Genomic DNA, 72089 nt, shown 5'->3' on the forward strand with positions numbered 1-72089 from the left:
TAACCATTGGTTGATTGGTAGAGTACACACAGCATTTTATTTCAGTCTCATTTTAAATAAATCTGCAACTTCAAACCAGTTGGTTTTTTGTTTATTGTGCTTTGACAAGGTTTGTAATTCGGATTGTTGAATCGGCTTTGCTACTAATCCTAGTCTCTTTTTTTTTTTTTATAAGTTTTTTTTTTTTTTTGGCCTTTTATTGCCTTTATTGAAAGTGACAGCCAAAGATAGACAGAAAAGGGGAGCAGAGAGAGAAGGGGAAAAAAAGGGACTAGAAATAGTTTATTACTATTAGTATGTTCTTTGTATGGACTATGTTTGCATGTGTGAGATAATTTAGATTTTTAGCAACCTGGAGTTTACATTCTACAGTTAAAAACCTTCTCATTGTAAGATTCAGTTTAAACGGATTAAACCACTATTTGTGGACTGAATATGTTTGAACTTGAATACTTGAAGGCCAAGAAAATAAACAAATAAAAGCTTCCCCACATAGGAACCTTTTCAGGAACTCAGGAGCCTTACCTGCGTTTCATCAGAGGAAGAATGATCTAAATTGAGTTACTCTTCCATAGTTCCTGTTGCAAAAAAAGTAATCTCAGTGCCAGTGCAGGAAGCAGTTTGGCCTTTACGTAGCGATGTTAGTGGGGATGCAATTACCTTGCCTTTTTATTCTGTCTCTAACCTTAACCAAGTGTTTTAGTGTCCCAACCCTAACCATAGCCATAGTCTTTTCCTAACCTTCAACGTACCAAAGTTCCCATGTGCAGATATTGTAGAAATTAAGAATTATAAAACGTTGGCATTGGACGTAAAAAGGAAAAACAAAACGGAAGTGACATAACTCTGAGTTTGGCAGAATATTTATTTTCTTGTAAATATAAACGTCCACATCGACAGTATTTTATTGCGACATCCAGACTGGATATGTTTAAATTAGTCTACTTTTAGGCCAACAGAATGCTAACACAATAAGGGCTTCAGCATTTCTACGCCAGAATTGTATTCCTCACTGTACAGAAAATGATATGGAATAAATTAAATACAAAAAAACATCAGAACTTCAGGCTCATGACCGCAATATTGGTAAACTCCTAGCTGAGGCTAAGTATTAATTACTTATTTACTCGTAGTTACTTGCAGCTGTACATGTCTTACTTATGGATTACTACATTAGAAACAACATAAATATTCACTAAGGTCACGATGAATTATAAGTACTATATCAAGGCTGTATTCTATGAAGGCTGTAGGCTGGCTCGCTAATTTAAACTACATAGAAACAACACGTGCAACCTTCATAAGGATTTACAAATGAAAAGTTTAGGTTCTTGGAGTTTCTAAAAAAACACAGTAGAGCAGGCAGAATATCAAACATTAAAAGTGACAAGCTTCTTTGAAGAGGCTTGCATTTTGTCGATTTGATCCACAGTTATTATTCAGAAACATGGAAAATAAAGATAATATCTATCTATCTATATTATCTTTAATCAGCAATGATTGAATTAAAACTCATGGTGATTGTTACTTGTGAAGAAATAGGATATAAACATGATAAACGTATGATAACAAACATGATAAAAGTATGAATTTGTGTATATAAAGGACTGTCTCTGTAAATTGTATTGTTGAAAATATCACCTCCATCACACACACACACACACACACACACACACACACACACACGCACACACACACGCACACACACACACACACACACACACACACACACACACACACACACACACACACACACACACACACACACTCCTCCTCCTCTGGAAACCTGTTCTGGAGGGAGTGACTTGATCCAGGCGGCGTCCAATTATATGGAAGCAGCACTTATTCCACTTTATTCCAGGCTACAGTTAAGTGGCTTGAAGCCTTCAGAGACACACGGGCTTGTAGTATAAAGGCAGAGCAATAGGCAGAGAGACGGTACCCATGTGACATGTGAACGGAAAGCTAAAGACAAAGGTAGAAATATCTACTACACGGCGCGCGGAGGAGACACAGAGGATGCTCCAAATCAAATCCATGAGGGCTTTTTTTCCTCGTCTGGAAATTCACGGCTTCATATAAATGATTCATGAGAGCCTGTTTCTATTTCTAAGGGAGTAATTGCGCTCGCAGTGAGTTTCAGCTGGAGCCGGTCACCAACACAATCTGCAGAGAGACGGTAGTAAAACTGGGATCAGAGCCTGGAGAAAATTATAAAGTCAATCAATGTGTGGAGTTTGATAAGCGCTGCTTTTAACCTGCACTGGACCTCATCTGTCAAAAGGATCAACTGTTGCTGCAGCCGGAGTGAGCACAGAGACATTCTCCAAGTGTGTCTGGCTTTCATAATGGATGTTTGACCGTCACTTGGTCCTGCATGCAGCCACACAGCCGGTGTTGTGCAATTAACATGGAAGAGAGACTGATACTGTTGTTGATGCCTCGGATACACCTTCATCTGTCCTGATGTGATGCCACATTGTTGCACTGAGGAGAATGATAATATCCCACACCGCTGCCGGCTCCTTCATACTGGTTGATCATCTCTGTGTGTGAAACAATACACATTTGTTCCTTTTTCTTTGTACAAGGGACCAGTTTTGGGCATTTGAACTCACTGGCAGACGTCAACATTGACAGGCTTTTTGTTATAGTGACCTTGCCCGGTTTTGACATCTATTCAGCGGGAGATCATCATGTTGATGATGATGAAGAACAGCGGCATGGATGCGCATCAGGTTGATATCGATTCGGAATTTGAGCCTCACAGTCGGTCGCGGTCGTGCACCTGGCCGCTGCCGTGTCCGGAGGATTTCCCCGGGGGAGAAGAGGCGAGCCGAGGTCTGGCCCTGGCATCGGTCAAAGTGGAGCAGTACAACGTGCCCGCATGCCGGGCCGAGAGAAAAGGCGGCGCACCGGCGGAGATCAAACATCCAGCCGGCGCCCCGGCCCCGGTCGTGGCCGCTCCTGCCTGCATGTCCGGGGCTGCGCTCGACGTGGCCGGCCAGCTGCGCAAAGCCAAGTCTTCCCGTCGGAACGCGTGGGGAAACCTGTCTTATGCAGACCTCATTACCCGTGCCATCGAGAGCGCCCCGGAGAAGAGACTCACCCTGTCCCAAATATATGACTGGATGGTTCGCTTTGTTCCTTATTTCAAGGATAAAGGCGACAGCAACAGTTCAGCCGGATGGAAGGTAGGCCACATGAAAGAATTTTCTGACACCACATGGTGTAGGTTTTAGTGGAGAAGCTGCACTATATTTAGTCTCAGTCTGTGTCTGCAGCATAACTCCTTTTCTGCATATTTGAAAGCCACATAATTGACCCCTGGTCCCAGCAATTTATGTCAGTGGCGTGTCCCCGTGTCACTCCACACTACAGTGTGTGGAAAGGGGCGGTGAGCATGGTTGGATAAGGGTTCACTGGGTTCATCGTATTTAGAGATTGCAGTCTGTGCATATAGGAGTAGCCACACGGAGCCAAACTCCCCCTCTTCACGGTTCCCTTTTGGAAGGGCAACTAATACGCGCTGTGACGCACCGGTGAAGTGTCTGGTTTTAAGCCCATATTTCTCTGCGTTATCGGGTCACACGGGGGACAGAGTTTGCCTCCGGTCCGATTTGGAGCGTCACCCCTGCCGCCGGTTGGGTGCTCGGGGATAAACCGTTTGGGGCCACCCCGCCCCCTGCTATCCAGTGCGCGCACGTTAAATTACGCACAAGCTGTGCGAACGCATGGCACAAAGCGAAGGGTTTAAAAGGACAATAACAAGAGATGATGACATGGGGTGTCACAGCAAACAGATGTAACTACAGATTATCCCCTAAATTCAAATTAATATGAGGTTAATCTAATAGATTGGTTGCTGTAATCTACTTAAATTGACCACCCATTCTGTGTGAGGATTAATGGTCTTTTGTTTCCAAGCCCTATGCCGTAGCTTCTCCTCATACCATCCTTTCTGTTTGACAAAGTTTTGCTTCTGTATCACTTGTTAAACGATTTAAATAAATGCACACTGCCTTCCTATAGCTGGTGAACATGGACTCTTGGTATTAAATGTTACATGAAATACATCAGTCAACACTCTCTAAACTGAGTGTAAGTCATATGAAAACAGTATATAACACTTGAATCAGATGTTTTTTAAGGAAAGAAGAAGAAAAATAAAAAACCCATATAGCTGAAAATCTGATTTGCTGTATCCGCTTGTGTTTTATGGTCTTTTGTCTGTAGTGGGAGTTTCATCAAAGGGCTACAAGGGTCAACACTGCAGTTAATGGGAATTTTCTAAAAAGCTGGATGCACACTGTTAACTCTAACAGAAGAGGGGGAGTACTCTCAATAACTCCCTTCTTGTTAAATTTGACAGCAGGCTTAAACATTTACTGGCATTGTTCTATTCAGGAGCTTGGAAAAAGGGACACACCATTCAACATAATGATAATCTTAAAGATGGCTGGGAAACATGTTTAAAGGGTTGCCCCGGTGAGTTTGTTTTTTACATCCATAAAATAGAAAGATTATTGAAAGAAAATTGAAGCAGCAGAGTTCTCATTTTTAGTACTTCGTATGGGTCGAGCTCCAATAACAAACAATTCCTATAATGCAACTCAACAAGGTCTTTTATTAGACCTTCACGGCCCACTTCAATCAAACCACACGACTCCTTTTTTTAACGCAGGTTTTCTGGGTTGTTTTTTTCAAACTTAAAAGCTCCAGTGTGGGACATTAGGAGGATCTATTGGCAGAAATGGAATATAATATTCATAGGTATGTTTTCATTACTGTATAATAACCCGAATATAGGAATCTTGTTTTTGTTACCCTGAAATGAGCTGTGTTTATCTACAGAGGATAGTGGGTCCTCTTCTATGGAGTCCGCCATATTGAACCACCATGTTTCTACAGTAGCCCAGAATGGACAAACCAAAAACTTTTTTCTCAAGTTTCTCATCAACTGTAGTTTATCCTACACACTTCGAGGGCTGAGCTGTATTCAGCTGGTTGCAATCTGCAATTCCACCGCTAGATGGTGCTAAATCCTACACACTGGTCCTTTAAAGCTCCCCCAGAGCTATAGTAGACATTATCCAATTGTTTTCCCGGGCTGAGTAGCATCCCTTGTGACAAGTAAAATGAGCATCGAGTGTAAAATCGGTGGAGTGCCCTTTGATTCTTTTAATGCTTTTAAAGTTGCAGCTTGCTCTCTTTCCAGTGTGTTTTACTTTCCATACACAGCCTGGCGATAGAAGGAATATAGAGGAAGGGGAAACACAAGTTGCAGTGGGATTAACAGGCATTTCACACCATCAGTGTGTCTAACATTCAGTTAAACCAAAATCCTCTGTCTGCTTCTTCTGTCATGTTACCATATCCTTACAGCGTTTTTTGATAAGTGCCATTGTCTGTCTTCTTTTTGTCCCCTGCTTTACTCTGCTTCGACATCTCATTTGGCTCCATACCAGCCTCCAATTGAGCAGTATTAAGACGCAGATTAATCTCAATAAAATCACCATTTGATTTAGCGGCAACAACCGCTGTCCAATCTTTATGGTATGGGGGTTTTAAAATTGGATTTAAAGCGGGGCTTAATTCCCGGGGCCTTGTTTGTGCTGCCCAGGGAATGCCCAGCTTGATACCTACTCCCATTCCAGCTTTGCTTGGAGGCTCTGATTGGCTGTTCTGGCAAGGGAGCTGATTGGTGGAGAGAGGCTCCAAGTTGGGGCGAAAAACAACTTGATTCAATCATAATAACACTCCTCAACAACACAAAAGAGAGAGAGAGAGAGAGAGAGAGAGAGAGAGAGAGAGAGAGAGACACACATGCACGCACATGTTGGACTGTAACAGTTGGCAGCGATTTTAATGAGATTTGAAACACGGAGGTAAAGAATCACTCGCAAGCACACACACAAACACACTCTTGCGTACAATATGTATGCACTCTCACAAATTCCTGTATGTTTCTGCTTAGATTCAACATTACTTGGGGAGGGGGTGGTTGGCTGGGGCATGTATATGGATGGATGGTTGGATGGGATGAGTGGGAGGGAAATAAGATCCAGTCTTGCTATTAAAAGCAGTCTTTAAGAGCTGTTGTGTAATCCTGTCTGAGAGCTGCTGCTCGATTCAGCCGCTGGGCTCTTTGTCTTCATCTGGGCCGGCAGCTTCTCCTGCCTCTTAATACTACATACACACACACACACACACACACACGTACGGTACTCACACACTGTTGAGGTGTCACTCACTTTTGTAAGTGTCAAGAGGCAAGGCTACAGTGGTGTATTGGATTTCTTTCACACGTTCACACACTTCTTCTCGTGTCCAGTGGTAGTGTATGGATTTCTTTGATTGTGGTCGCACACACAAACACTCACACACACACACACACACACACACACACACACACACACACACACACACACACACACACAGTTGCTTAAGCATCTGACAGCGGGGTTACCATGATGACTATGTATGGATTTCTCTGACTGTGGTTCAGTAATTGTGGTCAAGTGTTTGGGCCATGTTTGTTATTGCATCTGAGGTGGGAGGCTGTGTTTGGTCATACGGAGTGAGTTCAGTTCTGTAGGTGGTCATGGTGGTGATGCGGGGGTCTGCGCTCACACACACACACACACAGACTCATACACACACTGTTATGTTCATTTCACAAGTGGCTCTGCGTGGGAATGGATGTGCTGAGCTGTGGCCTGTCTGCAGGCTGTACTGTACACAGATTCAGCAGCATGCAGGCAGGTACTGTAGGAGCTTGCTGCCTGATTGTACTGGAAGGCTTCACAAAGCAGTACGTTAAAGATGCTTCGTGGGTGTATGACTGTTTGTAATCAGACTGTGATATAATGAGCACACAGCAAACAAACAGCAAATACACATGAGGATCAATTATAACTTCAGTTTGGTTTTTTTTGTATTTAAAGAGTAACTTAACACCCTGCTTTAGCTTAAACGCGCCCCCTTCACAAATTCAATGTGTAATAAAGTGACTGTACATGTAATTTACTAACTCTAAAAAGTGGATTTAGTTACTCTTTAACTTTTAATTTGGTCCATTTTATATCCAATCCCCGAGAGATGGCTGCAAACATTTATGAGCATTAATTTCAATATCTAGATTTGCATAAGGGGAGTGATTTTTAGAAGCTCATGTAGTTGCTCATGAATGCACCATTCTGGGAAGTGTTTGGATCCGTTTGAAGCTCCATATGCACACAGACTTCTGTCAAAATGACACATAATCGCTACACATCTGTATATAGCAGTGTTCTGCGACCTGACCCAAACCCTGACAAAGTATGAGGGGTTGTTTTGTGGGATTAGGTTTAATTCAAATATAATTTATCAAGAAAATGATTTCTTTTTCTCTCTGACTCTGCGTCCATGCATCTGTGTGATGCATGTAGATTCAAAAACTCCATTTAGGAAGACGGAAACAGACAGAAAACATGTCTATAGAGAGCAGTAAATTTAGACTTTTGACTTCACTTCAGAGTCATCAGCACGTGGCACGACTGTCATTTTTGAATCTATGAAATGCCACTCATTGTATTGTGGTATTGTAAGGAGGAGGTATCATACATACTATGGATACTTGGAAAGAGTTTCAGGTTTTTTGAGGAAGCAATTTAAAATGGTGGAGAGTAAATGTAGTGCACTATTTAGTAAATAATGGAAGATAACGGTCTGTAATGGATGAAATGCAGAAGAAATATAGCTTTGGGTATGGGTCAGGTAAGGATCTGTATATTAGATCTGTGCAGAACTCTAGTACATGGACAGGCACCAATGAGAATAAATAACAAGTAAATATATGAGCTCACATACACTGTCAACACAACACATGACAAATGTATTCAATAGCTGTGTTTTGGTACAAGAACCTTCGTCTGGTATTTTATTTAGCAAGTGAAAATGAAGACACAACCACATAGACATATATATGTACTGTATGTATGTATGTAAGAGAAAGAATGATGTTAGAGGCCCTGAAAATGTATCTAAAATCAGCTTTTTTTTCTCGATATACTGTAGGGTCCTACACGAACACAAAATAATCTGCCAAAGTTAGAATAGTTTCGGTTCTTTCACACAAGAGATTTCTGTATTTGTGCTTTTGTCAGTGCTCTTCTTGCTGATTTGAAGTGGGCGGGGCTTGGTTGGAAAAAGATTAAGTCAAATTATAGTTTAAGATTTAGTGTTTTCCAAACTTTAACTTTGATTGAAGCCTATTTAGTGGTGATCTAGAAAAAACTTCTTGGGGCCTTGAAAGAGACGCTGAATAAATGTTTTAAGATGATCTACAGGCAATGTACTGCAGCTTAACTGGTGTTCTCTAGTTGCAGAGTTTAGATAGATAGATAGATAGATAGATAGATAGATAGATAGATAGATAGATAGATAGATAGATAGATAGATAGATACTTTATTCATCCCCCAGGGGAAATTCACGGAATGTTTTTATTACAATGTAAAAATATATATGTCAGCCCTAAAAATATTCCAACTGACAAGTTGGTTTACTTATTCTATATCCCTGATTAGTAAGAGCAAAAGTGGATATTTACCTCTAATATGCTTCTAATCTGCTTGTAATGCATCACAATGCACTTCACGTAAAGTATTACCGCCCACGCTGATGGCCATCACCTTGTTCTGCTGAGATTCCACTTGCAGGAGATAGAGACGGAGAATAAGGCGCACAGCACACAGAGAGAGACAGAGAGAAAAAAAAGAGGAGGCAAGGAGACATTTTGGAGAACAAGGTATTATTTGTCCTGCCAATAAAACCTTTTTTGAATTGGATTCAGAATTGAGTGGGAGAGGGAGAGAGGCGGAAAAGAGAAAAGATAGAGCGAGCGCGAGAGTGGTGGCGGTGGCCCCTGCTGCTGAGCACATTGATAGCAGCCTTAATGCCTGTGATGCTCCAGCGCCAGCCGAGACAGAGGGGAATTGGTTGGAGATGGTAGAACAGGCTTAGAGGGTTCCCTGTGCCAGCCGGCCTGGCGCTGGCTCAACAGAAAGCCCTCTGCACTGCTACACAGTTATTGTTATTATCACAAAGGCCCAGCAGAAGGAGAGGCAGCTCTCGAGTTGGCGGGCTTGGCGCTGGGTTAACCGGGGGCGGGGAATGGGAAGAGGAATTTGGAAGGCGAAGGGGGTTGGTTGTTGAATCTGAGACTATGGTAAAATTCATCTGATCAGACCTGTGAATGGAGAGAAAACAGTTGGGGAGAGTCGTTGAGGGCTTGAATGGAAAGGAGGCCATGCGGAGATGGACAGATTTTGATCTGATATGATCAGTTGCCTTGTCGGTTGATGCCAAGCTACAAAAGGCATTAGAATAGAACGCGGGCAGATATCACTTCAATCTGGAGAAGGGCTGAGATGTAAACAAGGGATGCACCGGCAGTGGAGGCGGGGTGTTCACTGCTTAAATGAGTCATAGTGGTTGGAATAGAACATAATATTCTCGCCCTCAGCCCTCACACTTCAATCAGTTGGAATAAATCAGCTGGAATAAAATGTTGAGAAACACTCTACAGACGGAAATTCCAGAGAGAAAACCGAGTCCAGACACACAACAGTCAGTCAGGCAGGCGGATCTTGGGAATCGTGCCTGGTGGTGTGTCGTAAAATGTCGGCCCAGCACACATTCTCTCCGTGTTGTCTACCAGACCTCAGGGCTTCAAAATGTTCTGGTGTCTGGCTCGGACGATGAGCAGAGCGCTACTCAAAAAACATTCAGTCCTCTGCCCTCGCTGTCAGACTGTGACTCAGGAACAGGTCAGCACGTAATGTTGTTACACTGGTAATGAGGCCTTAAATGACCGTATCAGGGGCTTTCTATCATCTTTGCTCATTTTCTACAATTCACACACACTTTACATCACAAATAACCATTCTGAAAAACACAATGTTGTATTTGGTCTACTGCTCCAGGCAGACATTGCTTTGCCTCCATTTCTATGATATAAACCCTATTAGCAGAAACTGGCATGAGTTATATAATCCAAGGAGTAAACCAAGGAGTAATAATATTATCCATTATTACTCCTTGAGTGATATTTAACTTTAAAGATTATTTACTGTGAAACTGTGAGATCAGATTGTTTTTAATGTGTTATGCATTGTTGCTCTCAGTTTGTGAAGCAAGAATATAAATAATTTAGAAAAAAATCTCACAGCATTAATTGTATCCCTCACATTACCAGCATGTTTTTTGCATTTTTTAGCTCCCTAACAACAAATAATCGTGTATAATTAACATTTGTACTGACCATTTTTAAATTCATGCCATACAATTTTTATTGTTTTGATGTATTTTACCTACCTGTCAGGCAGCCATTCATTTTCATACATTCAGAAAAAATCAGTCACATTTACTTTACATCACATACATCACCATTTTCTAACTTTCTAACTCTAAATCTGATTTTGTTTCTAATTAGATATGAATGGAAAACAATGGCTTGCAGTAGACAACATTTATCTACATGTGTAAAACACAACTGCACAGTTTGCAACATCACTATTTGTGATGTAAAGTACATGTGATTGATTGTCATACCATATGGACATGAATAGAAGTCAATGGCTCTCTTAAACAAAGACAGACTGACAGACTGCATCTAGACTTTCTAAAACACAACAGCGTACTTTTGGTCATTTTCATACAGCAAGAAAATCAATCAGTCACATTTACTTTACATCACAAGTAGCCATTTTCTAGATTAGGCTGTTGTTTTGGGGGAATTTGGTTGTATTTGGTTATTGCTCCAGGCAGCTCCATTAACTTTCATATGATCATATGATATGTAAATCTATTTTAGGCTTAGACTCGCTTAGTTATGCAATCTATCACAATAATCCAGTCTGCGTTATTTTTTCAAGTTACAAAGTTATATTGGGTAATGCAGTACAGAGGATTCAAAACAATCTAGGCTTAAATTGCATGACCGCTCAATAATGTAACATTGACAAAAATTATACTTTTTCTAAAGTTTAAGTTTGAGTGAATGATAATTAATACATCAATTGTTATGTGTATGAGTTAATTCAAACACAACCACAGCTTAATCCTAAATGTTAAATAAATAATTGGACTGTCACTCTAATGCAGACTTGAAGGTGATTAATTATGCAAAATAAGACAGACATAAGTCTGCTGAGTGATTTTGTTTCAGATTGGATTTGAATGGAAAATAATGGTTGCTTGGAGCAGTAGACAACATTCATCCAAATGGGAAAAACAAAACAGCATGGTTTGTACATGTGACTGATTGTCATACCATATGGAAATGAATAGAAATCAATGGATGCCTTGAGCAAAGACAACATGCAAACAGACTTTCTAAAACACAACAGCGTGGTTTGCAAAATGGTTATTTGTAAAGTATTTTTTGTAAAGTTACATTTTGAGAGTTGAAAGTTATTCATCACACTAGGAGTTACTCTTGAAATACATTCATTTTAACAATCCCAATCCATCAATTCACAACAGCACCAAACTGATTATAATCCCACAGGAATCAGAGAAAAATGTTATAATGTAATCATGCATCAGAAATAGCACTAAATTTTAATGTGATTAATGACACAGTTGCTTCATAAAGTATTCAACCCCCTAACTTTCTGCATATTGTACTCATTATACTATGCACCAATTTTAATAAATCATCATGCACTCACAGTGTGTTTATTTATAATGGGCTTTTGATGCCTTATAATGCCTTATGAGCACCACTTCAAGTAATGTGTTGCCCTGATTTTTACTGCAAATGGGATTAGTTTTTGAGTTCCTGCACACGCTAAAATGGGTTTGATAGAGGTCTGTATGGATCTGAAGATTCTGTGTGTGTGTATATTGTGTGTGTGCATCTGCTCTTGTTGTTGTATAGCTAGGCCTGATGGGAGTCCAGGTCCGGGGGGTACAGCTCTAGTTAATAATTCAGATGAGGCTCATTATCAAGGCAGCGCAGATCTCTCTCTGATTCCACCTTAATTGCAGGCAGGATGTGCCTCTCAGACACTCTCAAAGTCACTCCCCCTTCTGTCTGCAGCTGCAAATGACTACCACACACACACACACACACACACACACACACACACACACACAGTTATCCACTTGTTCTCTTCCAGACCTCACCTCTTTGCAGCAGGTCCCCTCACTGAGATCAGATCTTTGCGTGAGCAGGTGAATGGACATTTGGAGATGAGCAGATAAATCCCACTCACAGCTTATGACTGTAACAGAGTATCGACTCTAAAGCCAGGCATGTGCTCCTATTATGAGTCACTTACATTTTTAATCAGATCTTCATGAGGGCTTTCTCCTGTTGGAGGCCCAGCAAACTAAGACGGATGGGAGGTAATCAGTCGGAGGACAGCGGCTCTGTGATTAATGCTGCTGGAGAGTGAACCTCTCACCGCTGCTCTGGATGACCCGGATCGTGGCTTCTCAACCCCAGGTTTTCTGTAGCGTTGAAGTGTGCAGGGCGTGTAGAAACAAGAGTGCTGCTTCTGCTTGACAAGTAGTATCAAGCTTATGTTTCATTTAAATAACGGCCTATTCAGAGATTTCCCACAGGTGATTTTACCAGACAATCAAGAATAAATTCAGTCACACAGAACAAATTTACAGTGTCAGTGGGAATGGGACAATATTCTCTGCAGATGGAGTATGAAGTATGAACTAAGCTGCCACAACTTACAAACATCTCAAGATCATTCTTAAAGATTTAAAGTTGTTCATGCTGAAATGTGATGTAAATGAAAAGTGTATCCATCCTGCTGCTGAACATAGCTTTTTTACTGCTTGTATTTTTAGAGGCATTAGCAACAATTAGCTGTAGCCGGCATTGTTCAATGGTGTTCTTGCTCTCCAAATCGATCTGGTCATGATGGGTGGACATCTCTTTTTCACTGGGGAGCTTCAAAGTAGGACTGACTTAGTTTGGATGAAGTGAAGAAAGTCAATGGCCCTTCAACCCAGTTGAGGAAGGCACCAACACTACCAGAGCTTTCATAGTGAAAAATGTACAGTATGAGCTCCATATCTGAGAGCCATTCGTACTAAGGGATTCCTTTTTAAGTGGTACGTAGGAGTGATTTAAAAGACCAAGAATTTTCTAAATATAAACTGGACCAAGAATGAAATTCAAGTGGTCCGGGCCTGTTGTACAAATCATGCACAAACAGCCTGACTTTCTGTTTGATGATATTATCTGAATGAATTTGGACTTGCTAGCCATGCTAACAGCTCTGTAAGGCTGTTTTTTTAACATCTAACAGCTAGCAATAAAAATGCTATAATACTGTTGGTGTTCATCATATTCATACTTCAGCATGTTAGCATGCTAACATTTGCTAATTATCGTTAAACACAGAGTTCAGCTGAGCAGTGCCACTTTACAAGGTATTTGATCATAAACTAGTAGTGCCAAATTCATCTGGATCCAATAGTTTTCGAGACAACTTGACTTAAAGCTCAAATAACCTACATCAGTGGGCTTATCCTATGTGAACCACAAATGTCTGTACAATATTTCATGGCAATCCGTCCAATAACTGTTATTGATACTGATATTTTAGACAAAGTGGCGACCCTACAGTCATTGCCAACCATAGAGCCATTCTGAATGGCTAAAAATAAAAACAAAATGTATTCAACATAAAAATTGAGTATTCATGCATGACAACTTTAACAGTTCAGTAGCAGAACATTCTCACACTCAAACAGACGCCTCAGGGTCTTTATGCAAGTTTATGTCTAGGAACATTCTCCATTGCATATGACAGTGTAACATCCCATACAATGGACTGTATTCTCTTATTCATCTCCATGACGTCCCCTCCCATTTTAGTCATGGCATTTAACTTATATACTATATGTATTAACACTTTTTTAACATTTAACATTCATTACATTCAATAAAAGTAAGAATAATGGGCATTAAATCCATCCTTGATCCAAAAGAGCAAAATGTTCTTCTTAGTGGCAACGGTCAGTAGATTGAATGACCCTTTTTGTTTGATATTTTTAATATGACTCTCTGGCAGACCAGGAAGCAGCCACACAGGGTAGAATTTCTTGAAACAGCAAAAATAATAGAATAACAGAGTTCCTCAATACTTGGCATTTAACTTGATGTCAAACCATTCCTCCATGATTTCTGTCATGATATAGCTCTGAGATGAGGCAGTGTTGACAGCTAGTAGTAAGGTTTCCTAATTGTTTCAGGTATTGTAATATGACTACTGGTACCACTTTATTGGTTATGTTGACTTCCGGCAGCAGGACTTGGGGCTTAATGGTTTGAAATGTATTCTTTTAACTCTTGGGCGATATTTTTGTGAATTAAACTCCACAAATGCAGCAGGTAGCCTTACATGGCAATTTGAGTACATCAATTATGCTAATGATCAAATATCTATATGAATGCTACTACTACTAACAAACAGTTGATATTCATCAGGCTGAAACAAAAACATTTAAGACAAGTTTGTGCAGTGACAAGACTTTGGTGAATTTGACTTAGAACTCTGTATGACCAAACCTCATTTTAAAAAGTGGATTTAGGATAAGAATACAAAAGCATTCTTGAATGAGGTCCAATGACATTTCAGAAAATCCCCAAAAAGTCTCAACAAAGTAACACGTGAGATAAGATATAGAGGGAAATGTACTGGACACTACTGGTAAATAATAGATTTGTACACTGAAAGATGCTGAAAACGTAACATTGTTTGAGGGAAATTAATGGTTGCAGTGGTTACAGGGCATATTAGTGAAAAGCTACACTCCATCATTTTACAGTACTATCAATCACCCTTAATGCGTATTGTTCTCAGTGTAGTTCAGTCATGTTCAGGTGATGTTCGGCATCAATCAAGTCACATTCATTTGCCGGCAATTGAATCCATTTTCATTAAAGATGTCTGTAATTGCACTTTGATCGTAGTTGATAAAAGCCAGTTGAAAATTAAAGCCATTAGAGCCTTAAGAGCAGGATAATTCGCCGTGTTTTAACCGGAGTTATTTGCTCATTGTCTTTGTTAAAAAAAAGTCTGTTAAAGCAGTTGCTTTGCCAGGGAAGGTGTCTGCTAACGATGTCAAGTTGAGCGCAGTCCCAGGAAAAGAACGTGCCTACTGTCTATTGTCAGCACAAAGAAGGGTCAGGGAGGAGTATCTTCACTTAATGAATATTCATCAGTCCAACGGCATATTTGGACAAATTACAATAAAAGCCTTTCAAGCTGGAGCAGAGTGGCAATAATTTACAATCTAGTCATTTTGGAGATTATTAATCAAACTTCATTAAACTGCTTTAAATCGTGGCTAAGCAGATTTACATTATGGTATGTACAGATCGTAGGATTTATGTGTGTGTGTGTGTGTTTGTGTGTGTGTGTGATGGCTTGCTGAGGGCGGTCCAGGAGGCAGACAGAGGTTAGCAGCGTAAGACGGCCTCTCAGTGGATTTCTGTGTCAGTTTGATGAAAATAGGTCAGGATTCAGAGCTCGGCGTTTAGCATTCTGCCCATGTGATGGCTGACGCCGAGCCTGACGACAGCTAGCCTCGAATGAACTCCAGACTCTTTCTGTCTCCCTCCCTCTCTCTCTCCCCCCTCTGTCTTCCTCCCTCCCCATTCCTCTGTAATCTAAACTCTGGTCCTGTCATCCTCTGTCTCTCTGCCGTGGCTCCCGTCGCTCTGAGCTCGCGTAAAGAAATTCAAATCTGTGGTCGTAGATTAAGCCCGCTCCTCCACAGAAATTGCACTTAAATCCACTAGAGTCTGCGTTTGGTAGCATTTATTTGATTTAGATGTACTTTTGAGTATTGTAGACCCGCTTTCGAGAGAGAAAATAGATGTGCTGCAAAGGTTTATGAGGATAATATTTCAGCCGTGGCCAGCAGTGACCTAGCTTAGCATAAGGTCTACAGTATGTTTGGCCACCACTAGAAGGGCTTGATTTATTATTCTCCTATAGAGCAGGCCCCCATCTCTCATGACTGCCATGCTTTAAAAAAATGACTCTCTAAAAGGTGAATTCACTTACAGATGAGCCGGTTCAGCATTTAGCTACATCTGAGTCACAACAACCACCTCTGGCATGTGGAAAGCACAAATAATGGGTAAATGTAAATCTAACAACAAGAGGAGATAAGTGAAAAAACTGCTGCGAGGTCAATTCTGTTAAGTGAATTTTCTGATGAGTTTGATCTGTGTCCAATTAGATTACCCAAACAGAAAAAAGGTTGTTTCATAGCCTTTAAAATGATGTCTTCTTGCCTGAGAAGAGTTGGCTGACATACCTGGCTATTAGCCAGCTGTTAATTTAGAAAGACAGCTAATGTGATTGTGAACATGTGACTTGTAGCTGTCTAGCTAATATTAGTTTTTTCTCAGCTAGTGCCAGGGTCTAAGGATGGAGTTTTTTAGACTCGTCATCCAATACTGCAGCATGATATCAACAAGTACCAGCCAAATCGCTTTAAAATTTAGTATGGATATAAGAGTTTGGTTAATAGGATTTTAGTTGGCCCATGGTTTTTTCCTTTACTGCCACTGCTATGGCTTCATTTTGTACACATAAAATATCACATACTAATGATTAGACATGCAGCACAGGGCCACAGGTCAGATTCAAACGCCTGGCTGCTGCAGTAAGGACTCAGCTTTGATACATGGGAAGCCAGCTCTACCAGGTAAGCTACCAGGGTGCCCTGAATTTCTGTAGAATTTTGCTTACACCATTGTAGCTTCTTCATGCTTGGAAGAGGACGGTGAAGCGAGGGAGGTATAATCTGAAACTACAAAATTGTACAAACTCGACCTTTAAATACAATCTACTGCATGTAATACAGTTTTTACACGTTGCCTGTAAGTAAAAGATCGAATCTCCATTCTTCTTCCACCAATGTACTTGTCCAAAGCAAAGAATCGTCAAAGAATCATCAAAGAATCGTCTAATCAGAAGTTGTCGGTACTGTCCAGCATTTTCAGAATGTTAGGTTTAATGAGGCCACTATGGCATTTTAGGGCCTCTGATGTATGGTTAACAAATCAATCAATAACTGAGGAAAATCACATTTCAAAAAGGCAGTGATGGGTAAATAAAGACAGGCCTACAGTATTAGTTGTTGGCTAATCACAGGAATCAGCAGTGAAAAAATATCTTCTAATAACCAAGACCCCCAGGGGCATAAGACATTTGTTATTTTAGTTTTTATGATTGATGTTCGTAAGTTAAAAAAGTTCAAACTAACCAACACAGAATATCTAGGCTGGGACAATAAAGATGCTGCCATGTGTCTAATACTATATGCAGTAGAGCAGTGGTTCTGAACTTTTTTGGTGTCAAGGACCCTCATATTGATACACATCAGGTCGTTGACCCGTGCTTGGTTAGATGTCTCAGGTCCCCGTCTGATGAGATTGTTTAATTCCATAATGTAGATTAACAGTGAAGAACATGAAACCTATGAACAGAATAGCCATTTTGATACATTCTCTTAGTGGGATAACTTATATTCAGTGAAATAATAGTGAAATTAAAATATTTCCTATGATGCACAGAATGCAGTAGGTGGGGGCTCAATAGGGGCCCAAAGACAAATATTTGCCCCTGGGCCCTCAAACAGTTTAATCCGGCCATGTTAATAACATACAACAATGAAAGTCTGTTTATTCCCAAAGAAGTGACCAAATAACACACAACTAGCTGCTGTTACTGTTACTGCAGTGCATAAAGTTAAGTGTTTGCACAGCTGTACACATGTCCATCGCGTTCGTTCTCTGCAGTATGTTTCCTCCTGTGTCAGCCTCTACCTTGTGAAATGTTAGATTGCGCCTCCCTAACTGATTTATTGGCCCTCTGAAAGTCTGACTTCATCAAATCCTTGATACCACTAGTCATATATACTGTCTTTGATGAGTGCCACCGAAGTCGATGTGTGGATTTAATAGCAGCATTAATCTGCCTGTTTAATGGTGTTGTTGAGTGGAAGGTGGTCACCACAAGATGCAGCACTAAAAGATGAGTTATGGGCCCAGCCGGCGAACGATGAAAGGGCAAAATGCAAAACAGTCGAGATGTGGAGGAGAGTGGCGGAATGAAGCAAGGTCTTCCTATACACCGTACTTAAGAGGGGACGGATAGATAGAGAGTCGAGCTAGCTACTGAACATGCTGTGAAATGAAAGCATTTCAGACACAACTGTCAAAGTTTGCAGCGGGTTGTCATCGGTCGCTAGGTGTTGCTAACACATGCCTGAGGTGATGTTTTATTTGTTTGCACAGTTTGCGTCTCTGTTAATTTAGCGAGAACATGTGATAATTGATTCTCATGTGACATCATATTGGATCACACAAATATGCTTCTTTTCTCATCCCCTCATAACCCTGTTTAACTAATGAGCCAGCTAAAACATATCTTGATAAACATCATACGCCTTTTTATTCAGGTTTTTTCCAAAACAGTCAACATTGTGGCAGGCTGGTTTTTTGTAATGAGGCCCAGTGAGGACTTTGTGCCATGTTTAATTGGCTGTGTTTAAGAATAAGGTTACACCAATAGACTGGGATCATAATAGGCTTTTATCATGTAGTCTGTGCCAACAGTGTCGTTACTTAGGAATGTAACTCAATACATTTACTCAAGTACTTTACTTGAGCATTAAATGCTACTTTATACTTTTACTTTCCATTACATTTGAGATGTATTTATGTATTTAGTTAAGTCAAGATATTACATACATATGATGAAATATGATTCATTTTTACAAACAGTGTATAAAGCAGTTAGAATGAGCTCCATGTCAACCAGCCAAAACATTAAAGGGCTATTTACACAGTAATGCAGTAATAATAATCCAGTAATTTATTGTAAAACTCTGAGGAAGAGTGATTTTACCCTTTGATTCTATAATTATAATAAAATAATATTAATAGGTACATTTTCATGTGTAGTGTATAATCGCCTGAAAATAAGAGTTTTGCTGCTGTTACTTTACAATGAGCCGTTTTTATCTACAGAGGGAGCGGGTTCTCTTCTAGCGGAGTCTGCCATGTTGAACCACCATGTTTCTCCAGAGAATAACTATACAAAAATAGCCAATCTTCTCTGTGATCGTCTAGTTGAAAACTCCCTATAGTGTGTTAAACTTTTTGCTAAAGTAGCATTAAGTTTTCTTGTCATGGCTACTACTCAGCCTGTGAACACAATGTCCTTTGTGGCTCTGGGGGAGTTTTGACAAGTCTGAGAAAAGAAGGTCTAACAAAATACCTGATTAAGTTGCATTATGGGAATCGTAGGATACAGGGTTTTTGGTACTAAAAGTCAGGATATCTCAGCCTCTGCTGCTTTAATTTAGAGAATTCTTTCTTTAGTCTGCTTGTTGCAAGTCCCCCCAACTTTACACTAAATTGCTGAAGCACCCCTTTACGTAACATATTGAATGCAGGACCTTTACTTGAAATAGAGTATTTTAAACTTTAGGAACACCACAATAATCGGAGGAAATCATCCACTACTGACTAATGTGATGCAGTTTAATTGATTGAACATGTGATAAACAGTACAGTTGATGGTACAGCGTCAGTCAGATCTGAATCTAATACATTATTTTGATCTTGATTACTGCTATCAGCAGTAATATTAATTATAGTATCAACTGTTTTAGTGGAGTTTAGTTTTAATGTCCCATGATAGTCTGTGATGCTGTATCAGAGGCTTACTTGAGCAATATTATCATCATTAATATTGTCAATTTGCAGCTTCACTCCAGAGATATTGACAGATGTGATGGCAGTTGAAGCCTACAGTAATGAAGCTGATGGGAGGACAGAGGGGGACGGTTGTAGCGGTATGGTTTGCGTGACTGAGCAGTGCACAGGCCTGTCTGTGTAATTCTCGTAAGGCGGATATTAAAGACGCAGCGCCGAGGCCTTCCCTCCGCTCTGTCCCTGCACTCCCTCTCTCCCTTGCCTTCCCCGTTCTCCCTTTCCCTCTCTTTCCCTTTCCCTCTCCGTCTCTGCTAATGATCTGCTCCGCCTGTCGCTGCCTGGCTGACTGATGCCCACTGACAGCCCCACTCATGCGGAAAGGCTGCACCCCTCCTCCCCTTCACACACACTCACACACACACACACACACACACACACACACACACACACACACACATGCTCACAGAAGTAATGAACTCCTACACATCCCAACTCTACATATTTACTATGCATGTGTGACACACATGCACCATGCACGCCAACTTGCGTAAGTGCTCACGGTGAGATAGATAGATCTGCATTAAGAAATCACGCCCATTTGCTCACTCACATGTCAACAGACATATATGTAGAGCAGAGGACACGCACACACACAGACCACACAGTATACGTTATCCACAGATAGCACTCGTCATATACTCTACAGCATCCTCATGGAGCAGCTGACTTACCATCCATGCATTTTTATGCAAATGACAACATATTGAATTAGATAGGCTGAATGGGAAGTGGTACATCTCAGTGAAATTCCCGCAGTGTCGCAAAATAGTTTTTTGCTTGCTCGAGGCAGAAAACTTTTTTTTTGTTGATAAAGAAATAATGTAATAAACAGAGATGGGAATGTGTTAGTCATATGAGTGATGATGCGGGTCATGACACGATAAGCTAATAAGGTAAATGCCGCAGTCTCCACAGTTAGTGATGAGGACACGATGCGTTGTTTGTAAAATGTCTTTTCAACACGACTTTGTACTGTATTACATTAAGTTTGCACATTGAAATATGCCCAAGTGTATATGTTAGTGCTGAAACAGTTCATCAGACAGTTTCGATAATCGATTACAAGTTAATAGACCTTTTTCACAGCAGCCATTTTGACATGAAATAGAAGTGTAAATGGAACCTTGATTAGCATTATTGGGAATACCTTTGTTTACCCTGCTATTTCATGTCAAGATGGCTGCTGTGAAAAAGGTCTATTATCAAGCAAAAGTGCCAAACATGAACTAGTTCCAGCCTCTCAAAAGTGAAGATTTGCTGCTTTACTCCTCTTGAATTCTCTGTAAACTGGACACATTTGGCTTTAGGACTGTTGGTTGGTTGAACAAACAAGCAATTTAAAGACATTACCGTGGGCTCTGAGAACTTGTATGGAGCGTTTTTCACAATTTAATGGTAACACTACTTTTAATGCCCCTATTTAGCATTTGTAAGCAGTATATACACATTTAATAAATGGTTTATAAAGCAATATAATGTTAATTCATAACGGAAAGAACAGATTAACTTGTAGAATTCAGAGTTGCACCAATGGATTTTGCACAAATAATTGCACAATTCTTTCACAGATATACTATAAGGTATTGTACTATATATAGCATCTTAATGTAAGCTCTCTAGTGTATTTCATTTCTTTTATGTTTATTTGTCTGTTCTTCTTGCCTCTTAGTTTGAATTTATAGAGAGAAGAATGCATGTGACGCACATTTTGTGTCTGAACACGTCTGTGTATGCAGACATCAGTGTCATATAAGCAGAACCACCTTTAGCCCATCTCTTGTGCCGCTGTACCATGTGAATCATATCTTACCACTTTGCATTTGTAGCAACTATTATATGACACCACATATTTATACATTCAGAAAAACTGTTTATTCACTTCGACCTGCCTTGTAGAAACTCATCTAATTCCCATTTTACTGTTGCATCTTTTCTAAATTTTCTCTGGATTCACTTAACACCTGGATGCAGGGATTCGGTTTTGATTAATATTGGTTTTGATTGCCAACACAAATCCAAACACTTTTAAAACCTGCTGCTAGGTGAGATTTTCCTCCTGGTATTTAAATGTATTTATGCACACATTAGCCAATCTGAGACGAGGTAGAAAACACTGCAGTGGTGCTCAGAAATAAATCGTCGCCACTTCACATATTTAGCAACACCTCCAAATTGCAGCTTCTGGATGTAGCCTACTTTTTCAATGAAATAATAACTGAAAATCTCTCTATTCTTTCATTAGGGTGTGCTCAGTATTCTCCTGCTGCTCTTGCTCCTAATCACTAATTGGCCCTTACTAATAATAAACAGTCATGCATATGGAAATCTGATTGAAATAGCTTATTTGAGCTTATCAATTCAGGTTAATTTAATCCAGTGGGGTATTGATCAACTTTACTATCAATCAAAACATTATATATCACTGGAAGACCTGTTCATATTTGATTTTTAATAAAATACCAATCTATCTAAGCTTACCCGGCGCAGTCCTGCCTTAGCGTCTCAACATCAGCGCCCTGCCAGGGGAGTTTCAGGGAGGTAAGAAATGAGGTCAGTAAGCAAAGCTGTGATGCAGGGTGACACCCCTGGGCTCCCCTCAGTCCCAGCCTGCACACGGCCCACAATCCCCCAGCTGATGGCTCAGCCCTGCCATTACACTCAGCCGGGGTTACGCAAGGCTCTGCGAGGCCTGCCGGCTCTGGCACAGATTAGATCGGAGACTCGGCCAGGTACTTCACTGCTGTACAGAATATCTGGGCTGGAGACCAATATGAGACAGTTAGAGAGTAATACAGAGCACGCTGTAGTGGAGCATAAGTAATGGAGTTATTTGCTGTCAGTACATAGTGTTTTTAGTAGAATATTTTGTGCTCCTTTTCTTTTTTTGGTTTATTTATACGTTTATAAGTTGTAACTAAAGGCTTTATAAATAAATCAATTGCTAATACTTTAGAGATCAGTCATTAATAGCAGCAACATTGAGACTGTCAGATGTGAAATATCTCTCTTGCTGGTGAGTAATTAATAGCCAAGTCATTAATAAATGCTAATGAGATTTTCACTTTCTAACAGGCTATTAAGTCTGCAGTTCTATGTGATAATACATCATTAATAAAGGGTAGAAAACCATCAGTTCTGCAATTACACTGGTAATTAAAAAATAATAATTATCATAGGGTTGTGAGTTTTTCCCATTGTAATAGGCCATCAGCAAAAGTTAGTAAGTCACCTGCAATTATAAACATTAAGTCGTTGTCAGGTCATTGATTGATTGATTTTCTTTACAATTATGCATCCAGTCTGCAGATGTGACTGTTAATAAATACATGGATTGCAGTTCAGATGCTTTGCAGCAAAAAAGACAAAGTGTCCTGCTGGAGGATAATACACATTAGTCAGAGAGATTTTTCACAACCTGGCAACCCTGCTGTAAAGAAACTCCCTGGATGAATGCCTACCGTAGAATTCTGGTTTAGCCCTCCACTTACGTGAACGGGAATAAAATGTTTATTTGTGCAGCTTTTTTAAACTTTCAATATTTTAATGTTGTTCAATAGATAAAATTCTGATAGGGAAACAAGTCATTTTGCGGGTTATGACACTCACCGCTCACCGTTTTACAGCCGCTTCTGTCACAGTGTAACCTTACGGGAAAAAGTCTCTCGGCGCTCTTCCTGGTGTTGGCGTGGATTAACGCTAGGTGTGAGGAGTGACTGCTCAATAGAAACAATGGCGGCTGCTAAAGAGGTTGGCGTAGATGCTGCTAGCATCACTTTTATCAGGATTGGAGAGTATTTCTTCACAAGAAGAGCAAAGAATGGCTCTGAAGACTTTTCTCAATGCAAAATATTTTTTAGTTTTCTCTCTTCTCCCGACTGACTTCAGGAACAATTTGACTATACTATATAGTTTGTTGAGCTGATTAGTTGAAGTTTGGTTCATCCAATCACTCAGTACTTTTTTGAAAGTGAGCCCTTTTCCAGTTTCCAACAATGACTGCCCAGCTGGTTCTGTGTAACAAACCATCTGGCGCATTGAATATCCATAAAGAGGAAATCAGAAAATGATGTATTTTTGTAAGAGATATTACAGCCATTAGCTACAAATGATTTACTCTTTATAGTAGGTGACTTGATAGACAGTGTGTAACACCTAACCCTCTTTATTTAGCATCTGAAAGCAGCATTACACAGCTATTAAAGGGTGTATAACTCAATCTGAAGTAGTACATTTTTAGTGATCCTGCCTATAACTAAGCTGTATGAAACTTTGACACATTGGATTGCAAGTAGACATTGCTTCATTGCAAGGGCTCACAGGCCAAAAAGGTGGCAAACCTCCGCTTTATTACACACATTAAAGTTTTGTTGAACAAGTTTTATGGATATCTTTCTTTTTGATATTCATTCTTGTAAACAGTGTAAGCAGCATGAGGAAGTCACAGGTGGAAGCATGGAGAGAGTAAGAAGCAGAATACAATTCTGTAAGAAATGTTGACTTCCTGCAGCACTTTCTGCCCTTCAAACACACACTCAAGTCTAACCATGAACAAAAGAATGGAGCTCTTACGAAAGATTGACACCCACAAAAAAACAAAACCCATTTCCATTTTGTTTCAATTAACAGGACGGTTTCAAACTTTGTTAGCTGCGGTCGGACCGTCAAGAACAGTGGAGTTACTTCAAGAAAACGCGACGGTGCTTAGATGTGCAGCAGGAAGAACTTCAAGCCTCTAATGAAGTTTCTCGTCTCCTCTTTGAAAGACTGAACGCTCTGCTATACTCCACCCCTCAGCTACTAGCTTGACCCCCCCCCTTCACTCACACACACACATGTGCAGACATTCAAACACACACAAAAAACACACATTCCAGCATCCCCATTAGCAATTCATGAGCAGCGTCTCATTAGACTTTAAGTTTTACCATAGGCCTCTGAAGTATATGGCTGGAGCAGTTATTAATATTTCATAGTCTCCCATTGAGGAGCTAAAAACGAAGTCGACCCGCTTCCGCTACAAAGTGACTCGAGCGCCTCTTTTTTTTTTCTTTCTCTCGTCTTCTACTTCTTTTTTACCCCCTTTTTTCCCTGTTCGTTAGACTGTCTCTCTCTTCCCCTCTCCTCGCCGTTCGCTCCTGCGCCGCCGCTTTCTCTCTTCAGCTTCCTCGCTTCCGATCCTTCCCTGCCACACAGACCTTAACTCAAACTGACTTAATTGGGCTGTCTTTGTTCTGGGAAACGTGGGCATACCTTCCTCTTTCTCCCCAACAGAGAGAGAAAAGAGAAGTGAAGAGGGGAGGGAAACGACAGAGGAGGAGGGTAACGATGGAGGAGAAACCTGAGTGAACCCCGAATTGCTCTACGAGTACTCGCTGTGCCATGCTTGGGTTAGGTCGGTGGGGGTGGGGGGTTCAGGGGCGGGAGGTGGGGGGTGCGATGGGATAATGTGAGTGTGTGCGATTGTGTGTGTGTGTGTGTGTGTGTGTGTGTGGAAAGAAAGATGGGGAGGGGAGTCTCGAGGGTTCATGGGGTGTCTGTCAGACTGGCAGACAGGAGCTCTGCCCCCGAAACAAACCCATGCATGAATAAGTCAATAAAGCCATGTCTGTGCAGTGTGTGTGTGTGTGTGTGTGTGTGCGTGTGCGTGTGTGTGTGTGTGTGTGTGTGTGGGTGAGACAGAGCGAAGGGAGGGAAGAGGAGAGCATCAGATGAGGATGAGGGTGATGAGGCTTCTTGTTTCCCAGCGTCTGTGACAATGAGACAGACGCCACATTCCCTCTCAATGAGAAACAGACTGAGAAAAAGAGAAAGAGGAAGAGTGATCAAAACCAGAGAGAGAGAGGGAGAGAGGAGCGCTTTGAATTGGTTGGGACAGTTACAGCATGTTTGCACGTTGCACAAAGTTGGTTGGAAGCAAAAGTATGTGGGGACATACTCTGTGCTGCATGTGTGTGTGCCTTCAGGGTTCAGCACAAGCCTCAAACTGAGACCCGAACCCGGATGAACCCAGCTGAACCCGACTGGTACAGCCAAACTTGAGACACAAACCCGACTCCAACCCGGGGCTACGATTCTGTCATTCCTTTTTTCCATGACCAAGAGATATGCTTAGTTCAGATTGACAAAAAGAATTTTCTCAGTTATAAAAGAACACTGCCAAAAGTATGTGGACAGCCAAACATTAGACCCAAATGTGATAGTGGAACATGTCATTCTAAAATGAATGAATTCTGCAACCCGACCCAAACTTGATCCCAAACGTAATACTTTGTCCTGACCACCCAGGTTCAGGTTGAGTATCAGAACTCTCTTGTAACCCAGATAAACCCAGCTGAACCTGACTGGTACTGCTGAATGCGAGACCCAAACCTGACTCCAACGTGTCATTCTTTGTTTCAAAGATAAAGAGATATGATTGGTTCAGATTCTTCCTTATAAAAAACACAAGCCAAACGATACACCCAAATGTGAAAAAAAGTTGGTTATTCCAAAACCATGACTATTAATCTCCAACTAGATGTTTGAACCTGGCTGCCTGGAATTTGCTCCCATTCAGCCTTAAGAGCATCACTGAGGTCCAACACTGATGTTGGGTGATAAGGCCTGGCTTGCAGTCGGTGTTCCAGTTCAAAAGGTGTTGAATGGGGTTGATGTCAGGGCTCTGTGCAGGTCAAGTTCTTCCACACCAAACTGAGAAAACCATTTATGCTTTGTGCTTGACATTGCCCTGGGGGAAAAAAACACAAACTGCTGCCTGAGGGCACCCGGTAGCCCGGCAAGTAGCCTATGAGGTTCCCACAGAGCAAGGCACTTCCAAGGAATCGTACAGATGCGTTTGAGACTAGTCTTTATGACATGTTCTGAGTTGAAACCAAGCTTCCCTATTTTGCCGTTCTGTATTTGGCGTTTATTCTCTGTGTCCCAAATAGTGGCCTAACCCTTACGGACTTTCTCTGAGTTGTACCTTTACTTATTTTCATGATTAATTTATTGGCTGACCATGATTAGGCGAGCTGAGTAAATTGACTCTCAGATAATATCTGTAAATTTCTCCTACATTCCTCAGTGACCACTTCCACTTCCACACCCACAATGCCAAATCAAATTGGTTTAATCCTGTATATGAAAATGACTAAAGGTGAAAATACACATCGCTAAGTTATTCTATTCAAAGCATCAGTTTAACGTGGATGTTCGTCAAGTATACAGAGTAGCTCTGCTGACAGTTTTCCCTCGCTCTCAAAAAGGTTGGAGACTCCTGGTCTAAAATATAATTCTATCATTCCCCTTAATTTAAACCAAGAGGTCTACGTTGGCACTAGACTTTCAAAAATGTGGCCACTGAATGTAATTCACAGAGTTTTGTGAAATCATCCGATATCAACATTCTGTCTGTCGGTAGGAGACTGATGATTTAGCACAATCGGGAAGAGAAAGTTCTTAGTAAATAACATTTAAAAAATAAACCTACTTTGCTGTGACCAGCCGGGTTCAGTTCAAGTAGCAGAGGGGTTGAGGGTGTTGAGAGGTTAGAGCTTTAGGTGTTAATATGTTGCAGCGCTGCAATTATACCTCCCTTGACACACATGTACTCCTCAATGTGACGAAGCAGTCCTAGGCAATGAAAGGAATGATTTAATAAGAGCCAATGAAGACAGGGAGAGAAAAAGAAACAGAGGAAAAGAAAAAGAGATGTGGGGAGGAGGGAGGGAGGGGGTGAGACAGTGACACACAGAGAGAAATGGAGGATGGAAACAATTCTGTGTCCTTGGAAACCCATAAGGCTAATTTGAATTTGAGACTGAGGACTTCTTCTTTCGCCTCGTATGACCTCCTCCTCGCCCTTCTTCTGCGCTCCCCAATCAGTTTAATCTCTTTCTGCTCATCCCTCCCAGATGCTCTCTCTCTCTCTCTCTCTTCCCTCTCCCTACCATCCGTCGTTCATTACCGCTCACTCTCACCAAAGCAGATTTCTTTCCATGACGGATGGGCTCTGTGAGTGCTCGTCCAAAAGCTCTGTCAGATCTTCTTCTGGTGTAGTAAAAGCTGAGAGGCGGGCGGTTCAGTCGGGGACATGCGTGACATTACGGGGCGGGGATGGAGGGAGTCAAGAAGGGGTTCTGGTTCGGGGTACTTAGTGTCATTTTGGCGTCTTTGTCAACGCCTGGATCTAGTTGTGGTCGGCGAGGCAGCGACCATGTTAGCCATGGGAAAACTGCTGCATGCACACTGGTGCTTTCAAAGAAAGGGGGGGGCTCTTTTTTTTTTTTCAAGGTCTCCCTATTTTCCTGCTCTCACCCCATCAATTTTCCCCGCACATTATTCCTACAGTCTCTGTGGTTCTCCAACAAGCCCGCTGCCTCGCAGGCATCTTTACAAGTCCTCCTCTTTCAACATCTTAACCATAACCCCCTCTAGCCTTTCTCCCCTCCCTTCGTTCTGCCCTCACTTTTCCTCCCCGTCTCTTTTTCTCTCTCTGTCTACGATGGTCATGTCTCATGGGGGAAGACAGTTGGCAGGATGCAGGCTTGCTGCCATGGCAACAGGAACCCTCCCTCTCCCTAAGGTCTCCTTAGCAACTAGTAGCTTGGCATTGTAGTAATGAGCCGGCCCAGCATGCCATGCTAGCGAAGCACGAGATGTGTGTGCGAGTGTGTGTGTGTGTGTGTGTGTGTGTGTGTGTGGCTTTGTCTTTGCAATACGTACTGTTAGAGTGGGTTTTGACTTCTGTTGTGATATCAGTTAATAATACAGGATTAGAAGTTCTGTTAAATTTATTCGTGAATGTTTATATGCCCCCCCCAGTCTTTTTTTGTCAATTTCCCAGATTGCATTCTCTAAATGGAATTGTATGGCCTCGTCCTGGAAGAATGACAGTCGGCACACATCACACAGAGAGGAGCATCTGACTTTTTTCCCTTTGAAAATTGGCTTACTTCAAAAGAGCACATTTGATGAGAGACGTGTTTTTCGTAAAAGAAATTTGAGTTCTCAAAAAGTGTCGGTGTGAATTGGCAAAATTATTTACTGGGAAAAAAATAATCAATCTCAAGTTAACATTCCCATGAATTTTGAAGAATGTATCCAAAGCTGGCTGAATAAAAAAGGACTAATTGAATCAAATGATACTATGCAGTATTTATTGCAGGCAATGAGCGTGTATTCTTCTCATAAATTTGCCATCATTACTATTCCTGTCTAGCTTTGGTATTTGAGTGTAGGCCCCAAAGCAGGTATCAGGTTACAGAGAAGCAATTAAAGATGAAGCTAATGATGATCCATTATGAACAGAGACACACCACCCAAGTTGCTGTGAAAAATGATCCAGACAGATCTGTGTGTGTATTTTGTTTAGATAAATGTTGCTGTAAGAGGTCATTGTGAGGATTCCGGTCATTTTTAGTTTGCATTGCACTGATGTGATGTTGGAGCCTTTCAGACCTCTGAATCACAGTCTCCCATTTGTTTAGCGATTAAAATATAAAAGTGTGGATGAGATTTATGCAGCTCAGGTTATTGTAAGTTGGGGAAAAAAACTTTCTTAGCTTGGGTCCAAAGTTTTTCTATTTTGTCTTAGAAGTTAGTTAGAAGTCTAATGTACAATGTGATGAGAAAAGTTAGTCAAGTTATTTTACCTAAACAATTGTTGAAATGGATTACACAATTCCAGGTAGCACAAACAAAATTTCTACGTTAAAAAAGATTGATGAGGGCGCCCGGTTAGCTCACCTGGTAGAGCTAGTGACCATGTACCGAGTTGCTGCAGTGGCCCAGGGTTTGAATCCGACCTGCGGCCCTTTGCTGTGTGTCATCCCCTCTCTTTACCCCCCTTTCCTGTCTATCTTCAGCTGTCACTATCAATTAAAAAGCAATAAAAGGCCAAAAAAAAGATTGATGAAGCAGCTTTTACTAGTTATTTTAGGTGACACTAACTTAGTTACAGAAACATTCCTTGCTGTGGCTCAGCAAGGTACTCAGTCTGGAAAAACTTAAAGTACTTTGGACAATAACAACACAGAGACACGGAAACCTCATATTGAGACAATACCATAGAGTTACAATAGCTGTGCTTCCATCTGCATATTTTGATGTGCATTTTTAAATTTTGCTTTAGAAAGGGTTGAGGGAAATGGCAAAATTCAAAATTTGTATGCTGTCTGTCTTTAAAAAAAAGTTTTGACGTAGTCCTCACATTAATACATGAAACAGAAATGTCATATTTCCATCCATTTGAGATGTGACTAGCACTCTTTTAATTACGTCATCTTGTTGTGCTCTCTTCCTCTGGTTGTCCAACTGGAGGATTGGCGTCATCTACAGCTTATCTCGACAAACCAACTCATAATAATTGCATAACGGTATTGGATGGAAACAAGCTTTCATCTGAATTTTCTTTTTCTGATTTACTCAAAATTAGAAAAAAATGTGCAATACATTATGTTGTAGGAAATGGTGGATAAAATTCCCAATCCCCATTCGATGCAACAATGCATGCCAAGTTTAGCCAAAGCTAACATGACGTTTCAGTTGCCTCACAAATTGAGAGTCCTAGCAGCCATGTGTAGGTTTATTTCCAGATGTATCTATCCTCAGCCATTTAGCAAGGAAACTCTGTCTCTCAATTTTATTGCAGTCTGCTATTAGTTTCAGCTTATTCTTTAAAATGCATTTTTGAAGTGAACAAGAGCCATTGTCCCTAATTTTCTATGGGATCATCAGTCAATCAGTGTATCACAGCCAGTATGGACAGAACAACCCATATGACTTATATGGCATGTACCTTTAATCATAAAAATCACTCCTCGCTACACTACCCCAGTAGACTCAGTAGACAGTTATGTCAGCAGTCACTATTGGTTTGTGTAAAACATAATAAAATACCAGCTAACATGAACACAATGTCGGACTGAATGAATGAAGTAAATCAAAATGGCAATTCCATCTGATGAACAGGCTAGTGATGTTCCATGCTGAAGGAAAGAATATAAGTTGGTAGTTTGATACTTTAATCAAGCAGCAGTTTGGGAGCATAGGTACTCAAGCTCTGAATATTCAACAATACCTCCCTTTTTTCAAACTCTAATGAATATTCAATACAAAGTGTTGAATACTCATGGTCATGATTGTGGCTTTTCAGTACTACCTTGGATTAAATCAAGCTAACCTATAATTGAGGTACAGACACTTTAAGAAAAGATGATCACCTCCTTTTCAGGACTCTGTTATTCATTCAAGGCTACAGTGTTCTGTTTGAAAACTCTCTGAGTTATGAATGAAAAGCCAAAGGTTGGACTTATTTGAACATAAGAGATAGTTGTTATTCTTATAGTGAGTTGTGTGGCGGTGTCTGGTGTTTGTGAGCATGTTCCCATCCTCAAGTCAATCTAGCCTTTGTTTCTTTTATTAATGTGACGTTCAGACTGTCTCAGCCCGTCCTTCTGCCAGTGTATCAGCTTTTGCCTGTGGATCAGTGCATTTGTTGGAGGTGTACGTCGTACAGCCTAAGTGTGTGGATGGATGTGACAGCTGAGTGTTGAGGTGGGCGGTGCTCTCCTGAGACCTGATGGCAGGTGTGATCAGGCCTGTTTCTCAGCTTCTCCTTTGGCTCCCATAGGTGTCACGATGCTCCACCTGGCGTGTGAAAGCTCCCAGTGGAGGGATAGAAATCACAGCCGTGGAGGTGGACTCCTTTTAGGAGTGTGAGTCAAAGGTAGAGGTGACAAATTACATTCACTATTGCTACTGTAATTGAAGGGCTTTATGTATGAATGTATTTGCACTGTTTTTAAGGTTTATTTGGCGTTCCATTAGAAACTAGCTGCATCAAATCTGCACTGTATATTTAGAGAATATGGTAAGCTATAATGTCAAATGGTCCAAGCTTGATTACAATTAGCCAAAAAGTCATAAAAAAATAAAGAATATGTGGAAATTTGCCATTGGCTCCAAAGAGCTCGCCAGGCAACAAGCTAGTCTTGCACGTTGGCTAGATTTTTACATTGCATTGGGATAATAGAGGAAACTGTTGCTTAATCCTCCGGTTCATTTGGCAGCTAGCGTGTAGTTTTTAGCAAAGAAGGGCTGAAAGATAAAAATGAAAATGACAAGAGAGAAAATATCATAGAATAATATACATAGTTGTGACATCTGACACAAATAAGAATATATTTTTTAAGATATTTAAAAAGTTTTATTAAGTAAATAAAACAAAAGAGCATTTTTTTTCACCGTGGGAAGTTGACTACTACAATACTTCATTAAAATTTAAGCAAAGTCCTCAAGCAGGACACTGTGGTGTTCCTCACCCCCGGTGTTCGTGATGTAAGGAAGGCCAACAGGAAGGAAGCACCGCTCGTGGCCACTCTGGGTCCATCACTCTTTACAGAGCTGGCTGTGGCCTGAGGACTGGGCATCTCTGGCACGCAGGGAGGATTTTCCGATCCCCTGCCCCGCTTTCAGATGCTCGTTAATCTGCCGGCTCTATTTTTATCTGCCCTATCCTCCCGCCCCCGGGCTCTCTGCCTTCACTCGGCTCCTTATGTCCATCCACAGAGGGAGAGGCTGCCTCGGCAGGCCGGCAGCTCCAATTAGAGGCCTCTCCGCTGGGGATTGGGCTTGCTGTACGCCTCTGGCCCCTCAGGCTCTCTTCCCGTCTACCTTTCTCAGGTTAGCCCCAGACTATGCCTCGCTCCCTGCCTCTCTCCACCCGTCTTTTCCTTCTCTGTCTGCCTTGTTTCTCTGTCTTCCCCCAAGAGCTTGTGGAGCTCCGTAGGGAGTAAGGGGGAGTGAAAGGCCTTCTGTCGCCTGAGGGCTGGCTCTAGTCCCTCAGCTGCACTTTGAGGAGAAGCTAACTGGTGCACCTTTCAGGAGGCGGCCTCAGTACAACTGCTAGAGACACTAACTCTGATCGTATTGTCACAGCTACTGCGAGTGTACAAGTGAAACTGCTGCTACGACTGTAAACACTATTATTCATCACCCAAACAGAAAAAGGGAAGGTTCTTGTCGTTGGACAAGTTCTTTAAGACTTTCATGACTCAAGGAACCTGCTGAGAGCAAAGAACCTCGCAAATGTAATTTTAGCTTCAAAGGGTACTTTGTTTTAACTTGCTGAATAGAGCACTTTTTTCTTAAAATGTTCTTTACACCATAGAAAACATTCATTATAGCAGACCGGCCGCGGCCGACCCGTAACCCGCAGGTCTCGCGGGTTACCCGTGGGTCGGGTCGGGTCAAGAAATGTTAACTTTATTGGCGGGGCGGGTGGGGCGGGTCATTAAGGATTAAATATGTCCAATACAGCCTACTTCTTAACAACACTGTTGGGTAAATCCACCTGCGACCTGACGTTACAAAAGCGCCCAGTGCCAGTGCCACTCAAAAGGCTGTTTTCAAGCACATTCGTAAGACCAAATAAAAGCCTTATTTAATGACATATTTAACGTGTATTTAATAGCGACGGGGCGGGGTGGGGCGGGTTGTGAAAATAGATGCGGTTGTGCGGGGCGGGATGGAGCGGGTCAAATTTTTGAATAAATGCAGGACTTAGATAAATGCATCACTATGGCAGAACACAGAGTCTTTAGAAAGTGGTTCTTTATGATGCTGTTAAATGAGTGACTGTGTGGTGCAGGTCTAAAGAACCATTTTCTGATGCTACAGTAAATAGAAAACATGATTAACCTATTAATGTCCACAATGGAATTGTATAATTTTCTTTACAGCACTTAAAGTACAAGCTGAGCTAAGCACAAATCCATTGAAATTTTTCAAATTAGTCAAAGTATACGTTTTTCTTAACATCCTCTTTGTAGTCGTTATTCACAAGTGGTTGCTCTAGAACAATATGTAGGAATTACATTAGGATACACAGATGTTCTAGACTGTTACAATATAGATTGATTAAGAAAAATGATTATCTGTGGAGATTTCTTGGTCCAGTATTGCCATTGAGCAGATCTAAAATACTTTTTATAATGTATTCCTATGGGATAAAATGAGTGACCAACCACTAAATATAGTATGATATAATAATGGATGTATCTCAAATACTACAAGGACTTTTATCAAATGCTTGGTACCATTGGATTCATAAATTTTTCTTTTCTGTCATATGTAGCCACACAAAATCTGAGGCATTTCTTAGTATAATAACTAGAGTCATTGGTCATTAATGGGTTAAAATAAAGTATCTTAGTTGCTATTACAGCTGTAAGCTTTCCACACTGTGTTGGCCAGCAGCAGCACTGTTGATACAGAAGTGTGACTGTACATCTTTATTGAAACTGTGCCGTTGCTGGCCTTATGCACAACTAAGTTGTTGTGTTTCTTGAATGTTCCTAGCTACACTGCATTCCTCTGGATGCTCTGACCTATTATTTTCCCGCAATCCACCAAAAGAATAGCATCTTTTTTCCCAGCTTAGCCCCCACTCAAACTCCGCATGCTCACACCTTCTCCAACCCCATTAATCCCTCAGCCTCCCACTTCTTTATTTCCCTTCAAAGAGACAAGCGCTGCCCGTGACATCAGTCACAGGAAGTGAATCTTTAGCGTTGACTAATTTCCATCGATTGCCTCCAGACAGGCTTAGCAGACGAGACCCATTCCCACACAGAGCCTGGCTGCTCTCATTTAAGTCTCCCCGCCTGCAGAAAACGCTCCACAATGAACACAGTCAGCGCTTTTATCTTCTCCCCCACTCCTGCTTATTATCAAATAAATGCGCAGCATAGAGAGATACCCATTGACAGGACCGTGCATAATGACTCCTGGCTGTGTGAAATGGATTAATAAATAATGGTTGAGCAAGGGGAGAAAACGGCTTTGCCTAGTCCCACTACTTCTCAACAAGGCAGCGTACAACAATCCCCACAACACTCGGCTGGATTGTGCCGGACCACATCTAATGGAGCGCTGCATGGAATTTAAAACACAACCCTCCTCTTGAATGCGCCGTGGAATGCGTCATAAATTAGAGGTGGGCTCCTTAAAATGTGAAGCAGAAAGCACTATAAAATCCACTACATGATGTTCTACTGAATCCTCTAAAGAATCCCCTCCAAGAGACTCTCTCCTGCGAGGATAGAGAGGTAAAAGCAGCCTATAAAAATGTCCGGGAGCAGAACTCCTCTGCAACCTGTTCCCCGTCTCGCTGCTGACAGAGCTGCAGCAGAAGGTAAATCAGTTTCCTTTTTGCTTCTGCTTTCACGCTCTCATGAGTATACCGGCGGTTCAAACGCACATATCCTGCAGTTTCCATGTGCAAACTCAATCGAACAGGCACACAGTCGAGCCTGAAAACACCAGAGGCCTTCTTGTTTTTAACAAAGCATCCCCCTCCATCCCCTGTCAGTGACATATTGCTTCATTAACACTCTTGGCTTTGTGTATATTGACAGCTTTTTCAAAATGGTAGAGAGTAAAAGTGTTCCTGCCGCCTGCTCTGCACCAAAGGGGCTTAAACAGACTATAAAACCCAAACTGAGTCTGTGATAGTGAAGTGTGCTCTGACTGCCACTGTACCCCTGTGCCAAAGTAATAAGTCTGTCTGAGACACAGGGTGAAAAGGTCTCAATCTCCTTAACGCTAGATTAAGGAGCAGCTTGATCAAGGCGTCTTAAGTGCTTCATTTTGGAATCAGGATCAATAGCCACTAAGAAGAATTGAGCTAGGAGCTTCGGTAGGTAGAGCTGATTGAATAGAGGCTAATGACTTCTCAGAAGCTCCTTACACTGGAGGAATGGCTCATAGTCTATATCCTGCTTGTGTTTTTATTTTTGCAATTTATTTTCCAGTCCTGTAATTGATATAAAAAAGGTTATTCTATCCCAGAGCTCCAGTTGTCACAGCAAGCAGACAAAGTAACAGGGTCTCGTATTAGCGCTTACATGCTAACACTCTGGTGAAAAACATGTTTTCTAGCAGGAGCGGTGACAACAGTAAGGCTGTGGCGTGACGTAGCAGGGGTCAATCCGGATGTATTTTGTAGACCCGTGAAAACCTGTGCTTGTTTTTCTTGGTTCCCAATAACTGCCCGACCAATTACGTCCATCAACGCCGCACCCAGCCTCAGTCGCCATGATCCGACCAATCCCCACCCTGTCTCTGTGGTTTCAGGGTGAAACCCAGCTGAGGAGTGCCCAGAATTAACCAGGATTAGCCTTGGATTGTCGGGGATTACTCAGGCTGGAGAGGGATTAAGTATGATTGCCAGTTTGGGGTGGGGGCGTGGGGGCGTTTGTGTGTAAGTCTGTGTGCGCGTGCACATCGGGGTGAACATGTGTTAAGTTGTGAAATATATATGATGGTATTTGTTTACATGTAGCATCTGTACTAAACTGCCTGGACTGAACGTCTAAAAATCACTGCATATGACTTGATTTCCACATCTTTAACAGTCTGCAAAAGAGGTGTGGAAATGACTGGAAATGATTTTCCCTCTCATGGCACGACAAGGTCCAGTACATGGATATATCTTGATATTAGTTGTTGTGTAAAATTAATATAGGAGGCTTTTCTCTGCTCAGACACAAAGCTCCGTTGAGAGAATTGCTAGTAACAGAGAGACAACAAGAGGAACAGGGTGCAAGGGGTTACATCATTCTCGTTGCTATGCAACACAAACTGGATAATTTGCAATAGATGTAATTAGCGTTAGCTACCTAACCCAGAATAAAAAAAGGGACAAGGGGGTTGAAAATAATAATAATCAAGAAAATTAGCCATTGCTCTGTTATTGCCATTCTGAAATGGAGGATGTGGGCACACGGCATCGTGCTGGAGAGAACACACAGTTTCTGACCATTTAAAAGGCTGTTTGGAGAGAGGGCCTCAATAAAGTGCAGGTACAGGGGGTGGACAAAACAACAGCAACTCACAGTGTAATGTAATCGCCAACCATAGAGGGAAATCAGCCTCTCTCAGTCTGACACAGATGGAACAATCTAAAACAAAGGATGTAGGATTCTTGAAGGTCTACTGTACTAGGATGAATTATACTGTACAGTTGTTACCATTATTGTGTCCATACCCTGTATTTTGATTTTGGAATGCCAAGAGGAGTATGTTAAAGGTACACTCCACAAGTTTGAAATATAACTCATAATGTCATCAGGGTCTAATGAAATATACTATTGAGTTGAATTATGGGAAACAGAGTGTTTCTGGAGCTTGACTACAGACTAAAAATCAGGATATCCCAGCCTCTGCTGCTTCCATTTTGACCATTTTGTAAAAATCTGTCTCTTGTGAGTCCCCCAAATTTATGGAAGTTCCATGTTCAATTAAATTGCTAGAGTGCCCCTTTAAAGTACACATCCAAAGACAAAACATTAAAAGGAGGAGACATGTGACAGCCACAACCAAATCCCTTTAACTCAAACTTTTCAAATGCAAACTTCAATCCCAACAAAAGATCCACTTGCTTGTTTTTTTTTAGCTTTCAATCATATCACATGGACTTCACATTATTACCATTTTCAAATAGGCAAATTAGGGTGAGGCCAAGGGTTATCTATAACCTACACAGTTACAACTATAAGTATTTCAAAGCAGGAGTGGATCTAGAGGGGTGGGCATGGGGTGGCAGCTGCTCTCATGCTTCAGGCAACCATCTTGCCACCCATGAGTATTTCTCTAGCTCTGCCCCTGTTTCCATGGTCAAGAATGAACTTTGATGCTAAGTATCCAAATTGTTTTATATTGATATATTTATGTTCACAGCATATAGAGTGATACAGTATGATGTAGTTTCCAAAACCAGTCTGGCATTTTGAAAAAGGGGAAAAGTGTGAGAATTCTGTGTTTAGACAGATCTGTGTGTCCATGGACCATTAGCTGATCACTGGACTGACTATCCCCTGACTCAGTGAAAGCAGCAGTGTGTCAGGGTCAAACTCAGTCACTATTTATGCATAAAATACAGTAGCAGAGCTGGATACAGTGCGCTGTGGTCCCTGTAGAGGAGGAGGGTGGATGTGAGGACAGATTCAGTCACCGTTCTTTCTGCAACAGTCCATCTCCTCCTGCATTAGTAGAAAGGCAAAGGCTGAGAGCAGAGGGAACAGGCTTCTGCACTTCAGAATCACTCTTTCTGACAAGTTAATATATACACCGAGGCAGGGATGGGCAGCTATGTGCCACGGAGGGCTGACAGTCTGCAGGTTTCATTCCAACTACGCTGGAGGATTTCACTGATCAGCTCCCCCTCTGAGGCTGACAGTGTGCTAATCAGTGACGTCTCCTGCTATATAGCCTTTGATTGCAATGATAACCTGGAGACTCTCCGCCATCCCTTTGCATGTGATGGACCAATCCTGTGCCAGAGTCACATTAATGTACTGGACTCCAGGGGTGTATCCAGACTTTTTTGACTGGGGTGGTACAAGTGGGGCACTGACTTATGCAATATTGTTTAGGGACCCCAGTATGCAGAAATATATAAATAAACTAGGCATCATAGTAACATCTTTTGACCACATGCAAAAAGTTGCATGGTTTTTGCCACAAAACTGCATGGGTTTAGCATAAAGTGTCTGCAAAAAGGGGAGACTTGTGGGTACCCATAGAACCCATTTTCATTCGGATATCTTGAGGTCCTTGTGAAAATGGCCATCGCCAAAATGTATCCTAAATCTTGAGCATTATTTAGCCCTAGCTTTACAACAGAGCTCACTACAACCTCTGCTAAACAGTGCGGAGTGGAAGAGGTATAGACAACGGTGGTGTCACTTGGGTGGCCAATTAGATTTCAAGGGTGGCCAGTGAGCACGAGCTTCCCCTCTGGCAACGCCCCTGCTGTACTCATGCTGGATTCTAAATGACTGGTATTCTGATAATTGAAGTGGGACACTTCAGAGGACAACAACATTCCTTTATTTGGTTTATTTTGTCTTTCTCATGGGAAAAGTTGTTTCCATCGGGACTGTCCGAAATTAACCACCGGGACTGACTTGTTTCTTAATGAAATGTGAATTTGTAACACTCATGTTTTGGTTGTCTGTGTTTTGTTTCAGTTTTGTTCTCACTGCCTACATCTCTAGCCACAGTCGCCACAGCAACTTCTTACCAAGAAAATCTTCCAAATGACAAAAGAAAATGAGTTGTTTGAATTACCTTCCAGTGCAATTCAAAAACAAGCCTTTTCTGATCCAGTTCTTTGTTGCCAGGACGACATCATCCAAAACTGTTACAAATCATAGTTGCAAAAATAAAAGCTTTTTCTGATCTGACAACACTATGTTTAAGGTTTGGTTGGGTTGAGGCACAAAAAGTAGTTGGTTAGAGTCAGGGAAAGATCGTGGTTTGGGTTAAAATTACTACTTTGTTACGGTCCTTGGTTGTCATGGTTAAAACAATAACCACTTGGTTAGGGTTGGGAAAGATAATGGTCGTGGTTAAAAGAAAACAACATTAACTGTCGTAACAAATGATCAAATGTCCTCATACCTAAACAACAGAATAGGTCGATTGCTGGTGACTCCCGAAACAACATATATGACCAGCAACAGGTATACTGAAGCTGTTATGTAAGTCACAACTACGTCATGTGACATTAAACATGTGACCTTTGGGGTTAACATTGTGAAACAATTGCAGTTTGGTTAGGTTTAGGCACCAAAAGTACTTGGTTTTTAGGTTTAGGGGAAAAAACGTCTGATTATTGGTTAATCCATCCAAACAAGACCAACATAAAAATATGTCATCAAGGATTGTTGTATTAGAATCAATTAGCAAAGAAACAAAATAGCAAGAATAGCAAGCAAACATAAAACCCTATTGGTTATTTATACGTAGAAAGACTATTGGAACACAAAGTAGAAAAAATAAATTAAATGTTTTGTCCACGCAGTTAATATAATTTACATTACATAATAATTTTCTCAATGAAATGCACACTAGTTGTGTATTGAAAGTTCATAACCTAGTTTAATTCATGTTCAGGTTGCATATATGTTTCGTTAGGAAACTACAGCAAGTTTAAAGAACTCTAGAGGCCCGTAGTCCTTATCTTCATGTGTTTTTTTCTAATTGGTTAATGATTAATTGGGTTCTTGCTCTTCTGTTTTCTGTTAATGGGGCTGACAATCAGAAATCATCACATGTGGGCACAGAAACTGTAACATTAGGTGCTGACGGTGTTGAGTATCAGCACCAAATTTTCACTATTAGCAATTTCAGAACAGAAATGTCAGTCTCAGCCTTAAAAGAAGGTCAGTTTAATCTTAATAGATACAGAAAGCAATGCAGAGAGCTGCCACATTATAGCCTAGTACTGCACAATATGTCAGCAGGTGAAGGAACAGCAGTCTACTGTTGTGGTATAATTGTTGCTCTGGTAGTTGTATGCAAGCTCTCACTCCCCCCCCTCTCTCTTTCTCTCTCTCTCTCACACACACACACACACACACACACACACACACACACAGAAAAACTGCTAATCACAGCTTGGTACAGGTAGTGAGACGTTGGGACTACTGGTGATTGAGCCTCCCTGGTGGATTGGAAGCAGGAATCTGACAGACTCAGATAAAAGGCTGTTTGGAGTTGCCTGCAGCATCAAACAGCATCAGCCACCTCCCCTCCTCTCTCCCCCCTCAACAACCCCCACCCCCCCACCATCACCTCCCCTCGCTTCATTTCTCCCTCTTTTGGTTTACTCTGTTGCCATGGCTACGCCCAGCCGGAGCCGTCACGTTGCGGAGGAACCTGTCAGGGTGCCGCTCTCAGATCACCTGATGCGGGTCGCCTCCACTGGCGGCCTCTTTCACACGGCGTCATCGTTCAATTTGGCTTTGATAAAGTCTGTGCTCCATAGCGCGCCGCAGCTGAGAAGTGCAGTCGGCCCATTTTGTCGCCAAACGTTGAGCTTGTGCAATTTTACCGACCTGGTGTTTAGGAGAGGACCCCTCTGAACAGCAGAGAAAAAAACATAAATACATCTCTCCTATCCAATTTCCATGTCTGTGAAGAGAGTCTAGTCAAAGCAGCGTGATTTGAGTGGAGGATGGGGCGAAATTACCTGTTAGGAGTCATGCTGAGGGGATGGGTGTGCGTGGAGGGGGCTTTTCTACATGAATGAGAATAGTAGTAGGTAGGATACAAGACTGATTGAATACCCACTTAAAGCTGAATTCCCCCTGTAAACATTTTGCGAGAAACATATTACCTGCTGTTCTAGATGCTGTGCTTTTCATAATACCCTGCAACAACAAAGAGCCGTCACCTCTTTTAGCTGGCTGTCCAGTTCGCAGCCATGCGGCTCTGTATGCCGCCAGAGTATTAGAGGGTGCATATGCTGACTGTATGGATTGCGCTGAAGGGTGAAATGTAAGCTGGCCCCCCATTGAGTGCAGATTTGCATCTCCTGCTGTTTGTTTCTGATATTTGCTCCCCTTAGAGTGTGAATGGATGAATGAAAGCAGGGAGAGGCGGGAGGATGGAAGTTGTGTAGGGTGATGAGAGGATGGATGTGGAGAGAGGGAGAGAATGAGCAATGTCGTGATCAAGAGACGCTGGGACACAGAGAGGGAGATGAATGGGGCTGAGAGCAGGAAAATTGGACAGGAGGCGGGGAGTGAATGAAGATAGAGAATGGCTCGAGATATCAGGAGACAGAGATTGTGAGCTATGTGCAGGTAATAAACAAGGCAGAAATAGATAGATATCTCCAGAGAGGAAAAAGAAAAGTGTATGGGGTAGAGGGTTGGGGTTGAGGGGTTTTTTCCTCCCAAAAGATCAGAAAAGGCAAAAGAGATGGAAAGAAAGAGAAGGCGGGAAAGCAAAGGAAGGAAAGCTGGAGAGAGTGTGAATAATGACACAAGCAGGAAAGATTTGGATGAACATGCTGTACTTAGACTAACTTGGCCAGCTGAGATGATGTGTATCCCTGCTAAGCTCTCCTTTAGGCAGGCTTAGATCTCATCAACTCACTCCAGGTTGGCACTGGCTTCAAATGCTGCTGTGGAGCCGTGGATTAACTATACAGCCGTCACTCAGGCACTTAAACAGGGGTCTGGAGAGGCTTATCCTATACACCCCCCCCCCAATACACTCCACACCCACCCACAATCGCCACATCCGTTCTCTTTCAAAGCTACTCGCAGGAAGACTTCATCGTAACGATATCTGCCGTCACTGCCTACGGCCATGTTAATTGTGCCGTGATTTTAAAAGAGGTTAAATGAGCATGTCCCTCTCCTCCTCCCTCCCCTCGTTTACTTCCCCTCTATCTTATTCCAGGCCTGTTGTATGAGTGTTTCTTTTTCATTCTGGTGCTCTTCCAGATCTTCTCCTGCCAAATCACGCCTCTCCCTCCCTCCCTCTCCTTCCCTCCCTCCCTGTCTCTGGCTGGATCTCAGGCTCTCATATTTGGAGGCCCTGCAATCGATATGGGCTGTCTGTGATTGGGTTGCCTCGCGTGATTCATTTCTGTAACCTTGGTGATGGTTTGATGTGGAGGCTGCACCCATGTCCATATTATGACTCAGTGAGCGCGTGTGGAGAGGAGAGGCTGGTCAGGGGAGGTATCGATTGGTCCTTCACTCTCCCTGCCCTGTTTGCTCTCCCCTCCATCTCCCTCGCTTTATTTATCCATCTTTTTTCTTGCTCCCCGTGCAGCCTTGATAGTTTGGCCATAATTTGAAATGACTTTGTGTTATCAAGAAATGATTATTTAACCCTAAATGTTCCCTTGGGTGTTAATGTTTATCTCTTTTCTTCTCTCTCCATTTTCTGCCTCTTCATCCCTCTCTCCCACCATCTCCTTCCCATCTTTCTATCTCATTCCAGAATTCAATCAGACACAATCTGTCTCTGCACAGTCGCTTTATCCGGGTGCAGAATGAAGGCACGGGCAAGAGTTCCTGGTGGATGCTGAACCCAGAAGGAGGGAAGATGGGAAAGGGACCCAGGCGACGTGCGGCCTCTATAGACAATGGCACCCGTTACCTGAAGACCAAGGGTCGCATTAGCCGTAAGAGAGCAGGGACCGTAGGCCTTGGACGGGGACAAGGTCAGGGGGCTGGACCCACAATGCAAGGCTCCCCAGAGCATGGCAGTCCAGCAGGGAAAGGAGGTGTAGGCATGGGGGGTGAGGAGTTTGACACCTGGACAGACCTCCATTCCCGCACCTCCTCCTCTGCCTCCACACTGAGTGGCTGCCTGTCCCCGATCCTGGCTGAGGCGGAGGCTGATGAACCGGAAGAGGGCGGACTGTCCTGTTCTGCCTCCCCTCGCCTGTACCCCAGCCCCACCAGCACCCGCTCCCCGGCCCTAGGCACTGGGGGCCACTGCCCCACCGTGGAGCTGCCCCAGCTGACCGACCTTACTGGGGCTATCAGTCTAGATGAGAGCGGCTACCCCCAGCCACCGCAAATCAAATGCAATGGTTATCCCTACGTGCCTGGGCCCAAGGCAGAGGGCTCCTACTGTGGACCCATGTACGCACAGCCTTCCATGGGCATGCTCCGGCACCACACTCCCATGGAGACCATCCAGGAGAATAAGCCAGTCAGCTTCCAGCGCCCAATGAGGGGCTACTCAGAGAACAACGCCCTGCAGAGTCTGCTTACTGGAGGTCCTCCCTACTGCAACAAAGACACAGTGCTGGGCCAGGGACGGGACACACACACAATAATGACACAGGGAACCAATGGCGTTCACAGCCCGCACAGCCACAATCAGAATCGCAGCCACAATCATAACCACAATCACAGTCAAGAGCATGCTCACAATCCCAGCCTACACAATGGCCATGGCTCAGTTCATGACCAGAACACAACCCACCATCAGAACCACAATCAGGGTCACAAACACCAAGCCAGCCTCGACTACAGCCACAGCCACAAGCCCCATCCAGCCCACGACTACACTCCGAGTCATGAGCACGGTCACAGTAACAAAGTAAATGCTAGCCATGATCACAACCCTCGTTCCAGCCAGAGTCACATGCACAACCACAACCCCCACAACCCTCATAACCCTATGCACAGTGGGCCTCATCCCCAGGCCCTCTCCCCACGGGTTAGCACTGACATTCTGCAGCCCTACAGCCTCAAGACCTCTAACCATTATGGTCCCCGTCCGCATCTCCCAACATCACCGTCCCTCCCGCCCAACCCTGCTGGCGTCATGGACGTTCCCCAGGACCCCTGCCGCCTGGCGTCAGCGCCTCATCCCCGTCACCAGCCTTACCCTGGAGCTCACCATCAGGGTATGACTGACTCCTGGCATGGCTACTACCACCACAACAACCACCAGCCGGGGAACGCTGGTTACCAGGGGCAACAGCACAATTCCCACATTAGAATGGCTGCCAACCTGGAGATGGAGAACGTCCCTAATAGCCTGGACTGTGATGTAGACTCCATCCTGCTCAGTGACTTTATGGACACAGAGAGTATGGACTTCAACTTTGATGGCTCTCTGTCTCAAGGCGTGGGCATGGGGATGGGCATGAGCTTGGGGGCGTTTGCCTGCCCCCCACCAGCACACAGCAACCAGAGCTGGGTCCCAGGGTGAACCCAGACCCAAGGGTTTGGATAGACACATGACCGGAAAGCTCACCCACTGGGCCAGGCTGCTGGTGAACTGTACCCTTGGACTGACTGACTGTGATTCTGTTTCTCTGAGACTGTAGAACAAAATACGTATTGTCATTTTGTTTCCTGGGGACTCCCTACACCCACACATCCTGCCCCCCCTGTTTATAAAGCCTTCTGTCTCCATATTGAACCTGCCCCCAATGAGCCCAGTCCTAAAGCCCCCCTTGTTCATGCCCTTCAATTTTTTTTGTTTTGTTTTGTGTTTTTATGGTATCCTCCCAATCTCGTCCTGCCTGTTCTAAGCTCTCAAGCACTTTACATCCATCCTTTCCATACAGATGCAGTAACACAAAGACCAGGCAAAGTCACGTTGTGTGTTGGCTTAAGTTTAATGTATGCAATCCACTTTACAGTATTATCTCCTCCCAGGAAGGAGGTGTTGTTTTTGACTTGAGAACATGATCAAACAGCTGCATAAATATCTTTCAATGTGGAGGTGCTCTCAGATTGGGGGTTAAAAGGCAGGAGAGGCTTTGAGGTTTAAGAATGAAGAGAAAAGGAGGTTTTTAGAAGAAGAGGGAATAGAACTAAAGGGATGGAGGGATAGAATGGAAGGCAACTCCAGGGTCAGTGTGACTATTCTGCCTGGTGGACAGTGGTGTTTTCTGTTCGGTTCAGAGCAGAAGGATAGTCATCCATCAGGCAACCATCAGCACCACTACATTGAAATGCAACGTCCCTTCTTTAATCTCCAAAGTAATGCCAGAGTGATGCATCACTATTGCAAATCTAATGCGCCACTCTGTGTTTTTTCAACCCCCCTCTCCCTTCTCAACTCCGGACACACCGGCTTAATGTGTTTTGGCGAAAGTGATGATTAAAGTCACTCTGCACTAAATAGGGGAGGGATTGAAAGGGGTAGTGTTGGGGAGGGGGGCATTGAGGAGAGATGATAGGAGAGGAGAAATGCAAATATTCCCTCTGTGCCTCTTCCTCTCCATTTTGTGGATTTATGTAGCTTTCCCCGTAATGAAATAAGCAACGATCAGAGCCTGCTGTACATCCTGAGGAGCTCTCTGATTGGCCTGAGCTGGGCTGCCTCAGCATGGCTCCTTCACCGGCTGACCCTAGAACAGCTTAGTGAGCAGCTGTGGTCAGGCCAGGATGTTGATGGAGCTGCCGTCCTCAGACCCCAGGCAACCTTGTCTAATTCACTAACACCCAGGTTCAAGCCCACTATGTGCTTTTACTCCTGCGAATTGCACACTGATGAACAGCGTCAGCAGATTACTATTTGGTGCTATCTCTTCTTCCCAGGCTCCCTCCTATCGCGCCGCCCCATCCCGAGGTTACTCGGAGGGTAAACAAGAGTAATTAACCGCCAAACAAGATGGATGATTTATGCAAGTGTGTGTATTCGCTCATCGGCACAAAGTCATAATTCTTCCCCCCGCCAAGAACAAGGAGGGCGATTTTTGAGAGGTGATGCCCAGCAACAAGGTAAAGCGGCTGGCAAGCAGTCTGCTTATAGTGTCCTTCAAGTCCTTCAAGCATCCCCTTTACAAGCATTCCCCGCCCCGTCCCAGCCATAGCTTTACTTTGCTGTTGTCTTTTCTTGTGCTCGTTCTGTGATTGTGCAGTTGTCTGTCCTGTTTCAATACAGCTTGGATAGGAGCTTTTTTGTACTTTTTTTTTTTCTTCATTCCCAGAGGGTAAACCGGCAAAGGGGGCATTCGCCAACCTCTGTCCTGGCACCTGTCCTACTCAAGACAGAGAGAATAGGAACAGAGAGAGAAGAAAGGTAGATAGATACAGAGACTGAATGGGAGGGAGGCAGCTAAATGAGTAGGCAGGATCTGTGAGACTGGGAGAGATTTTCCAGCTCGGTAGCTTTCTGTAGAATTGGCTGTTTGAATCAGGCCAAATGTCAAGTGCTACTCAGCCAGCTCCGACGAGCTTTGACCAGAAAGCCACTTCTCCCTCCTGATCAAGGACAATGACGGGTATTTCCATACACATTTCTTTTTCTTTCTTCTTTCCTTTTCATGAGTTAGGATGGCCCATTGTTGTAACCCAACTGTAATTTGTTCTCTGGTCTGTGTGCACTTGTGTGTCAAGCTTCTCGTGGGTGTGCGAGTGTGTGTGCGTGTGTGTAGCACAGTGATGTACAAGAACTGATTAAGGGAATATTGTTGAGAACTAACTTGCCCTGGTATTGTCCATGCCTGGATGAGTGCAGCATACATAATATATACAGTTTATATTTATTGGTTATGGAGATGGGTCTGTGGAGGACCGCTCAGACCCCTCACTGCTTTGTCTTCTTGATGACAAAGAGGCAGAATGCTATTTCAGTTTGACTACATTTCATTCTGTACATAATCTATATTGAGAAAATTGTATTATAATTTTTTTGCAAATATCAATTTCTTTTCTAAAATGATGTATCTGCTCATCTGGTGACTGTAAAATAAAAACAGATCAAAACATAGATGTTTTTTGTTTGTCTCTGTTATTTGCATACACAATCACATGTGCACTGCTGTCATTTGAAAACCTTGTATCTCTTGCATACTGTATGAACTCTTAAAGAACTTTTTAAAAAAAACAAAAAAACCTTGATTTTAATGTGACCCACATCAAGTCAAGTCAGTTTTACTCATATAGCCGAAAATCACAAATTACAAGGTTGCTTAAAACGGCTTTACAATCTGTATAGCGTTTTCTGTTTTTCAGGCCTTTAAGAGGGGAAAGCTGAGGGGGAAACCTCAGGACGTGCAACAAAAGAGGGACCCCACTTTCATTTTACACAGACATGTAATAGGTGTTGTATTTACAAAGTAGAGAGAAAGAGAAATAATAAAACCACAATGTCAAAATATGTTGTGTTTATTACAACTTGGATCTCATTTTTGTGGTTTTTGTCATTGTTTTTAGCATAATATTCTACCATCACTACAATGAGGGGTCACATATCACTTCAGAAAATAAATAACTATATTCTGCTCAGATTAATATAGTTAGATTATTACATTGTCAAGGATTACTTGATTATATTTCCTCTCCTTCTATTTACCTCTTTAAAATATAGCGGATTTTACAATTCTGAAACCTTTTTTAATGATAACCACTTCTCTATTAACTTATTGAAAACACGCCTGGTCTGACATACGACACATGCTCTACTTTATGGAGGTCCTGATGGGAAAAATGTTTGTGGCTGTTTTAATTTTTTTAGTATAAGGTGCAGTGTTTGATTGACTGAGTAATCCAAAAGAACAAAGACTACCATGTAATTTTTATTCAGTATCTCACTACATATTAATGAATTAACCACGTTATTCAGAGGTGACACTGAAATAAAGTCAACCTAAAATGTCAGTAATAATTCCTCATTGCACAGGAAAACTACGGTCAATAGGTAAGTAGTCTGTAAACTGATGGATTTTACCACTCTACCTTCATTTTCTCCTTATTTAAGTGACCTCAGTCTCTTGCCCCATCTGACTTTCTTTTCAGCAATGACCCCTGTTCCTCAATCTTAGAAATGAACACAATTCTATTTTTACAAATAGAAATGATGTCCGAAACTGCAAAAATAAGAAAACTGTAATATGTATTTATATATTTTACAGTCAAACATGAAGATTACCAGACGTTGAGTTACAAGGTTTTCACATTACCAGTAGTCATAGGAGCTAATATATCATACAGTTCATCAGTATGGTAGTATATCACAAGATACATCATTAGCTGTGTGTGTGTGTGTGTGGGGGGGGGGGTGACTGCATCTGTGCGTGTACATGAAAGTGTGTGTGAGGCCTGTGTGTATATGTATTTATGCATGAATGTTTCTATACAGAATGTGTGTATATGTTCGTGAGTTTATATGCATGTGTGGAGAGCGTATCATCTGGGTTTGAGTGTATGTATATGAAATAATATGTGTGTGTGTGTGTGTGTGTGTGTGTGTGTGTGCGCGCACGCATGTTTTTTTTCCAGGGTTTACATGTGCCTGTGTGTATGATGGTACATCACCCCATACCTCAGTTTTGGGACTATTTGTGTGTATTTGTGCATGACTCCCTGGACAGGCGCGTGCGTGTGTGTGCATGTGTGTGTCTAGTCTAGCGCCTGTGTGATAAGGCTCGTTAGCAACCCGATGCCATGCCACAGCTGTGTCTGTCCCAGCGGATGCTTCCTCACTGAGGGACTGACTGCATCTGTGCCGCCATACTGTGCCACATGCACACACACACACACGGCTGTGTCCTCGTCACCCCCTCACCTCTGTTGCTGTGTGTGTGGCATGATCCCGCAGAGAGAAAGTCAAAGTAATACGTAGTTAGTTAGCAGCAGCTCACCTGACAAGATGGCTGATCCCTGTACACCTGGGAAGATGGCGGCACCCAGTGCTACACACACACACACACACACACACACACACACACACTGTCAGAAGCCAATAACAGCTCTCCATCATCCCCAGCTCATGCCGTTCTATAAAATATGCCTCTCGGATGCTAGTTAGTTCATGTGGTAGAGAGAGGAAGGTTAGTGTGAGACAGAATGCATAATAAGGACAGGCTCCTGCTGCACTCCATGCAAATGTGGAGCCTGACGTGTCAGAGCGGTGATGGATCTGTTCTGACAGACACGGTGACAGCCTGGTGACAGCAACTTAAAAACCTACACTCCTTCTCCCTCTCACTCTCTCCTTCCTCGTATATATTTACAACCGAGGCATCTTAATGCACTTTTCCTCCCTAATCTCCCATGTTCTTCTGCAGCTAGTTCAGAGACGTTCCCATATTTCACAGGATGTGGAATTTTGTGATCTGACAAAGGTTGCAGGCTGATATGCAAGCTCTGTACTGGTGTATGATATCTGCATAAACTGCACGCTGCTGTATAATGTGTAACGTCTGTCAGTAAATATTAGTGAGACACACTCGAAATTCTTCACCAAAGCCCAGGGAACTACTCTGACTACTGATCAATCCCTTTTGAGTAGGGCTGCTACAAACGATTATCCGTTAATCATTTTCTCAATAAATCAGTTAGTTGATTGGTCCATAAAATGTCTTAAATGTGTTTGTTCCACAAAAAAATATATATTCAGTGTACACTATAATGCGTTATCATAATGAAAATTCCCAAAAAAACTCCAGTACACTGGTGCATTAAACTGTTTATACACATTGTTCATAGCATGGCTGTTAAAGTCAACTTTCATTTTAAAGCATTTCTTGGGTTACACATACATTTTTAACTCTCCTCACGTTTAAATCTCCAGTGTGTAGGATTTAGTGGCATTTATTGGTGAAGTTTCAGATTGCAACTAACTGAACACTGCTTGCATCCATATTATATATCTTCTTCCTCACCTCATTCTTCAGTTAGTTTTTTTCTGGACTAACTGATGTGAATTTCAATTTTTTGATTCGTCTTATCTTGAGCCAGTATTTGTTTTTTTTCCCTCATTGTTTTCACCAATCACAAAAAAAAAAGCCTGCTCACTGGTGAACACCAATTTAGTTATACTTACTACAGAAAAATAAAGGATAAGGTAAAGAGGACACGTGACTCTACTGCTGGGCTCACTGTATGCCATGGCCACTTGAAAAAACAAAACAAGATCGGCCAGCTTCAGATCACAAATCCTTTTTCACAAACCAAGTGTATTTGTGGTTAGTTCAACTGATGTTACTATAGGTCAATTTCAGTAAGAGTTACAAAACAGAAATAGTGTTGCTATGGTTACTTGCACTTTAATGTACCCTGTGCATTTATTTATAATGCTGGTCAAACCGTGCTCTGGGGCTTTGTACAGTGTACTACATACTACAGTCTTAATGAACTCCCTGCCAATCAGACCCTGGTTTCTTTCATTGCAGTTTCATGAAAGATTCTATGAGCCTTAAGAGGAGGAGAATTCAACCAATCCATAAAGTAGAACGCAAACAATCACAGTGACAATATTGTTTATGCACTTTAGATTGAATTTCTCATCCACAGAGGATGTAAAGTGTAACACTGGCGGTCAGTTACGTGTTGTGATCCAGTCTCAGTGGCCTCCTGACCCCATGCAGCTCCCAGAGAGCCACTGGGACAGGCTGATGGGACTTCCTGCTGGCGAGCGTGTTGCATTGCGCTCACTGCTGTGGTTTATTACAGCAGAGGCTCCCCAGGGATCCAGCTGATGGCCAACATCAAAGCTGTGCCTGGTGTATTAGAACAGCAAGAATGTGGGTGGAGGTCATCTCCAATGAATTCTGCCTCATATATGGGACAAACGCCTTCAGCACGTTGCATGACTGCTCATTATCAATTCATGCAGCCATTGAACACTCCCTGTTCCCCTTCAAATTCTCTCTTTTTTTCCTGTCTTTAAAGGGAGCTGAGCTTTTTTTTTCTTTTTTGAGCATGAATTTCGACAATTCAAACTTCCGCTCAATGACAAGCTACGAGTCCCATGCTGGAAAAAGGTCCCATGTGTTTGAAGCATCTAGGCCGCTCTATCTTTTTGATCAGCAGCTCGGCTGTGAATTCTGCAGATCAGAAAGTGGATCAGAGGCTCCCTGGGGACCGCCATTTACGCCTGCCACCAGCGGAGGATAGAGAACGTAATTAAGAGTTTGTTAAGATGCCCAAATTCCTTCTCATTTCCACCCGCCTCCCTCCATCCGCCTCCCATCCCTCCTCCTCCTGCTCCCAGTAGCTCTGATCTCGCCACAGATTAAACCTCTCATTCCCCAAGAAGACGGAGCTATGGAGGGGAGCTGCATCTCCAGCCACACAGGCTGATTATCTTAAAGAGTAATTAGTGAGTGTGACAATCTCAGAGACAGAGCGCTGTGTCGACATGATGGAGATGGATTATTCTGACTGGGGTGTACATAGGCCCCACTGAATGGCACAAGAAAGAGGAGTACATGTGTTGCATGTGTGTTAATTATCAGTGTCACTCACTCTTTATGTGTCTTTATGTGCTTGTTAGTAATTACCGTTCATGTATGTGTATGTATCAGTGTCAGTCAGTCAGTCAGCGAGCAACTTCAAACCACCGCAAGGCAACAATTATCCCCTCAGTAATACGCAGCTCGGGCTTAGTACATACTGTGTAAGGTTTGATACCGAATACTAATTGATGTGGAAGTTGATTGTTACATTTGTGGGGGAGGGTGAAGACTTGAAAACATATTTTTCATGCATAGAAATGTGTCTGGGTCAGTCAATATGAGAATATTTATTTCATATTTTATTAATGTTATTTGTTTTAACCACATTATAACAAAGACAAAGGAATATAGCGTAACATAGATGTAGGCTTAAAATGCCTTTTATCAGCATAGGGATATTATTGCACTGCTCCTCACCACCATTCCTTCCTACACTCAACTGTAGAACTCAAAATAATACAGTTAACCACAGTCATTTAAAAGTGCAGAGACAAATTGGATGAAGGTCTTAAAGAGCTATTAAAAATGAATTAAATTTAGTGTGCATGAGGAAAAGTTGAAGAGATTGCAGAGAGACAATAATATTTTATGGGGGTAGTCACATCATGATCCGAGATGGATTTTTGGATGTGATCGGGAGATGGTTGGCTGGCTGTCTGTTAGTACAAACTTAACCTTATCATAATTTAATAATTAATAATCTAGTGAGAGGAGATGGATGTGTCACTCAATATTTACACCCAGAGACGACTAGGTCACTGCAGCCCTCTTAACTGAATTAGCTGACAAAAATAACGTAAGCTTGGACCCGTTCAGTGGTTCCGATTTTTTTTTTTTATTATTCCTATTATATGTATACCAATAACAGTAGACAACAGCTGATAACCCAAACACGGAACACAATACCTGCAGGAAGTTTATGTATGACTGATTTCGATTAATTTTGAGCAGATTATTTTCTGTGAATATTGCATTAGAGCTGAGTTTTCCTGATATTTTTAGGGACTTTTTATACAGTTTTGTAAAAAAAATTTAACAATCATACACACATAATAGGCTTCCTTTTTTTCAAATTCAGTGTTTTATTCTCTCTGGTGGTTTGGCCATTGTTCTATCAGCTCTTTGGTTGTTTTAACATTTCTAATGCAGGACGAGGCTGTTTATGAGAGAGTGAAGGCTCTGTGAATGTATCTTGTGTTCAGGTCTTAGTTTAATCTTAAATAATAATCTAGACTTTAACAATAACAATTTCATTCAGTTTTCTTTACAGAAATGAACAAACTCCTGAAATATAGATCTACTGCGTATATTTTCAAAGTGTTCTTACACTCCTTAAAATCAAGAAGGCCTCACAACCTATTGTAAAGCTTTGGCGACCCCCAGAGGGGGTCCCGACCAGATTGGGTACCAGTGGTTTTGAGGGTAGCCGGGCTAGTGCTACCACTAGCAAGCTAATCTGCTTGCATGTTTACTGTTTACATGTTTTTATTTGAAAAACTAATTGGTGCAATAGACTTGTCAGTAATTGATTTCTTGAAATGTATGTTTGTTGTCACTAATTACACTGTCCCCTCCATTATCTGATATTTTTTAGACATTATAAACAGATCTGCTAGAAGTTTTTGTGTGACAGAGCCAATAATTGGAGGAAAATTCTGCAATAATAGAACTGGAAGACAGTGAAAGGTTAGCAGCTCAGTCTGTAGGGACTTTGCTTGGGAACTGGAGGGTGGCTATTTCAAGTCCAGCTTGGAGTGTAGACTAGCAGTTGAAGAGGTTCCGGTTCACTTCCTGGGTAATTTATAGTGAGAGTAAGTATTAAAGTTCCCAGTTGAACTCAAGGATCTGGTTTATTTATACAGTTTATGAAATTAGTTTGTTAAAGAAGCTCTCCCTGAGTCTGTTATTGTGACTAATAATGCCTCCAAATCCCTTAATTTCCTCACAGCTCACTGGTGATATTTTAAATTAAAAAATGTATTCAATCAGTGTATTTCTGAAACAATCTTTTCTTTTCTTTTCATTAATCCATTTTATTAATTCACTGAAGAAAGAAAGACAAGGGTGTGCTAATCAACTAGTGTCCCAGTTTTGTCTAATTAAATTTATTAGGCTTTTCTTTATTTAAATACTATTGACAGTAGTCTGCTGGGGGAAAAAAAATCCATTTGTCCAGTTATTACCTTCTGGCCTGCCTGCTGTCTGCAGTGGCTCATTGATATGCAGTCTTTGTTGTCTTACATGTGATAATTGTCAAAACCCTAGTGCAATGCCCTTACTTTATAGTAGAGATCATCTGTCTCTGTAAAAAGTAAAGCACTGGGAGTTGGATGAGGGTTTGGCAGACTGGAACAATTGAGAATATGACACGAGGGGCTTTTATTGGCATTTATGAAAACCAGGATACATAAGCAGACATACTGGAAAAGATCCTGTAACATGAAACAAAAATAGGCATCAAAATAAATGGCTAATTCCATAAACTGACTCTGAGTCAGTGGTGGAAAATAAAAAGTACATTTTCAAGTATACTCACATTAAAGGTCCAGTGTGTGACATTTAGGAGGATCTATTGGCAGTAATTTAATATAATATTGTCATTGTATGTTTTCATTACCTTAGAATGAATTGTTTTTATCTACAGACACCACGAGTGGTCTTCAGTCGAGTCCGCCATGTTGAACAGCCATGTCTCTACAGTAGCCCAGAACGAACAAACCAGACACTGGCTGTAGATAGGGCCATTTTGTGGCCACTGTAATTTCTTACTCACAGCTGGAAAGGGAGGGTGAAACCAGCGAGTTGCAACTTGCAGCTACACCACTATATGCCACTACATCCTACACACTGCACCTTTAAGTACAATTTTGTTCTTGTACTTTACTCAAGTATTTTCATTATACTTCCACTCTTCGACATTTCAGAAGTAAATGGTATACTTTTTGTTCTACTAAATGTATTATCTGACATCACAGTGCAAATTAAGTAATAAGTAATAATACTGCATCAATAATAATATAATATATAAAATAAACCTCTGAATAAGACCATTCTACACAGTGAGTACTACTTTTGTACTTTAAATTGTGGTATTGTTACTTTTACTTAAGTACTGTAAATAATAAGCATACACCTGCCAGCAGTGCTCTAGGTTAAAGTGTGTAACCCATAAAAATTTAACACATTACTGTATGTCATCATGTTGCTGGTTGTCTTTATTGTTTGATTTCCTGTTTCTGCTCAGGCCAGAGCCGTGGACTTGAGTAACATGACTTATACACAAGTCAGACGCCTTTTGTTTCCTGGGCTTTTATGCCTTTAATGGATAGAGCAGCTGAAGGTAGACAGAAAGAGGCTGGCATGCAGTGAAGAGCCACAGGCTGGAATCGAACCTAGGCCGACACTGTAACGACTCAGCCTTACTACATGGTGCGCAGGCTGGTGAGCTACCGGGACGCCCCAGAGTCAGACGCCTTTTGACTTGAAAATACTTGATATGTTTCCCCACCCCAAAGATTAAAAGGTATTAAGTGTTAGGTGTCCCACAAATCATTTCTTTATTCCTCCATAAAGCAGCCTTAGATCTTTATTTATTTATTCTAGAACCAGTCTTATTTTTTAATTTCAGTCAGACATAAAACAAAACATCAACATGCAACATAAAGTATGACTTGAAAAGTTAAATACAACAAGACAAGACAGAATTAATTCTATTGTGATAGAATTGTTGTCTGCCTGGGGTCGCAAGGTTGTCTATACAGGGGTGTAAGAAACTTAAAAAATATACACAGTGGGCCTATATCTTAGCATTTCATTCATTTTTGTGAAGAAAACGAAATGAAAATGGTATTTTTAAAGTTTAGTTTATTACGGTATTCAAGTTTGAAGACCTGAACAGAACCTTCAGTCTCTGATAAACAGCCTTGTCCCACATTATAAAAACATGCAGTAACAACAACCAAAGACCAAACAGAAAAATGAGAAGAAAACACAGAAATTGTCAAAAGAGAAGCCTATTAAACATGTATGATTGTTAAAAAATATCATAAAAAAGATGGAGAATTATACTAAAAGATTATTATTCCTAAAAATATCAGGAAACATCTGCCCAATTATAGGTTCAAATGATGGATAGGACCTCCAAAGCATTTGGCTCTATGAATGTGATAAAACCTTAATAAAATGATAAAGGTTTTATAATTTAATATTACATCCTCGGCTTCTAGTTCAATTGAATTGTGGGTTCGAGTAAGAAAATAGTCCTCGTTTTTCCAGTATCCTGGAGGTCAGTCTGTAGGTCAGTCTTTCAATTTGTTGCTTATAACAAATGTATATGGGAGAAGCCATGTTGATTCCCAGTGAATATTAGAAAAGATCTGGGGTGCATTTTGTAAACAGGAAGAGGGGTACGTGACATCCCTGAGCCGCCATATTGAACAAGAAGTAGTGGGTCCGTGTAACAACGTTGAGCTTCACAGAAGTTGAGAAGCAGTAGGAACTAAGTCAGCACCATCATTGGTTGAGCAAACCGTGAAACGACTTGCTTCCCGAATCCACGAGCGAGCCGGAAGTTCCGGTTTTATATTAATTAGCTGCGTCACACGCCTTGGTAAGCTAGCTTCTCACTTCTGTTTGCTACAGGCATGAATACAGGTCAGGGGTGAAAAAGGTGAGAAGGATATTACCCCTCTAGGGGGGTCTGGGTGCATGGTCCCCTGGAAGAAAATTTTGAATATTCCATATTTTAAAGCATCAATCTGATGCATTTTTTGCCAACCTGGGGACAGCTGGAGAAACTTAACTTCAGCCATGAGTCAAAAATATTATGGCCTCCTTACTAAGTATTATGCAAGCCATTGTCAGCCAGCCTGTCCCTGGGTCCAACATTTACAGTATATGAGGCACAATGAGGTAAGGGCACCACAAATGGCTTAATGCATAACCCCCACAAGAGATGGTGGACATGGTGTAACTTAACTTGTCTACTCTTCCATCATGATTGACAGCCAATACAATGTTATGTAATTAACTTAATTCAGATTTTAATGCATTTTATTATTTCTTTTTTGTGATTTACCGTAAGCTATACAAGTTAGCAGCTAACTTTAGTAACAATATCTAGCTAATGTTAGGCTAACGTTAACGGTAGCGTCAGCTAATAATTTTCCAGCGTAGCTTTAGCTGGCTAACGTTGCGTTCTCTCCTGCTGTGTTCAATGACTCAATTCATCAAGCTGTAGCTAACGTTAGCTAAGCCTATGTCAACAGAGCTCCTGGATATACTACTATATACTACAGTGGGTACGGAAAGTATTCAGACCCCTTTAAAATTTTCACTCTTTGTTTCATTGGAGCCATTTGCTAAAATCAAAAAAGTTCATTTTATTTCTCATTAATGTACACTCAGCACCCCATCTTGACAGAAAAAGATGGGGCCTGACCATGAAAATTTATTAAAAAAGAAAAACTGAAATATCACATGGTCATAAGTATTCAGGCCCTTTGCTGTGACACTCATATTTAACTCACATGCTGTCCATTTCTTCTGATCCTCCTTGAGATGGTCCTGCTCCTTCATTGGAGTCCAGCTGTGTTTAATTAAACTGATTGGACTTGATTAGGAAAGGCACACACCTGTCTATATAAGACCTTACAGCTCACAGTGTATGTCAGAGCAAATGAGAATCATGAGGTCGAAGGAACTGCCCAAGGAGCTCAGAGACAGAATTGTGGCAAGGCACAGATCTGGCCAAGGTTACAAAAGAAGTTCTGCAGCACTCAAGGTTCCTAAGAGCACCGTGGCCTCCATAATCCTTAAATGGAAGAAGTTTGGGATGACCAGAACTCTTCCTAGACCTGGCCGTCCAGCCAAACTGAGCAATCGTGGGAGAAGAGCCTTGGTGAGAGAGGTAAAGAAGAACCCAAAGATCACTGTGGCTGAGCTCCAGAGATGCAGTAGGGAGATGGGAGAAAGTTCCACAAAGTCAACTATCACTGCAGCCCTCCACCAGTCGGGGCTTTATGGCAGAGTGGCCCGACGGAAGCCTCTCCTCAGTGCAAGACATATAAAAGCCTGCATAGCGTTTGCCAAAAAACACATGAAGGACTCCCAGACTATGAGAAATAGGATCCTCTGGTCTGATGAGACCAAGATTGAACTTTTTGGCGTTAATTCTAAGCGGTATGTGTGGAGAAAACCAGGCACTGCTCATCACCTGCCCAATACAATCCCAACAGTGAAACATGGTGGTGGCAGCATCAGGCTTTTGGGATGTTTTTCAGCTGCAGGGACAGGACGACTGGTTGCAATTGAAGGAAAGATGAATGCGGCCAAGTACAGAGATATCCTGGAAGAAAACCCCTTCCAGAGTGCTCAGGACCTCAGACTGGGCCGAAGGTTCACCTTCCAACAAGACAATAACCCTAAGCACACAGCTAAAATAACAAAGGAGTGGCTTCGGAACAACTCTGTGACCATTCTTGACTGGCCCAGCCAGAGCCCTGACCTAACCCAATTGAGCATCTCTGGAGAGATCTGAAAATGGCTGTCCACCAACGTTCACCATCCAACCTGACAGAACTGGAGAGGATCTGCAAGGAAGAATGGCAGAGGATCCCCAAATCCAGGTGTGAAAAACTTGTTGCATCATTCCCAAGAAGACTCATGGCTGTAGTAGCTCAAAAGGGTGCTTCTACTCAATACTGAGCAAAGGGTCTGAATACTTATGACCATGTGATATTTCAGTTTTTCTTTTTTAATAAATTTGCAAAAATTTCTACATTTCTGTTTTTTTCTGTCAAGATGGGGTAGTGAGGGTACATTAATGAGAAATAAAATGAACTTTTTTGATTTTAGCAAATGGCTGCAATGAAACAAAGAGTGAAAAATTTAAAGGGGTCTGAATACTTTCCGTACCCACTGTATATACTATATATACTATAATATATACTACACTACTACTACTCTTAGATATATCAGAAAATATTAAAACACAAGCGAAGCGAACTGCTTGTAAACCCATCAGGTAATGGTATTCCCCTACCTGCCCAGAGAAAGAAACTGGTGATGCAAGGCCCTTCGCGCTAATATCCCCCCCCCGTAACTTCATGCCCCCCCTTAAACATTCTCTCATCGAATCTACATGATTCACGTAGGTCACCTATTTTGGTTTCAAAACTGCGAATTTCGCTGAAAGGTGAGCGATTTTCATGTATGTTGCTAGTTTTGGTGTGTGTTAGCGACTAAGCTACCAATTCTGTGGTTTATTAGCTAATATTAAATGTTTAAAAGGAAATGTTTTTGATACCAAAAGTGTGAAATTCTTAGTTATATTCATCTTGGTTTTAAGAATATTTATAAGATTTTGTTAAGAGGTGTTGCATTATGATCATTTTATTTTTATTGCAAATGTATTGTAACATTATTTGAGAATTTGGAAGTTGAACAAGAGAGTAAGAAATAATTTTGTATGTACTGTTAAGTATCAGTTAGTGCTGGTAGCAGTGTTAATTTTGACAGCAAATTCTGATTTAGTCTTAGTCTTTTGAATAACACCATTTAGTTTTAGTCATATTTTAGTCATCTGAAATCTTTTAGTCTTAGTCTTAAGTCTTTTAGTCTTAGTCGACTAAATATCATAAGAGTTTTAGTCTTAGTCTAGTCTTAAGTCTTTTAGTCTTAGTCTAGTTTTAGTAGACCAAATATTAGCAGATTTTAGTCGACTAAATCACGGTGGTTTATCTGATAAAATAAACTTAGTGTGTACGCTAACCTTCGCATGTATTTCTGGATGAGTCGTCTGTAAATGTCACTTCCAGTTGGTGGTGTTTTTCCCTGCAATTTTTGCTCCACATGGTTTACAGATGGTCTTGTTGTCCTTGTTGTCATATGTGAAGTGTGACCAGATGTCAATTCTTTGTTTTCGTCCTAGACCTAGCTAGCATTTCTGTTGTTCATGAGACATTGCCCTCGGACCAGGTGCACTGCAAAACGTTAGCGTGTTGCTAACGAGCGAAGTCAACTGAAATCAGCCAAAGCTGTGTAACTAAGACTGTGCAACTAAACACAACTAAATATAATGTAAACAACCTAACTGTTGTGAAAACGTCCTCGAAACTGTGCGAAGTTCTGCAAACTCGTTTAGCTGTTGCGCCTGTATTTGCCGCGGCTTTTTAAAATGGCTCTGCTGCTTCTGCATAGATCAACCTACCCTCAAAGATTCGCTCTGATTGGATCTCTTCTCCATTCGTCCCTCCCTAACATTTTCGTCTCATTTTTATTCGCTGACTTAAGTGTCAGTTATATTTCGTCACAGTCTTCGTCATCATATCTGACTTTCTATTTAGTTTTTATTTAGTTTTTGTCCGTGAAAAAGGTTCGTTGACGAATATTTTTCGTCATAGTCTTCGTCAACGAAATTAACACTGGCTGGTAGAATGGTATACAACATAAGCAGTGTTGGGCTCGTTTCTCAAAAAAGAATGTAATTTGTCATTACTTTGCTTATTATTACCTGCTAACAGTATTTAGTTGCACTTCTCGTTATATCATTTGTCTGCTACTCCCCACTCACACTCAAACAAGCTTCAGACTAGCAGGGCTTTTTTCTGCAGCCTATGAATCCATAAAAGATACAGGTTAGATGAAATACACAACTGGCTCGAGCTGATGACGAGACACAATCTTTTAACAACTTCTGCTATTTAGAGACATAGTCTATCTAGCATTTCTCCTTATGTTACCTGTGGCTGGTATTTTCCCAAGGATCTGTCTGAATGACGGGGAGTCAAACCTTTTATCCAGCACGAATCCAGCCGCAAGCTTCATATGTCCTTTGTTGCTTGTAGCCTGCAGCTGTCTACAATTAAAATCCAGTTTTGTTTGTCAAAATCAAAGTAATGGGAATAGGCGTTTTCATCTTCCGAACTAGTTACGCTAGTGACTAGGAGGTGACAACAAAAGTAAGGTTGTAACTATTTATGTTTTGGGGAGTAACTGTAATATTATATATGGGATAAAAGGAAAGCAGAACAGAGACTATATGCCTGTTCGTAAATGCAAGTCAGGTCTTTTGTAGAGTGAGAAGATACGATAAAGAGCCAACGATCCCAGTAGATGGCGAGCCACCAAGATTGATTTCCAGGAACACTGCATCTTCGTTGCCTCTGAAACAGCTGGATGAACCATCTGCCTTGTGGTAGGATTGTGGCACTCACTTGGATTGGCACCAGCTAAATCGAACACACACAACACTTAGAGAGTGCACTCTGACTCCTCAGAACAGATCAGGCCTCCATCTGATCTGAACGCAGAGTTGACTTTGACCATTTTTTTCATCACTTTGACTGGAAGTACACTACTCACAAAAAGTTAGGGATATTCGGCTTTCGGATGAAATTTCAGAATGTACATAAAATGCACTATAACCTTTCCAGGTGATCTTAATTTGACCTTCTACTTAAATGCCCTACTTTCATGATATAATATCACTCTATCATCAACTGTTTACATTTTCCATAAATTTCACCCAAAAGTGGAATATCCCTAACTTTTTGTGAGTAGTGTAACTTGAAACTGTGGGGAAATATAGAGACAGTTGATACAACTTAGGACAATTTATTTTAGCATTAAAGTGTCCAGTTTTAATTTTATTTTTCATGTTAATGTAATGAATGAATGTGATGAAGTTACATTGTTTTGCTATTTGTAAGCAAACTAAAAGCTTATCAAAAATCACTTGTGTTTATGGCTTTTTGCACTCAACACAAACCTAGAGCAACATTACATTAGCACTACTTTTTTAGGATTAACCAATACAAACTTTCAAAAGCATGCATGTTTTGTGTAAATTGAATATATTTTTACTCTTTTGTTAAAAAAGTACATTTGGTGAAGAGTACATTATGACTTGTTTAGGACTTGAAACTTAAAGTTTAAGGCTTAACTTGTCAGTTTTGACTTGGGACTGGAGAGCAAAGACTTACTTGTGACCTGCAAAACAGTGGGCCTCATGCAAGAAGCAATATATGGGCAAAATGTTTTCTTTCCCATTATTTTTTGCAGTGTAAAATAACTAAGCTGAATTTGTTCGTTCAGTTGGGAAATTATGGATGGATTTGTTTTCAAACGTCCTCGGACAGAAGAAGTGTTGGATAACAACTTTTTCATTAAATTATTTATTTTTTTAAATATTCTTCTGGGGCTTTTTGCCTTCATTTGATAGGACAGCTCAAGATGGACAGGAAAGCAAAGGGCCCCAGGCCGGATCTGGAACCATGGCAGCTGCAGCAAGGACCCAACCCCGGCTCGTGCTTCTTCGAAAACGTCAGTGGTGAGTTTAAATATATTTTTAATAATCTGGTCGATTTGGAAACTGCGCTGACTTTGTTGGATTCTGTGTGGATTCTATCTGCCATCTCACCCGTTCTTGGCCATGTGACAGTGTATTTTCACAAGGCCCAACAGCCCTTCTATATTATTTAGGGGGTGTTACCTATGCTAATGAAAACAATCTGTCACATCCCTCCAATTTAAGATCAAGTGGGATTCATCATTCAGCACACTGGGGTAAGAGCACATTTGGATGGTGAAGAACATTTTGTGTATCTGGAGTTGCCATCTCTTGTTTTTTCATCATTATCTGAAAGGTTAGCCCAAAACTCAGCTAAATCTGCAAATTGTATTTGTTTTACCAGTATTTTTAGCCCTAGGTCTGTCTGTGTGTCATTTACTCCCAATACATCATGATAAGTTATATAATAACCAAAATAATTAGATTTGTATAGCACTTTTCACGTTGTGCTAAAAGTGCCAGAGGTTTCCATTGTAAGGTATAATGAAATGAAAATCAATATGGGACCTCTATAAGATAATGCATGTCCAGCATGGAAAAGAAAAACCCAGTGCAAATGATAATATGTGAAAGTTAAACTGAACACATAAATTAGTGCTTGTCTGAAAATATTCTAGCTTTTTTCTGATGTTGATCTCTGACACCTTGAAGTCACTGCCTGTATGTTGGTTGATGTGTATAATCTCTTGGCCTGTAACATGCATTGAACTCTGCGATCCCACCTCGAGCCATTCTCCTCTGCCCCTGGGACTTTTTCTTGTTCACTCCATGTTGAGATGCCAAAACAAGTAGGAGAGAAAACAGATCAATGAAACACCATATCAGATGATGGAAAATCTGCGAGAGAGGAGCATTAGCGCAGAGGAGTGAAGATCAAACTGGGCAAACAAGAGTGACATCATCACCTCTCGCAACTACCATCACAGCACTGATTTTGATGGTAGTTCACTCATGATCTAAATTTAAAGTGACTGTAATCCTCAGATCGTTGTGACTGATGATCCAAATATTTGGTGGTGTAAATCCATTTTATAGCCTGTATAGAAGTGCTACACTCTAACTGATTTATTGGAACTGTAATATAAAGGACCAGTGTGTAGAAGTGTGGAGGAATTACGGTGTCGTCAAAATTTGTGAAAAATCTAGAGCCAGTGTTTGGTTTGTCCATTCTGGGCTATTGTAGAAACATGGTCTTCACCAATTCCTGAGAAAACGTATTCTTTAGCTGCTAAACGCTCCACTTTGTTCACCAGCTGGTCTCCAACTTTGTCTGTCTGCTGCTTGGTGCTGGACAGGTAGTGTGCAGTGGGTTTATCAGAGCTTTTTACTGAAAACAGCTGCCTGCTGCTGCTGGAAATAAGGTTGATGAAGACAGTGAAATTGCACCTTACCAACCATAGGAGCTGAAAGACACTAAAACCCACTTTATAGCTGAGGGGAACTGCTGTGTCAGGTAATAATCCTCTGTGGTTTTCTCACTACAAGTAGCCCTTGTACACATAATTATTTGATCCACTGTTCATATAAAACTATTGATTGCATCTTACGGTGTATTTCATTATTTAAATTTTTTACAATAAGTAGAATTAAGAAGCACATACTGTTTGATTGACTGATCTTTGGGGAACGAGCACTTAGCACCAAATATGATGACAAGCTGAAAAGAAGAGAATCACACTTTTTTCCCCAGGCCATAATTCACAGTGTGTGTGACACAGCGTGTGTGCTAAGCAAACTGAGGTTTGCATAAGACATGAGTTGAACATGCCACAAAAACGCTGCAAGGAATGCTGATTCTCTCCATCCTGCTATGATTAAAACTAGACATGTGAGGATGTGAGAGGAAACCTGCAGGATCAACCTGAGCCTGAGAGGCAGGAGCAGAGAGCAGGAGGAGTGTTAGATTGGATGGCAGGTAGATTGCATCTATCAGAGGAATCATCTCCCCCAAAACACTGTCCGCCTCCAGACTCTGCTCTCTTATTTTTTTCTGAGGGGGGGGCAATTCTCTGCAATTCCCAAGGTGTCAGCCAGCGCTATCATATCACAGTCTTGCCATCCAGCTCCGGCTAGTTTGAAACAGAGGGGGTGACGTGGGGCGATAGACATCTCATTACACTTTCATATACCGCTAACCGCCGCAGGTTGGCCGGCTGGTCAAAGAGAGCCGAGCACAGCCTCATTGATTCAGACGGCTGCTCTCCTCTGCACGCCCAGAGGCAGGTGCTTCACTCCTTTCCCCCACGTTAATTAATTTCCTGACACGTCACTCCCCGTCATTCCCCGCAGTCATGTCTTCTGCTCTGTGTCCTGTGGTTCTACTTTTATCAAACGGCGAGATGTTTGACATCAAAATGATCCACTGGGGTGCTGAGGGGGGTGAGCCTGAACATCTAGTCCTCCTTGGCCAGGGTTTGACCTGGCTAGGCGTCAGCTGAGCTGTCAGCCAGAGCACAGCCTGACATGACAGTGTCTCTCTGTCTCAGCCCCAACACTGGAGTCATTCTTTCTCTGCCGCACTGCTCTCTGCAGCAGGCCAGGCATATGGCTGACATACATCGCCCGGGGTTATGCCTGGGGGCTGGCGTCCCTTCTCTGTAGGCCTCGGCTCCCAGGAGAAGCAGGTGGTGCCAGTTAACAGCTGCTGGATGCAGCAGGAATGGTCTTTCCACACAATAGCCCTTAATTCCCCTTCTCCCCAGTCCAACCAGTACACTGAGTTCTCCAGTGGTTTCCAATAGTGTGCCAAGGAGGCCCAAGAGAGGTCTCAAAATGACTTCTTGTTCATTCATGTCTTCAGTCACATGTTGATGTTCGTACTGGTGCCATCAAATGAGGTCATGGTCACAGTTTCATATGAATGTCCCACTGTTGTAGTATTCATGACTTGGTTAGTGGAAATGTTCCGATAGTTCTTGAGTTGTGACACGCACTGATGTTTTTAAAAATGGCAGAACCCTCTTTGTAATTTACTCTTGTTCTTTCGTGTGGCATTAAAATTCTGAAAACATAAAATCATTCACTATTTTTAGGAACTTAGCAGCATGGTTCTGCAACTAATGTTGGTTGCCTCTAATGTTGGTTGCCTGGTCCACGACTTCGGTCCAAACTGAAACATCTCAAAACTACTGGATGGACTGCCATAATCCCACTGACTTTAGAGACCCCCTGACTTTTCGCTGACTTTTCGCTCCCCACGCGCATCAATGAGCCTTGCAGTTTTAGAGAGTTTACATAATTTTACATCCAAATGTTGTGATATTTTCACACTGACTGCAGCAGCAGTTTACAATAGATAGGGGTCTCTTGCGACACTGACAGATCAGAAAATACTTGTTAAAACGTGGATGAGCTGATGATTATGAGTCCCTGAGTAAGTAGAAATGATGGATAAGCTAAAAAGTATTTTTTTGGCTGCAATTTTAAAGTCTTTTTCTATTATGTTTTTTTGTTTTATCAGATTTTGACCCGTTTTATGATAAGCCTAATAAAAACAGAGAGATTTGCATATTTTATTTTGAAAGTAACAAAAAAAGAAGAGCTCTAAATATATCTCAGATACACAAGAATGCCAAGGATGAAGGTTGGATGAAACATTATTTGCTGAAGATGAAATAAAGCTTGCTCACAAATTGACTAAGATTCATTAAAAAACTAAAGCTTTGCATCCAACCAGCTCACAAAATTTAACAAAAAACATCCAGCATGTTGTCCATCTTAGATGTTTTCTGGTCTTGGGTTTTTAAACAGTTTGTTCTTTTCAAGGAAACCCTCTCCACAGGAGTAAATGTTTGAACTTGACATTCTTTGAGGTCATCTCAGAGTTGTATTCTAACAAAAAAAACAGTGATGACTGTTTCCTCTGTAGCTGATTGTGAATTCTGTCACTGTAGTGAGTGGTTACAGTGCTGACGCTTGGATCTTAGTGGTACCCAGCTGAGGACTAGCTGCAGTCTCAGACAGTTCAGAGGAGGTAGCATCAGTACTGCCTCTGATCTGCTCTGACAACAAGCCAATCATTTGGCTGACAGGCTCTTCTGTATTTGGTCGTTTAGGACCAGTTGTTTTGGGCTCTAGAGGGGTTTAATTGACCATAAGCACACAGTTATCACACAAATCGTATACAGGCCTTGGTGAGATGGAGGTTTTGGTGTGACCAAGACGTCACCCATTGGTTTGTGGGGTACCATTTTGAAGCCTCTAGTTTGGCATTATGGTCGTCGCCATGACAGTTTCACGAAGCCAGCTGAGGTGACGTACTGTGAGTTGAGCTGCGCTAATTGGCTGCTCAGTTTTAACTCATCTGTAGCAGAAACAATGGGGGCTCGCAAATTACGTTCTCGAATAGATAAACAGTGCACTGAAATTTGGTTCTGATTTTAAGCAAGAAACAGGCAGAATTTTGATTCATATTTGATCAGCACTGCCTATTTTAAAAGTTTAATCTGAGTTTGATGCGTTGAGTTGGACAGACTCACTGATAATAACCTGTCAATCATAAGGTAGCCACACCCTAGCATACCCTGCTTTATCGTTTATTTTAAATTGGACCATCATTTACTAAATGAACATCATGCTGTATGGAAGGAGACTGAAACTAGAGACTGAGACCATAAACGCATTAGGAAACTGTTTACTGAGATAATAAATCACCTGAGAAGTAGGGTCATTTTTCCATAAGACTCCATACTATGGGATTTTTATTTTGCAACCAAGGGAGCTGCCACCTGTTGGCCATTACATAGAATGCAAGTTTAAGACACTTCCGTGTTGGCTTTAATTGTCAGCTAAATATATTTTTTTTCAATGGAGACCCAAGCAGACCAGGAATGAGAGTGAATATTGACTTACATATGTCCAGATTGATTCCAGAAACATAATCAATTGACTGCAAATTTAGTAATAGGCCGCTGCTTGCTAACACAATATTTGTCAGTGTTGTATTTACAGCTTCTTGTGCTGGCCCAAAATGGCCCAAAAAATAATAAAAATAAAAAAAATATAGAAATAATAAAAAAAACAGTGGGGCCACTGAAGTAAGGTTGACAGCAAACTCAAACATAAAACAAACAATAATAGTGGGAAGTTTTGAGGCGAAACTAATAGAGCTGATTGCTGCTTTTCTATCTGTATGGCTCTGTATAAAGTCTGCCTACCAACACCCCTAAATCCCACTAATCAACACATTGTATCTCTTTTAATTGATCCATGCAAAAAAATAGGCTGCAGGTCAGAGAGAAATAGTCACATTATTATGTGTGGGCAGAAATAAACGAATGAGAAACAAAATGTTAGTTCTGATATTGCTTTAAATATATTTCCAACTCAATATGGAATGAATTTCAACAATGTGCACAACTTTTAGAAAATAAGGCATACGAAAATGAAGGTTGCTATCCACATTTGTCAATAACTTCTACCTGCATCAGGTAAACTCGGGGCATAAAGTCTTTCTACTATCAGCTCAAAACAGTTTTCAACGTTATTTGAAATAAATTTCCACCATGTCTCAATATCATATTTAGAGAATTGTATTTGTTTGTACTTTGAACTTGACCTCGACTTGCACCCGGTTTGGTGAAACAGTTGTCGATGGAGTTTCGCCCCCAGAAAAAAAGTCCTTCTCCCAATTTTTTCAACCAATGAATTGAAATACTTCTTCCATGTGGCTTCTCTTGATAAATTACAGCTCGCTTGAAGTTTTGCCTCATTGAAAATAACCTGAGAAATATGTAGATGTAACAAACCAAGAGCTTGTGGGCTGCTTCAGGCCAAAGCAAACAGACTTTATGTTTGCAAACACCTTTAAAAAAAAGAGAGAGAGAGGCCATTACCAGGCCACGGTGACCTGGAGCAAACCTCTCTCTCTCCATTTCTCTCTTTATCTCTCTCGGCTGCTCTGCAGCCACACTGGTACTAATTGAAAGTGCTGTGAAATATAGATGAACACAGGAAGCAAGCAGGCTGTTCCTTCCTTTTCCTCTCTTGCATCCTCCATCTCGTCTCTCATCCCCCTTTATCCTTTTATCTCTTTATCTGCCTCTCCTCTTGAGGTCAGATTGGTCTCTCTTCTCTCTCTCTTGCTATCCATCTCCCTCCCTCTCATCCAATCACGTTGCCTCTCACTCTCTCGCCAACTCTCTTCATCATGAGTCGAGACAGGTTTGGTATCAAAAGTGAGGGTACACAATAAAATTAAAGTTCTTCAAACAAACAAACAAAAAACTATGAGAATATTACATTTTATGGCCGAAAGTATGTGGACACCCAAACAACCTTCAGACACCTAAACTTTACACCTTTTGTAATATGTCTTGTGAAAACCGAATCCACTCCTGTAGTTTCAGGCTTTCCAGCAGATGTTGGCTCCTGGCTGTGTGGATTTGTTCCCATTCAGCCAAAAGAACATTAGAGACGTCCAACACTGATGTTGGATGATAAGGTCTGACTCACAGTCAAACTGTACAACTTGTTGCATTTAAAAGATCTGCATCCACCCAGCAGTGGTGGAGTTTCCCTGCGACTAGTGTCTCAGCGGAGAGCGTGTTCTTACTCCCACACACTTTGCTCTACTTTATTTGTTTGGTCAAACAGTTATGTTTCATGTAGCAATTCAGTTGACTAAAGACAGACAGTGCACTGGAGGAAGAGCCTGGAAATAGTGCCCCATTTTCTATTTATTGAAGCAATTTTAAATTGAGATTCAATTCTGAATTGAATCAAGGCACTGAGAACTGAAGTGAGATTCCCTCCCTGAGGGGCCAGCCCAAACCATAAAAAAAACAGCCTCAGACGTAGCCAATGCGGGCAGCGGTGTATTTCCTGCATTTGTTTGAATTTATATAAAACTAGCAATAACGCATGATGAAATTGGGTGTTGTCTTTTGCTATAATCTTGGTTGTCTAAAAAGGAATTTAAACACTTAATAAATTGATATTATTAATGCACTAAACCTACTTAAAGTGTAACTGAGACAAAAAAATTCAGCTAGCTCCCTCCCTTCCAGCAAATGTAAAAAATGCAGCAGTCCTAAAGGTGGGCATGGCCTTGTTGCTATGTAGTGTGTAACGCCATATAACAGACTGACTACCGTTCAGTGTAGCGGGAATATAGCTGCCGTAGCCAGAGCTAAATGAGCTAACTAGCCATGAGCAGCTGCTGTCAGACTTTCTGTGTCAGTGCTGGAAACACAGTCCGCTAGAGCTTTTACAGTCACTAGAAGCACACTCATGTCCATTTGTAAAAGTTTCTATGTGTTACCTGTGTTGTAACGTTAGCTAAGCTAGCAGCTCAGAGAGGCTAACTCTCCAGTGTCTGTGGTAGAGTCTCAGACTACGGCTACGTAGCAGGCCACAGTCTGCAGAGTGGAGATGTTGGTCTTATATAAGCAGTGGTTGGTTGGTGACGAAAGCTGCCAGCACATATGTCACCTGCCTCCACATCAGCAAATGTAATTGCAAAAGACTGGCTTCAACCAGTAGAGGGCGGTCACTATACGTATTTGCATGTGTATTGCACAAGATGTAAAAGTACTCTGTCAAGATTTGGTTCATACTTCATCATGCTTCATATGTTCACATGTTCATATTTATTGTCTTTTAGGACAGTGTTTCTCAACCCTTTAATACGAAGCAATACTGTCCTTGTGACTTGATTGTTGATTTGAGTAGAATTTTTTTCTTGAAGAGGTAAAACAGTATATGCAGTATAATAAGAAATATATATTTTTTTACTGTTTTCATCCATAGGTAGTAATCTCACAACCAGCTATTGTAAGAGATAACTGTTAACTATTGTAAGTACACATTGACGCCTATACAAAATGGAGATTCAATGATATTCCCCCTACAACCATTACAAGTGTCTGTACATTTTCCTGCCCGGCTGCACAGTACCCAGCAAACCAGTCAGAGGTTTACGGCAGCCTGTATGTATCCTGAGAGGTGAAACTCAGGGCTAAACAGTCCACAAAACACTTGCTGCTCTCTGTGAGTGCATGGAATTGAAGGCGACCCAGATGAGACAAAAATAGGATCTTGAAAAAGAAAATGGGAATTACACCCTTAGTCTGGCGTCACACTCCAAAAGATAGCCTATAGTAAAGGGTTACAACATAGAGACAACCTGTGGGTGTAAGGTGAGCTGTGATTGCTGGGTCGCCACTTCATACACACACAAAAACACACACACACGCTATGTTGACTGCCAGCCTCTAGTTCACACATGGCATGGAGCTCAAGGTTACCAGGCCTGCAGGGGCTCACTCAGCTCCAAGAAAATGTCTCTGAGCGTCAGCACTTTCACTTTATGACTGCCTCATGCAGACACACACGCACACACACAGTCTCTTACACATACATACACTCACAGAGCTAGTTGCTGCTGCATGATCATTTGATATGGGCATCTGTATAAGCTAATGTTCTGTGTCTGTGACTGTGCTAGGAAAGCGGAAAAAAGCTTGTTTGTGTGTTTGTGTGCATGTTTTGAGTTGATCCCACTGAAAGTCACCTCTGATAGCCATTATACACCCACGCACTGAAATATCCCTCAATTTCTCTTACCCCCTACCAGCTCACTCCCCCACAACGCACACTAAACAGACATGGTTTGTTGCTATGTTTCTCTGATTTGCAGGGGATTTACAACAGCGCCACGGCCATATTAATAGGTTGGTATATACTTCAAGGACTAGCTGGTGGATCTTAAGCACAGCGGTAGATCTGTGACGTGCTGTAGTCAGGGATGAGTTTAGATTTTGAGGTTTGGGAATCAAAAAGTGATTCTGACCATCAATCAGTTTTTTCTCCAACACATATTGCAGTATCTCTAAGGAATGAAGTCAAGGTGTGGCTCTTTGTGTGTGAATTTATGTATGCGCATGTATCCTTGCTTTTGAGCATTACGTGTGTGTGTACCCGTGGATGTGATTTGAGCGAGTGTATGGCGCGCAATTACGCAGGGAGTCTGCGTCCACCTTTATTTGTATGTGTGTGAGTCGTATGAGGCTGTAAATCACCTCTGTGCCTTTGTTGTGCCGCTGCCTGCCTCTCAGTCTGTGTTCTGTGATAGATCCTGACAAGCTGCTGTCTGAATTATTGATTCTCTGATCTGAAAGTTTGATGCTTAGCCCGAGGGCTGGATTAACCTGCCGACAGCACCACCGTCTCCCCTCAGAGGTAACCACAGCACAGACACACAAACACACATGCATATTCATGTACACGTATGTGCGCATACACACACCAGTTACCAGTTGACGTGGCGGACGCTCCTCTTGGTTAGTTAGACAGACCTGCAGATTACATGCAGCCTCCCACCTTCAGATATAAGCAGGCAGGTATTCACTCTGCTGGTCTCTCTGTTCATTTGTCTTCCTGACCCCTGTGAATAGCTCTGGGTGGGTTGGTCTCGTGGGTGGGGGATGTTCAGAGCATCATGGGAGACAAAAACTCTCCATTTGAATAAAACTCTTTCTGAGGCTGCAACTCCCCAAGGCAGTGTGAGCCAACTCACCTTTTTCAGAGGAAACTCTTCAGATTCTCTTTAAATGGAACATTTATTTCAAATAAAACATTATGGAAGGATAATAAAATAGAGACATCCAGCAAATTACATTTTGTTGCAGGTTTACAGACTTTTTTATGAAGCTGTGGTCAAGAAGGAACTTCCACCAATCTGGAGGCATAAACAGTGTTGCACAAGTGTCAATCCCATTCGAACGTAAAGCTGCACTAATCAGTATCTTCATATAAACTTGCTCATTGTAATCTCTATAAACAGATATTTGCATATGAATGCAGAGACTGTAGGCAGGGCGTTCTGGTTGTCTTTTGTAGTCTGAGCAGTAATAACCAATCACGTTTGAGCAGGCTTTGGCTGCATGCAGGTAAATATTCCGTGTTAAGAGCAAAAGTGGCAGAACGCAAAGGCCGAAGGGCAGTCTCATTGGCTATTGTCTGATTCCGATTTAGCTTTTAATTAGTTGTTTTTAAATGTATTTGCATTCATATGCAGATATCTGATCATAGAGATTAACTGAAATGTGAAGGATATCATTTATTACTTTTCCGGATATCCGCTGGCTACACAGAAAACCCTGTAACATTGCCCGTTGCCCTTAGATGCTAAATCGTCGTCAAATGATAGCTAATGGGTTCAGTGATAACGCTCATACTGACAACCCAACAGAGAATTATAACTTGACTGTGCAGTTCCCCTCAGCTCTATGCAACTTTTTTTTTTAGCACCTTTCAGTTCATTATTTGGGGTTTGAGCCCAAGTTAACTGTTTTGACTCACTCTTGGTGTTCTCATCAACCCTGTTTCCAACTGCAACAGGCATCATTTTTCAGAGAAAAGCTCTCATGAACCCACTGTACACCTACCTGCTCACAGTGGAGCATTTAGCAGCTGA

General features: G+C 41.7%; 1 protein-coding gene across 1 annotated transcript; it reads left to right on the forward strand.

Moving 5' to 3' along the window:
* Window positions 1–1867: 1867 nt before the first annotated feature.
* On the forward strand, window positions 1868–46850 carry foxo6b (forkhead box O6 b). Its single transcript, XM_051390550.1, has 2 exons — window positions 1868–3194; window positions 42606–46850. The coding sequence occupies exons 1-2, from the start codon at window positions 2697–2699 to the stop codon at window positions 44334–44336; spliced, it is 2229 nt and encodes a 742-aa protein (XP_051246510.1). The 5' UTR covers window positions 1868–2696; the 3' UTR covers window positions 44337–46850.
* Window positions 46851–72089: the final 25239 nt, after the last annotated feature.

The sequence above is a fragment of the Dicentrarchus labrax genome, unplaced genomic scaffold (assembly GCF_905237075.1).
Source record: "Dicentrarchus labrax unplaced genomic scaffold, dlabrax2021, whole genome shotgun sequence".
Classification (NCBI taxonomy): Eukaryota; Metazoa; Chordata; class Actinopteri; family Moronidae; genus Dicentrarchus; species Dicentrarchus labrax.

What these genes read in the sequence shown, in the direction of transcription:
- foxo6b (XM_051390550.1), top strand. Translation starts at nt 2,697, where the DNA reads ATGTTGATGATGATGAAGAACAGCGGCATGGATGCGCATCAGGTTGAT. An exon ending in ACAGTTCAGCCGGATGGAAG is followed by an intron (nt 3,195 to 42,605) that starts GTAGGCCACATG and finishes ATCTCATTCCAG; the next exon opens with AATTCAATCAGACACAATCT.